Below are 72089 nucleotides of genomic sequence, written 5' to 3' on the forward strand. Positions count from 1 at the left end.
GATTTTGGTGACATTGAATTTAAATACAATATAAGACCCATAGATTGGGGATTTTGGACCACAATTTAATTTTGGGGGTATCATAATTGAAGCTATAGACTTTTAGCAAGGGATGGACCAGCAAGCACAAGATTTGAATGCGGCCACCTAAACAACCTAATGCATCACTTGAAAAGCTTGTGGCAACAACTTTGATTGATTTTACTATGAGGATTCAAATCAAGAAGAAAATATCCAAGCTTTTCAAAATTTGATTGCTACTTAAAAAAGATTTTTAGTTTGATTGGTTGGTTCGATTTAATTAAAAAAATTAGTTTAATTGATTCAATTGGTTGATTCAATTGGTTTATGAGTCTATTAATTTGACACTTTATTTAGATCAGTATCCTAATTGATTTTTAATCCAACCGGTTCGACTGATCAATCTGGTCCAATTTTGGAAACAATAGAAATACCCTTTCAAAAAAATAAAAATAAAGCATGAAAGGATTGATAATCGGAATATATCCAAACTTGAATTAAAATAAATCTAAATAAAAATATATTTAAAAAATTACACATTATTTATATATATATATATTGAATAATCTTATTATAGGTTTTGATTATATCTGTTCTTTTTGATACAATGTCTAAAACTACCCATAACCTCTTCCCAACCCATAAATAAGAGGATAATACATTTCAGCACACTGAAACTTACGTTTTTTTATATTGATAATAATATATATTAATCGAACTAAAACTCAATCCGCTCACATAGTTTATATAAAATAAATCGTAAAAATCTCAAAATTGGAGACGGTGGATGCCGAAATAGTTGATAAAAGGAGTTGTGAATTTGACAAAGTCTATTTTTATATTATTCTAGAATATATTTTAGGAGTTTGTGTGTTATTTTGTAAATATTTTAGGTCAAAGTTTAAAATTTTTGCTAAATGAGATCATATTTCATTTTATTATCAAATATAAAATAATTGAAACCCCGAATTTCATGTTTCTAGAACTTACAGTTCAATGTTCCTAACCCATTTCTTTAAGAAAAAGAACACTAAATTTGTCAAAATATCATCGGCCATATATTTGGACCTACATAAAAATAATTTCACAAAAATATGACCCCCTAATGGAAAGAAGCTAATCAAATTGATTGTACATAAAAATTATATTCAACTTTGAATTATTAACTCATGAATAATTTATTATTATTATTATTTTGATAAATTATAATAATAGGGTAAAGTTCGAATAATAAACGAGACTAGTACAACTCAAATTCAAGTCACACATGAAATAATGAACACCTTTAACCGTCAAACCATCACATGAGTGATTATTATTATTATTTCAAATCTAACTTATGAAAAATTCAAACAAGCAATTTCTAAGTGATGGGTGAATATTTATTTTGTGTACATTGGTGAAATTCAACCATTTCGAAAGTCACCAAAAGGTCAAGCCTAATTTGACTTTATGTTATGCAATTTTGAGGCATCTTCCTCAATTTTTTTAACTTACTAGTGATTTTTGTGCTTTGGGTTATTCAATCAATATTGTGTGGGTCCAAAAACAATTTATTTAATTTAATAAAATTAATTTAAAATTAATTTAATCAATTTAATTGTCGGTTTAATCGATTTTAAGCGATTAATTTAAAAATTAGTTCAAATTTTTTTGTTCAAATTAATATCTTGATAAATTTATATTTTTAGTGATCGATTCCAACAACATTACTAAATTATATATTTTTGCATTGGCAAATTCTATATAACTTAAAAAGTTGTTTTGTTTACTAATCAATGAGAATGATTGTGTAAAGATAAGGATTTAGAAATTAAAGCATAATTTCTTGTTTCCAATTAGTGGTTAACCTGCCTTTATCAATATCTTCAATTTAATTTAATTTCAATGAATTGACTTACTTTAAGCTTTACTTATGGTGAATTATTGGTGTGATTTTTTGCTAAACTCTAAATTTTATAATAAAATTATAAAAAATTTCGATATTTATTGATAAAATTTTAGTATTGTCGGTAAAGGTTTAAGTTTTATATTTTGAAACTATTCGAAAATATTTGTTTAATTTTTTTAAAAAGTCTGACTAATGAGCTTTAAGTGATGATTCGATGATCAGTACCGTGAATCAGTATCCATTGTAACACACCTAAGATCCATATTGATCTGTCAATCAATTCTGGAGATCGAAGAAGAAAGTTGTTTGAATTTTGATTCGTAAATTCGTGACATTTAAAACTGTTTCATGAAAAAAAATGAGTTGTAGGGGGGAGGAGAGCTTTCAATTGGTATAGGTGGTGTGAATAGAGAAAGTTATACAACAACGATTCTAACAACCTAATGATTTAAATGAAAATTTTTGAATAGTCCAATGACCACTTTATAACTTTTTGAAGTTGAGTGGCCAAAATGTAAACTTACTAATAGTTTAGTGATCTTTAGTAAAAATTACCCTATAATTTAATTATTATTTTTGTTTAATGAAAAAATTTCGGATCATTTTAATCCTTTAACCTTTTAAATTTAGTTAAATTATTATTTTTGATGAAAAAACTAATTGGATAAATAAAATTTTTAACAACACTGACTTAATAACAAGCATGACAATCCACGTGTACTCCATAAATTTTCTTTTAAAAAACATAAAAATTATTTAAAAATCATTTTTAATCTACATCAACAATGAAATATATGTGAACTATGGATATAGCTATCATATTAGTGTTATTAAAATCGTAACAATTAGTCAAAATTTTCAATTTAAAAAAATTAATTTGGCAAATTTGATTAAAAATAATTAAAAATAAATTAGAACCAAACTTAGGGCCCTTTTGAATAAATGGTGCGTTTACGATAAATGTAAAAACAGCGGTGATAATGAAGTTAAATATTGTAACGATATTATAACATGAGATAAAAAGAATACTAAATATATCGCATTCGAAATCGCTAAAAGGTGAAGATAAAGTTATATAAATAATTATAGATTAACCTTCTTTTGCAAGTGATTAGAAAGGCAATAAATTTAAATTTTATGTGTGTCAAAATTTTATTAGTTCATAAAAGGTAATGGTTCACAACTCTACTTGGGTCCTTTCAATAATGTAAATCATGAATAACTTGACATAGATAACTTATTTTCCTTGGGAGATTTTTTATTTTATTTTTAAATTATATTTTAGAAAAATGAATATTAATAAATTTTTTTGAGATTTTTTATTTTATTTTTAAATTATATTTTAGAAAAATGAATATTAATAAATTTTTTTAAGGTTAAATTCAAGTTGAATAATGATGAGAGAAAATTGTTCTATATTGACAATATTCTTCAATTTCCATATAGAGGCATGGACTTTTCTAAAATTAATTAAATTTCCCATTTTAAATTTTGTATTTCACCTTTAATTGCCCTTATACTAAAATTATTGAAATTAATTTTTGTTTATTTTACTTTTATATTTACAACCGACTTATAATGAGACTTTGTTTTAATTGTAAGATTAAGGTTCGGATTTATTTCGGATTAAGTCTTGTCATATATAGGTCTTGTTAAGATTTGTTTTGGTTTAAATTAAATATATTCTGTTATAATAATTGATTATGATTGTAGTTATTTAGATGTATTAATTGTATTTAAATAATACTAATAACCTCTTCAAATATATATTTAACGTAATAGAACTCCAAATTAAAGCTAAATAAATCACCCAAACCAAGGTTTTTAAAATCAGATCAACAGTAGAACCAATTAGGTCAATGGTTCGTAGGTTCGATTGGTGTAATCTTTTCGATTGGTTTGATTAAATAAATTATTAAAAAATTCAGTTCAACTCGCACAATTCCCTTTTCTAGACCAGTAGCCTAATTGATTCTCGATCCAATAGATTTGACTAGTCAATCTGGTCTGATTTAATCCAAACTAAAACTTTAAAACTCAACATAGAAAAAACCCATATAAGTGCTATTGGTTGTTTTCTAAAAAATATTTATAAAAAGATTTTAATTTTTCCTAAATAATATCCAAAAACAATAAACTTTAATTAATTTTATAAAAAAATCTAAAACCCAAAACTCAAAATTAACACGAAAATCAAAGAATCAAATCGAATTATCACATACAATTTAAAAAATTAAAAAAAATTGATTCAACTGAATCGAGCTTACATCTATATAATTACCCTGATTTTAATTTCATTGATGAAGTGTGATTAGTTTTTCTTAATAATAATAATAATATTATTATTTTAAGATCAAGTTGGTTAATTATGTAACATAAATATGATAATAAAGTAAAAAAGGCAGCTGGATTTCCAAATTCCAAAGTTGGCTTAGTTGGGAAACCTTGGAGACTTGTCTGAATTTAAAGACTAAATACAGTTAATCAAACATAATAAAAACCACACACTTTGTTCAACTTGTTCCTTTAAACCATCAAACTCTAATTCATATGCCCATCTTTTTCTTCTTATTAACCCATTGTTTTCCTATTTTAAATTATTAAAAAAATCATATTACACATACTGTTCTATACAAATATATTTTGGTTTTCAATTTTGATATATTGTAATGATTTAATTTTAGATCTAGTTATTTAGACGTGTATTAATTATAATTTTTAAGATATATTAAAAAATAAAAAAATTGTATATATATATATTATTTTTATCTATTTTTATCGGTAAAATTTTGGTAAAATTATTATAGAGGTTTATGTATTAGGAGTTAAATTACTCTTTGCACGTTAGATTAAAGAGTAAACTGATCATTTCTATTAAAATTTCATCTATTTTTATTATTAAAAACTGACGTGATCAACAAAATAGCCATATAGTTACATGTGGCGTGTCATGTATACCTCATTTTAACATACAAAAACCGATTTTTAACTGTAAAAATGAATGAAAATTTTAACAGAAGAACCAATTTTTTTTGGATCTAATATAAAAGGACTAATTTACTCATTTTTTGAGTAGAAGAGACAAAATATAATATAACTCCTAATAAAAGGCACTCCATGATATTTTCATCATCAAATTTTCAAACCCATGCATTTTATTAACTAAATACGTACATTAAAATTCAAACTACTTATTAAAAAGAAATGTATAAAATAATCGAAATAAAAATACCAATTCAAATTTCATTTTTTTTTAAAATACAAGAATAAGGTAAAACTCAGGCCACACATAAAATGGTGAACACTTTAACTATCAAGCATCACATGAGTTCAAAAATCATTTTATTTTACCTAGCACAATTCTTTGCTTAAATAAGAATTTCCATTAATCAAACTCATAATTAAAGAGTAATGATGTAATTAAAAAAATGATATTCTCCACTTGAGAAAAAAAATAATTAATCATAATTGCAAGATACTTCAAGAATCTTGCATGCAAAGTCCCTAAAATAATTACTTATGCACCGCCCATAATTAAATTCAATGCTACTTGAATGCAATATTAGCCATTTCTTTATTCTAAAGGCAAGTAAAGTTAAATATTTGTAAAAAGATAAAGTAATTATCAAAAAGTAGTGGTTTATGTTATCAATTTTTTAAACAAATATTCTTTACTTAATTTTATATTCTGAATTAAATTATTTATCGAAAATTAATGTCAAGAATAAATCGAAGGTTAACTCAGTTGATTTTAAATAAAAATTTTAGAATAATTATTAATATAAAAGTTTTTTTATTTTTTATATATTTTTATAAATATTAATAAAAGATTTTTTTTTTAAAACGCATAAATGAAGTTTTAAGATTTTTGAATCGATTTGATTCGAGTCATTTTATATTTAAGTCACTTGATATATGAAATAAGTATAGATTTAAATTATTTTAATTTCTTCATTACAAGTTAAGATTATTTTAAGTTCGGATGGTTTATATATATATTTAATTAGAATAAATTAAATTAAATTAAATTATATATATATATATATATATATATATATATAAAAGAAAAAAAACCAAACAATTTCAAATCCACCACCACATACAAAGTTCTATCTTAAAAATTGGGCAAACATAGGCCAAAAGGGGTTAACCGGTTGTTTGGTTAGAAAAGAAAGTGAGAGAAAATAATAAAAAAAGAGAATAATAAGACAGGTTCTAAGGAAAGATACATTGCATGTAGCAGAACTTGTCAGTTAATGTATCTGCGACGAAAATATAAAAAAAATAAAAATTCTTAGACATGACATCTTCCTAGTTTTTTCCAACCAAATATATACATCCTTTTATGTTCTGTTTCAGTTCAACACAAAAAACAAGTTTCTTCTTCCTCTTTTTTTTCACTTCTTTCAATCTCTTTTTTTTTTGCCCTACTTGGTGGGGTTTATGAATTTTTTCTTCTAAACAAAGTTCTTAGATGCATTCAAGCTTTCAAAGGGTATACTTGGTTTGCGTTTTGCTAGCGTTTTGTTGCGTTTTGGTGTTGGTGGATTCATTGAAAGATTCTTTGTTTGGGATTATTCAACCATGCCTGCTCTTGTTAATTACGTTGGTAAGCTTTTTTTAATTTTGTAGATCTGTTTTTCTTTTTTAACTAGATTGAAAGGTTTTGTTGTTGTAGTTTATGTGTTTGATGTTATTTCTAACTGAAGAGACATGGTTTTTTTTATTTTTAAACTATGGGTTCTTATTGTTTTAGCTTAGGCATAGATTTGAATATATGATCTGAGAATTGGATTAGATCCTTGAAGATTTGTATCAAAGTGGGAAATTTTATGGAGCTTTGTATGATCTTTGGGTAGTTTCAGGTTATTGATTGTTCTTTGTTGTTGTAGTTGATGTGTTTGATGTTATGTCTCACTGAGGAGACATGGTTTTGATTTTGAGCTACGGGTTCTTTTTGTTTTAGCTTAGGGTTAGCTTTGAATATATGATTTGAGAATTGGATTAAATCCTTGAAGGAGCTTTATATGTTCTTTGGGTAGTTTTAGGTGATTGATTTTTCTTTGTTGTTGTAGTTGATGTGTTTGATGTTATGTCTCACTGAGGAGACATGGTTTTGATTTTGAGCTACGGGTTCTTTTTGTTTTAGCTTAGGGTTAGCTTTGAATATATGATTTGAGAATTGGATTAAATCCTTGAAGGAGCTTTATATGTTCTTTGGGTAGTTTTAGGTGATTGATTTTTCTTTGTTGTTGTAGTTGATGTGTTTGATGTTATGTCTCACTGAGGAGACATGGTTTTGATTTTGAGCTACGGGTTCTTTTTGTTTTAGCTTAGGGTTAGCTTTGAATATATGATTTGAGAATTGGATTAAATCCTTGAAGGAGCTTTATATGTTCTTTGGGTAGTTTTAGGTTATTGATTTTTCTTTGTTGGGAATTTCAGTTGATGATGATTTCTATTCTGGGGGTTCTTTTTATACAAATTCCACAGATTTGGGTAGATTGTGTTCAATCAGTTCCCAAGTGGATGTCTACTACCCCCCTCGTAAAAGAGCTCGAATTACTGCCCCGTTTGTTGTTGGAGAAACTTTGTTTGAGCAGAGCAAGCAAGCTTCAATCGATGTCCTTCCTGACGAGTGCCTTTTCGAGATCTTCAAACGACTTCCAGGCGGCAGGGAAAGGAGTTCTTGTGCTTGTGTATCAAAGCACTGGCTTATGCTTTTGATCAGTATTCGCAAGGGTGAGTACGAATCCTCGAAGGCAGTCAAGGAGAATACTGATTCAGTTTCTGACGAAGATGATGGGTATCTTACGAGGTGCTTGGAAGGGAAGAAAGCAACTGACATGAGGCTAGCTGCAGTTGCTGTTGGAACGACTGGTCATGGTGGGTTGGGAAAGCTTTCAATTAGGGGAAGCAGCTCTTCAAGTGGAGTAACCAACTTCGGGCTATCAGCCATTGCTCGTGGTTGCCCTTCTCTCAAGGCACTTTCTTTGTGGAATGTGCCTCGTGTTGGGGATGAAGGTCTCTCTGAGATAGCTAAAGAGTGCCATTTGTTGGAGAAGCTTGACCTTTGCCAGTGCCCTTCAGTTTCAAACAAGGGCTTGATTGCAATTGCAGAGAACTGCCCTAATTTGACCTCTTTGAGCATCGAGTCTTGCCCCAAAATTGGTAACGAAGGCCTTCAAGCTATCGGAAAGCTTTGCCCTAAGTTGCAGGCTGTCTCCGTCAAGGACTGCCTTCTTGTTGGGGATCATGGAGTTTCAAGCCTGTTGTCGTCAACATCTTCTCTCCTTTCAAAGGTTAAATTTCAGGGTTTGAATATCACAGACTTTTCTCTTGCTGTGATTGGTCACTATGGCAAGTCGGTGACAAATCTAATGCTTAGTGGCCTAGAAAACGTGAGCGAGAAGGGATTTTGGGTCATGGGGAATGCTCAAGGCTTACAAAAGTTGGTCTCTTTGACGATCACATCCTGCCGGGGGGTAACAGATGTGAGTCTTGAAGCCATGGGAAAGGGATGTGCAAACCTGAAGCAGATGTGCCTTCGACGATGTTGCTTTATTTCGGATGACGGATTGGTGGCTTTTGCCAAATCTGCAGGTTCTCTTGAGTCCTTACAGTTGGAGGAGTGCAACAGGATCACCCAATCCGGGACTATTGGTGTCCTCTCAAACTGTTCGTTAAAATCCCTTACCGTAGTAAAGTGCATGGGAATTAAGGATATATCCTCGGAAGTTCCTTTGTCGTGTTGCAATTCCCTTAAATCATTGTCAGTAAGGAACTGTCCAGGGTTCGGGACTGCTGGCCTCGCTGTGGCGGGCAGATTGTGCCCTCAGCTTCAGCATGTAGATCTGAGTGGGTTGTGTGGGATCACGGACGCAGGTCTTCTGCCTCTTCTGGAGAGTTGTGAGGCCGGACTCGTGAAGGTGAATTTGAGCGGATGCTTAAATTTAACCGACGAAGTAGTTTTGGCCTTAACCAGGCTGCACGGTGGAACCCTTGAGTTGCTCAATCTTGATGGTTGCAGGAGGATTACGGATGCAAGTTTGATGGCAATAGCAGAAAGTTGTGTTTTCCTCAGTGATCTGGATGTCTCAAGGTCAGCAGTTACCGATTCTGGTGTTGCTGCCTTGTCTCGTGCCGAGCAACTCAACTTACAAGTCCTTTCTTTTTCGGGTTGTTCCCGAGTATCAAACAAAAGCTTGCCTTCCTTGAAAAAACTAGGCAAGACACTGTTGGGGTTAAATCTCCAGCACTGCAATTCAATCAGCAGTCGAACCTTTGAGCTGCTCGTCGAGACCCTATGGAAATGTGACATCCTTTTCTAATCATGGATACAACTCCGTTGAGATCTGAACATTAAACTCATATAGTCAGCTCACAAGACAAGGTAGTAGCAAACATTCGCTGCAGTTTTTTTTTTTTTGGTCCGACAAGGTGGTCATGCCGGTTGCTCTACACTTGATGTTTCCCAGGAACTTTGGCACAGTTTTAAGAGATGGCCTATAAAACCATCCCTTTATTTTTTTTACAGGCTCTCCCTACACCCGACACAAGAGCTAGCCTGTTTCTCGATAGCCATGGTTTCCGGTTTTAGGTTTCCACTCATGATCATCATCACACCACCACCATAGCTTTTTCCGTCCTGCTGCTACCCGGTGTTTTAGCTTTTGTTTTCAGTCATAAAAGTCTGTTGGTTTTAGATCAAATCTCATCTTTGTTTTTTTTTTTTTTTTTTCAAAGGGTAGGTCTTGTCTGTATTTCCTTTTGTCTTTGTGTTATGTAATGGTTGCTTTGAACAGTTCTATGTTTGGTGTGGTCACACTCACAGATTGATGATCTTTGGTTATGGCGGATGAGTGACTCATCCACCATTACTACAACCTTTGTTTTGGTTGGTTTTTTTTTTTTTTTTAATTTTTTTTCCAAGTCATCATATCTTGCAGGCCTCTCCTTGTATATGAATTGTACAATTGCAACTACTCTGTTTTTATAAATGAAGCTTGAAATTTTACCTTTTTTTTTTTCAAATTGTAATTATTTTCTTTTTATTATATTTAGAGACTGAATCCCTAGATTTTATTATGCTAAAATCTGAACCCAAAAGGCATCAACTTGAGGAGAAAAACCTTATTTTGATCTTCTATACACAAGTGCCATTATTTACTTTGTTTGAGTTGGCTTTGTTATTATGAAAAAGATATATTATTAACAAATTAATTATTAAAATACTCAGGGTATAAAATAATTATTGAATTATTTAAAAATATTGATTTAAGTCCTTAAATTATTTAAATTTTTTATTTAAATCATTATATTATTAATTTTTTAAAATTTGAGTAAGTAAATTTTAAGCTACGATTTAACAATTAGTCTTGTGGATTAGTACTCATTGATAACTAAAAGTACTTATTATAGATCTAAATTAATTTGACGGTTAATATCAGAGATAAAAAAAAAATTATTTGGATTTTCGTTCTCAAATTTGTGATATTAAAATTATTTCATGAAAAAAAAAGTTGAAGAGAAGGAAAATGGGAGCTTTTAATTGATGTAGTTGATGTAAATAGAAAATGTCATACAATAACGACTTTAACAGTTCAATGAGTTAAATGAAAACTTTCGAATAGTTCGGTCATCATTTGATAATTTTTTTAAAAATTGAGTGAACAAAATATGAACTTACTAATAGTTTAATGACTTTAAGTTTTATTTATTCATTTATTAAAGAGTAAATAAAAGAAATAAATAACGAGATTCGTCAACCACCATTTCAAAATATATAGGAATGATTAATTAAATATAAAGGGTGTTATTGCTAAATATTAAATCTCAACTTTTATACATCACAAGACTATATTCTTATAACTAAATCGAAATATTATAATCATTTAAAATATATTTGTATGAATATAAAACTTACTAAAATATTGCCTATTTTGGGATAAGCATGTTAGCGATTGACAATCAGTTTACTAAACCACGATATGGTTGGAAATACCATCTCATCCATGGTTAGTAACTGACTGTAAACTAGGATTTTTGTTAGATAGGTTTGATGGGTACTCATATATAAAAGGTGGTTCCTCTATGAATCCTTCCACAGTTGGCCTCGAATGCTTTAATTTCTTTTTATTGTTAACCTTGTACAGAAACTGCAAGGTTAGAAGGGATGTTGTCGTTTTCAGCAACTCAGTGTTTGGAAAGGATCTTTGTCTTTGTTTTGCTTGCTTGCTTGTCTTCCAATTGTCAACCAACTCAAGAATCCCAAAAAGAATATGCGAGTGTTAAGAGGTCAGATTTTCCGGATAATTTTCTTTTTGGAGCATCGACTGCTGCTCCGCAGATTGAAGGATCAACTAAATTTGGAGGAAAAGGACCGAGTGTTTGGGACCAGTTTATTCGAGAATTTCCAGAAAAAATAGCAGACAATAGCAACTTGGAGGTAGCTGCTGATTCATATAATCGCTACAAGGAAGATGTGTCGATTTTGAAAGACTTTGGCTTTAATGCTTATAGATTTTCCATTCCTTGGACAAGGATTTTACCCGATGGAACTTTGGGTGGTGGAATAAATCATGAGGGTATCAATCATTACAACAGTTTCATCGATGAGTTGGATTAAAAATGGCATCGAGCCCTTTGTGACAATGCTGCACTTTGATTCCCCGGAAGCCCTTGAAAGCAGGTATGGAGGCTTCTTAAATCATAGCATTGTGAATGATTTCAAGGATTATGCTGATATTTGGTTTAAAACATTCGGAGATCGAGTTAAAAATTGGATTACAATTAATGAGCCACTAATTATGGCTAAAATGGGATATGCCATGGGAGTGGGTCCACTGGGCAGATGTTCAGATAGGAAAATGTGACCCAATGGTAATGCAGCCACTGAATCTTACACTGTTGCCCATAACGTTCTTCTTGCTCATGCAACAGCTGCTAAGCTTTACAAAAAGGAGTACCAGGCAACACGAGGTGGACAAATTGGAATAGCCCTTAATTCCCATTATTATGAGCCATATTCAAACTCATCACTTGATAAAGAGGCAGCAAAAAGAGGTATGGATTTTGAGTTGGGATGGTTTATGGAACCATTGATGCACGGAGAATACCCAGAAAGCATGAGAAGATTGGTTAAAGATAGGCTACCTGTTTTCACAGTGCAACAAAATGAGCTTGTCAAAGGATCTTTTGATTTCATCGGCATCAATTATTATACCTCAAGATATGCTAAAAACATTCCATCTACTCCAAATGCTGCACCAGCTAGCTACTTGGTAGATTCTAATGTAAATGCTACAGTTGACAAAGATGGAGTCCTTATTGGTCCAAACGCGGGAGGGAGTATATTTCTTTACGTTTATCCCAGAGGACTTTATAAACTTCTGAAGTTTATGAAGGAAAACTACAGCAAAAAACTTACAATTTACGTTACTGAGAATGGTTATACGGAGAAAAGCAACGATAGCATGTCGATCTCCGAGGCACTTAAGGATCAAAGCAGAATTGACTTTCTTCAAAAACATTTGCATGGACTCCAAACTGCAATAAGAAATGACGTGAATGTCAAAACGATATTTCTACTATAGTTTACTTACTTGATAGTTTCGAATGGGGAGAAGCGTGTACAGTTAGGTATGGATTTTATCATGTTAATTTCAAGAATTTCACTCGTTCACGTAAGAAATTTGCTAAATGGTACCATAATTTTATTAAAGGTATAAAATAATAAATATTTTGAAGATTGAGCTAATTTTGTCGTCGAAAATTTTATTTTAGTTGATAATACTTTTGTAAACTTGTTGTATAAACCTTCCAATTTTAATTATATTTTTTGTTCTAATACAATTTCAAGATTAACTCGGCATTCTCAAAATTTTATTCTATAGATTTGATTTTTAAAATTTTAAAATAGGGAAAAAAATAAAGCAAATAAATACTATTTTTGGGGAAAAAAAGAGAGTAAAATTAAAGCAATTTCCTTGCGAGTATTTTCAGGCTAGAGTCTCGTCTCAGGCAAGCTTAACGGTTCTCTTAACGAAAAATTATAAGAAAACTAATAAGGGTTAATTACACAATGTATCTTCAAATTATAACCTAATTTTTAAATTGGTACAAAAAAACTTAAAAATGTTTTAATCGAATCCTCAAACTATAGTATTATCTACGAGAGATCCAGGCTGGTATTTGATGCTAAAGCACTGATAGAAGGACCTCATTGGAAAAATGATTTAGTTTGAGGGTTCGATTGGAATGTTTTGAAGTTTATGGATTGATTTAAAATTGGATCCATATTTTGGGGACTTGTGATGAAATTAACCCTGATGATAAGCAAATAAAACTAACTAACTAACGAGGGAAAGTCATATCATTACAAAAATATAAAATTTTAACGAATTTTCAAATTTTCAGTTCACAGAAAAAGAAATGTCGAGTCCAATACTTCGACCGTTGCCCAACGAATCGTGGAATTGTATGCTTCCCGGCCCGCCCAGCCGCAACAATTTCGGCTCCGCCGATCTCAGCCCTTCCGGGCTCCTCGCCTTCGCCTCCGGCTCCTCCGTCTCTGTCGTTGACTCTAATTCCCTCCAGCTCGTCACCACTGTCCCCCTCCCTTCATATTCTCCTTCCTCCAGTTCCACCGCTTCCCTCGCCCCTTTCGTCACTTCCGTCCGGTGGACCCCTCTCCCTCCCCGCCGTGACCTTCTTGCCACCGAACCTTCCTCTTCTCACCTCATCCTCGCCGCTGCCGACCGCCACGGCCGTATCTCTCTCCTCGACTTCCGCCTCCGTTCAATCATCCTTTCCATCGATCCGCCAGATCCTTCTTCTAAAACGGGTGTCCAGGACCTTTGTTGGGTCCAGGCCCGACCCGATTCTTTCCTCCTCGCAGCCCTCTCCGGTCCTTCTCACATCTCCCTCTACAACACTTCCATTTGCCGTTTCATCTTCAAGTACGACGCTTCGCCGGAATATCTCTCTTGCGTCCGCCGGGATCCGTTCGATTCCCGCCACTTGTGTATCATCGGACTCAAAGGATTCCTTCTTTCCATCAAAGTGTTGGGAGAATCAGAAGAAGATATTGCCCTCAAGAAGTTTTTGATCCGAACCAACTGTAAGGAAATACTTAAGCTAGAAAAAGATGCTGCCGCCGCCGCTACCGGTGGGAGCTCTACTTCGACTCCCGCTTCCGCCGTTTTCCCCCTGTACGCGGTGCGTTTGGCGTTTTCGCCGCACTGGGAACATGTGATTTACGTGACGTTCCCCCGGGAACTGGTGGTTTTCGATATGAAGTACGAAACGACGCTGTTCTCCGCCGCATTGCCTCGCGGGTGCTCCAAGTTCCTTGATGTGTTACCCGACCCAAACCAGGAGCTGGTTTATTGTGCTCACATCGATGGGAAGCTCAGTATCTGGCAAAGGAAAGAGTAAGCATTTTATGTTTACGTATTTTTTACTGAAATTTAAATTTGACGCCATTAAATAGCTTACTTCAAATTTAGGTCTAATTCTGTTTTTAGTCCCTTTACTAGGTAACTTTTTCCACCTTGGTCCTTGAATTTTTTTACTAGGATACTTTAAGCATTGTAAACTTGACGCCATTTTATGTTTACGTATTTTCCCTGAACTAGTTAACTTTTTCCACATTGGTCCTTGAATTTTTTTTTGTTCACATTAGGACCACTAAATGTCAAATTTTGCTATAGTAGAGAGACTAAAACTAAAACTGGACCACTAATTTACAATGCGCTGTATTTTGGGTCATTTAAGGAATGAGAAAATTTGTGACTAAATTAGGAAATGTTTCAAAGAAGGTTCTTACGAGATAGGGACCATGCGACCTAAAGTAAGAAATATTTTGGTCCCTGTACTTTTAAAATTAGCAAAAAAATCCATGTACATTATATACAGTAGAAAATTGAGCAAAATGATACTTTTATAACAATTTAAAATACAACATGCTATGTTCAATCAATATATTATAACTTTTAAAACTCAAACTACTACATTTAAATGTAATGTATCAAGTCAGGTTGAATTAAATTCTTTTAAATTACAATGGTTCGTCACCTCATTTAATCATATTCTAAATTAATACCATATCATATAATTAAATCATTCTCGTAGAATTAATAATCTTTCTAATTGATTAAAAAAATTATATCTTGCTTGTTTACCTTTTTTTCTCATTTTAAAAGTACAGGGAGCAAAAGGCACTCTGCACTATAGTATAGGGACCTATTCAGTACTTTCACCGTTCTTTCTCCATGGTGATATATTTTGTTGTCACTGCAAGTTGAAGCTTCAGATTTTTATTTTATTTTTACTGAGTTTAGATGTTAATGACATTTTAAATCACAAAAAGCAATGTACTTATTTGGATATTATATCACAGAGGAGAACAGATACATATAATGTGCACAATGGAAGACTTGATGCCATCATTTGGTTCATATGTCCCGTCACCATCATTCCTTTCAGTCCTTATAAGCCAATCAGAGCCCATACTACAAAACATAAGCAAGATTTGTTCGAAATTATCAACTGCTGCATCTGATATGGATTTCGATAACCCTTTTGATTTTTGTGATGATACTCTCCTTGTTTCTAAAACACATTTGATATCCATTTCTGATGATGGCAAACTATGGAGCTGGATATTGACTGCAGAAGGGACTGGAGATATGCAGAATGGTGCTATAAGTTCAGGGAGAAATGCCAATGTCTTTGAAGAATCAACCAATGCAAACACCACAGTTTCTTCTAATGATGAATCTACTGCAGATGGTGGCAGGCAGCTTCACAAAGTGAATGGTGCAAGAATTCAGCAGTCAAAATCGACCGATGCCCCACCCGATGTGACATTTAAGGTTTCCAAATAAACGGTCCATTTAATTTCTGGGTTTATATTTAACGCATTGACCGTGTATGAAACAACTTCCTAGTGAAACTTCATTGACATAGCTGCACTATGTCATGGATGAACAAGATGAAAGTTAGCTAATATATGCGAACAAATTCTTTATCATGCATACTTAAATGCCAAATAACTTCTGCAGATTAGCTTAGTAGGACAGCTTCAGCTTCTTTCTTCAACAGTGACCATGCTGGCAGTGCCATCCCCTTCTTTAACCGCTACATTGGCTCGTTAGTTCCACCTCCTGAATTTCAATTTTTTGTTAAACTTCTTCTCAAACAATTGCCAGTAAATAAGCTTTTTACAAGTTGATTAATCACATTATATTATGCGAAAGGTGGTGGAAATAGCCCTGCAGTAGCTGTTCCACTAGTTGCTTTGGGTACTCAAAATGGGACAATTGATGTCATCGATGTCTCCGCCAATGCCGTTGCAGCCGGATTTTCGGTTCATAATAGTAAAGTGAGGGGTCTAAGATGGCTTGGGAATTCAAGGCTGGTTTCATTTTCTTACACAGAGGTAAACATATTAAGTTTCCAAATTCCAACAGTGCTGCTTGTTTTGTGCACTGAGAGTTAGTAATTAGTTCCTACTTTCCCTAGGCCGACCTTTCTTTTTCTTCAACATCATTTGCTTTATTACTTAATATTAGTACTATTGTGAAGTCAGGTGAGTGAGAAAATTGGAGGCTACAATAACAGACTTGTTGTGACTTGTCTTAGAAGTGGACTTAATAGAACTTTCCGGGCCTTACAAAAGCCAGAACGTGCACCTGTAAGAGCTTTGAGGGCATCATCTTCTGGAAGGTTTTCTCTACTCCTAAATTCTCTTGCTTTTTTTGTACATTTTACAATTTACAATTTCGGGAGGGCATAGCAGTAGCCATGTTTGAACCCTGATCCTTGGGGTGCCAACAGAGAGCCTCAACCACTTGCTCTATTGAGGTACTAGCATGTATTGAGCTTTGATGATAGAGAATGGAGTCCTTGGTTTAAGGCAGTGGTTTAGCATTGGTGGTAGACAAGAGACCTCAGAAAGTATGTGATATACTGTCATGTTTTTGTTGAAATATGTATATATTTTAAATTTATTTAGGTAGATAAATTTTATTTGGGTAGATAAGTTTTATTCATATTCTAGAAATATTTTTATTTTATCTTTTAGTAGTTTACTAGAATAAGGGAACTATTTTCTTTTTATGTTTTAGTAGTTTATTAGAATAAGGGAACTATTTTCCCAATTAGGATTAGGACTTTTTTTTCTCTATTTAAGTTCAATTCTTTAGTTAATAAGAGTAGTACAATTTTATTCAAAGCTCTCTTGAAATCTTTCATGACATCTGAGCTAGGTTAAAATCTCTAGTAACATCATGGTTAAAACAGCCTTCACTGGAGATAAGAGATCTAGCAATCAAACAGAGGAAGAAAGTTCTACAGTTGAAACAACTACCGAGAGTACAATGACTCAAGGGACAGAGGCGTCTCACCTTTCTTTTCAACTGACGTCTCACAAGTTGAATGGCAAGAATTATCTGGAATAGTCGCAGTCCGTAAAATTAGCAATTGATGGGCGCGGCAAACTAGGTCATTTAAATGGAGAAGTTGAGTAACCACAGGTGGGTGATCCAAAGATGAGCAAGTGGAGGTCAGAAAATTCTATGGTAATTGCGTGGCTTATTAATTCCATGGAAGCTTCCATAGGTAAAACTTTTCTTTTTCTCCCAACTGCTAAAGATGTTTGGGACGCTGTGAAAGACACCTATTCAGATTTAGAAAACGCTTCACATATTTTTGAGTTAAAAATAAAACTGTGGAAAGCTAGGCAAGGGGAAAAAGAAGTTACTCTTTATTATAATGAGATGATGTCTCTTTGGCAAGAATTGGATCAGTGTTATAATGATGAATGGGAGTGTCCCGGAGATGGTGTAAAAGCTATGAAAAAAGAAGAGAATGAAAGAGCTTATTTGTTTCTGGCTGGTTTAAATAAAGAATTTGATGAAGTGAGATCTCGGATCCTAGGGAAAAAACCGCTTCCAAAACTTCGTGAGATTTTTTCTGAGGTTAGAAGAGAGGAGACAAGGAGAAAAGTAATGTTAAAGCCAGGGTTTGAAGCTAATGATGATAATTCTGCTCTTGTAACTATTAAAAATAATGATGATAGTGAAAAAAGAAAAAACCTTGGTGCGATCACCTGCAAAAAATATTGGCACACTCGTGAAACGTGTTGGAAGCTCCATGGGAAACCGACAAATGGAAGGAAAAAGAATGGCAATGGTCGTGGTTCACAATCAGGGGATAGCAGAGCTTTTCAAACAACTAATGGAAATTATGAGGGCCAAAGTTCTCTGGAAGGGTCTCCATTCACTAAGGAACAATTAGAGCATCTACACAAGTTTTTCAATCACCACAATTTCGGATGAATTCTTCTATTCCTAACTCATCCAATAATCCTTTTTCCTCTTTTGCCCAATCAGTCTTGATTTTTACTTTTTCGGTGTCAAGCCTTGTAAAACAAACACATGGATCGTTGATTCTGGAGCTAGTGATCACATGACTAGTAGTCATTTTCTTTTTTCAACTTACACACCTTGCGCGGGAAACAAAAAGATCAAAGTAGCAGATGGGTCCTTCTCAGCAATAGCCGGGAAAGGCACTGTTAAAATTTCATCTTCCTTGGTTTTACATGATGTATTACATGTGCCAAATCTAACTTGTAATCTTATATCGGTCAGTAAATTATCCCAGTCCTCAAATTGTCATGTTATATTTGACTCCTCTATGTGTAAGTTTCAGGACATGGTCTCGGGGAGGATGATTGGCAATGCTAAAGAATTTGGCGGAATTTACTTTCTTGAAGATAACCATCTAAGTCAACTAACAACTACTTTATGTTTAAATTCTGTTTCTGATTTTGATAAGGTTATGATTTAGCATTATAGGCTTGGACATCCTAATTTTTATTGTTTAAGATATTTGTTACCTAATCTATTTAAAAATAAAAGTCCTTCTTCATATCATTGTGAATTTTGTGAATTGGCTAAACATCATCGGTCATTCTTTCCACCTCAAAAATATAAAGCCTCCAAACCTTTTTCGTTAATTCATAGTGATGTTTGGGGACCTTCAAGAGTCTCGACTTTTTCAGGAAAACATTGGTTTGTCACATTTATTGATGATCATACTCAACTTTGTTGGGCGTTTTTATTAAAAGATAAGTCCGAAGTTAAAAATGTGTTTCAGTCTTTTTATGCTATGGTGAAAACACAATTTGGTGTGAAAATAGAAGTATTTCGAACTGACAATGGTGGGGAATTTTTTAGTGACCAATTAGGTATTTTCTTAACCAAACATGGAATAGTCCACCAAAGTTCTTGTACAAATACACCACAACAAAATGGGATTGCAGAAAGAAAAAACCGACATCTTTTGGAAGTAACTAGAGCCTTGATGTTCACTAGTCAAGTACCACGTTATCTTTGGGGCGAAGCCTTGTTAACAGCTACATATCTTATTAATAGAATGCCCAGTAAAATTCTAAATTATAGAACTTCTTTTAGTCTCTTTAAAGATAACTTTCCTAACTCTAAATTGATTACAGATTTATCCCTCCGAGTTTTTGGGTGTAGTGTTTTTGTTCATCTTCACAACCAAGGTAAACTAGATCCTAGAGCAAAAAAATGTGTCTTTGTTGGTTATGCTTCTAATAAAAAGGGTTACAAATGTTATGATCCAATTGATAGGAAGATTATAGTTACCATGGATGTCACATTTGTTGAAACACAATCTTATTTTGATTCTAATCTTCAGGGAGGGAATTATACTAAAGAAGATTCTATAATTGATCAAGAAGAGACTAGGAATATACAACATAGGGATTCTAATAATGGGGAAGGCGAATTTATAATTAACACAAAAATTAATGATGTTAATGTTAATGAAAAGGAGGATGAAGGTGTAGAGTCTGATCATGAAAATAAAACAAAGGAGTTCATTGTTTACTCAAGAAGAAATCGAAATCAAGAAAGTGGAATCCACCAGATTCATCACCAAGAATCCGACCCGCAAGATCCTGTCAAAAGTCCAGGTAAAGCTCATAATCCAGCCAATTAATTTTCTGATTTAGATATTTCAATTGCCAAAAGAAAAGGTGTTAGAAATATTGTCAAATATCCCATGTCTAACTTTGTATCCTATAAAGCCTTATCTTCGACATTCTCAACCTTTGTTTCGTGTCTCGATACTGTCCAAATACCAAAAAATGTGAAAGATGCTTTACAGGTTCCTGAGTGGAAGGAGGCTATTTTAGAGGAGATGCGTGCTCTTGAAAAAACAGGTACATGGGAAACAATGGAATTACCTGTAGGGAAAAAACAGTGGGCTGTAAATGGGTGTTCACAACCAAATTCAAACCATATGGATCTTTAGATAGATACAAAGCCCGGCTGGTAGCAAAAGGGTACACTCAAACATACGGGATAGATTATCTTGAAACATTTGCTCCAGTGGCCAAATTAAATTCCGTCAGAGTTCTTTTATCAATTGCTGTTAATATTGATTGGTCTTTACAGCAGCTATAACACCCCGTACCCGAGACCGTTGCCGGAGTCGGACACGAGGGGTTTGCAGACTTAAATCACTCGCTTTCACAGTCCATTTTAAAAATTTCCAGGCAGTTGGCTAACTGCGTCACTGTCACTTTAAAAATCATATCTTGAGTTCCAAAACTCGAAAATTAGTTTCATAATTTTTCCCTGAAACTAGACTCATATGTCCATCTACATATTTTTTTCTAGAATTTTTGGTCAGGCCAATTACTACAGTTTATTAGTTAAAGTCTCCCCTGTTACAGGGTGTGACTACACTGACCTTCATGCATTACGATTTGGATATCTCCCTGAACAGGGCTTCAATACTGATTTCATTTGTTTCCATAGAAACTAGACTCAAAAAGGAATCTATACATATATGGCATGACTTCTAAATGTCTCTGGTTAATTTATAATGAATTTCCAAAGTCAGATCAGGGGATCCAGAAACTGTTCTGGCCCTGTCTCACGAAAACTTTAACATCTCATAATATACTGTTCATATGAGCGTTTCGTTACTTTCCTATGAAAATAGATTCGTCCAGGTTCGATTATATAATTTATTCGCTATTTAATTCCATTCCTACTATTTTTAGAGATTTTTCACATCCACATCACTGCTGCTGCCAGCATCTATTTTTAAGGTAAACTTTACCTATTTCATTATCCTCCATGGATCAACTAGAGTTTGTCATACATATACCAAAAGTGATCATGAATAACCATTCCCATGACTAACCGTTACCAACATTTCCATACCTCTCGACGGACAACATACAAAACGATTATAATGCTATGATCAAAGTATACTTAAGCCATTTTCGCATGGCTATCCAAATTTACACAAAACCGAAAGGTACATGACCTAAAACAAAAGGGTAGTCCTATACATGCTATTTCAAAGTTCAACCAAAAATATACCAAAAGGAGCTTTGATAGTGTGGGCGACTTCGACTTCAAAAATCCCGAGTCCGATAGCTGACGAACCAAAATCTATAAAATAGAGAATCAAAGAAACGGAGTAAACATTTAATGCTTAGTAAGTTTGAGCCATGAAATTAGACACAACCAAAATATAGCATTCATATGGCTAAACGGATAATCTCATATGCACAAATTCTCAATATCATACTTACTTCACATTACCGACCCTTATATTCATACACAAAAGATCAACTTAGCCAAGGCCGGAAGCTCATTAATTTACTGAGCGAATATTATTTAAACGGAATCACTACCCCAATGCATATACGAAACGTACCTCATCGTTGGGTTTTACGAGCGTGTCAATCTAACTTATTACAGCAAGATCACTCGTTCTCAAACCAAGTACCTTCGGGGTTTAGCCGGATATAACCACTAGCTCAAATGCCTTCGGGACTTAGCCCGGTTATGGTAACTTGCACAAATGCCTTCGAGACTTAGCCCGGTATAATAACTCGCACAAACGCCTTTAGGACTTAGCCCGGATATAGTAGCTCGCACGAATGCCTTCGGAACTTAGCCCGGATATAGTAGCTCGCACGAATGCCTTCGGGACTTAGCCCGGAATTAGCCACTAGCTCAAATGCTCTCGGGACTTAGCCCGGTTATCATCCGAACATTCATGCACATATCAATAAATCATGACACATCTAATTTCATTTTCATAATTAGAATTCAAACACAAGTCACGTATTAAGCATTCCCATTTCGGCTCACTAGCCACATACAAACAGCATGGTTTAGTTTGCTTTATAACACGATCTCTATGCACATACGGCTACCCGTCATACGTATAGACTAATTAACTCAACATATAATTCAAGTAAAAATCATCGTATCACTGTATATTTGTTATGTTCATACATTATGACTTAATCAAATCATAAACTAAGTCTCATTGCTCGAAAACTTACCTCGGATGTTGTCGAACGATTTCGATGGCTATTCGACCACTTTTTCCTTCCCTTTATCGGATTTAGTTCCCCTTTGCTCTTGAGCTTAATTTAACAAATAAATTAATTTAATCATTTGAGCATCAAAAGAGGAACTCAAGGTACTTAGCCCATATATATACATTAGACACTAAAGTCACATACATATGAAACCATGAATCAACTCAACACATTAGCCAATATTCACCTTAGCGAATTTTCTAAGTCAAGATAAAGCCATCAATATGTTTACCTATGGCCGAACATACACATCAACCTACGTACTCATTCATGTGGTCAATTATATTCGGTCATGCATACACACATAAAATCAATTTGGATACTCTATCAATCCAACATACATTCGGCAATAGTCCATAATTCTCTCTCTACCACTCATTTCACACTTAACAAAGCTTCCATTCGAACTCATTAGTGAGTATCAATTAACCTAAGCTATCTTTTAAACCTTTATTATCACTTCATGCCAAACCAAAGACCACATTCGCACTTTCATCCACCATTCTACCAAGCATGCAATATTCAACCACAACCAACTCACATTCGCCCTAGTTCATAACAAGGTAGCGAATTCTTTTTATGGTTCAAACACTCATCCATCATCATCATTCACCTAACTTTAACATGAAACAACAAAACTCACCATTATGAACTACCATAGTCAAAAACCTTACTCAATCTAAAATCAAAATTTCGTCATGGTTTACAAAAATCACTTGATATCTCACTCAATATCAACTAAAATTTCAAGAGCTAGTACAAACTTCCTTACCTTAATAGTGACCTAAGATGACCGATTGCTTCACTCCCTTCTTCTTCCTTTCAATTCGGCCAAGAAGAACCAAAGAACACAACTTGTTTTTCTTTCTTCCTTAGAACATTCGGCCAAGAGAAATGAGAAAAAGATGGACACTTTTTTTTTTGTTTTCTTTCTTACATTCACGGCAATGGGGAGGGGGAGAAACAATCTCACCATTCTTTTCCTTTTTCCATTTCTTTATTACCCATACTCATTATTTTATTGTTCCTAACATACATCACTACATAACATGTTTGTGACATGTTTCCACTCATAGCATGGCCGGCCATTAGCTCAAATATTGGGCAATTTGACATGCAAACCCACCATTTCTATAACATGCATTATTAGGCCACTTTACATTTGCCTAGCACATTTCTAAATTTTCTCACATAAGTCCTATGTACTCCATTCACATGCAATTAACTAAATCGAAGCTTAAAAATTTTCGCACATTCATATTCACATATTTTAGACAATAAATACCATATTCAAATAATTTGGTGACTCGGTTTAGCGGTCCCGAAACCGCTTTCCGACTAGGGTCACTTTAGGGCTGTCACAGCAGCTAGATGTGAAGAATGCTTTCCTAAATGGAAAACTTGAAGAAGAAGTTTACATGGATCCTCCTCCAGGTTTTGAAGAAAAATTTGGAACTCGAGTATGTAAACTCAAGAAATCTTTATACGGTCTGATGCAAGTAGTCTCCTCGAGCTTGGTTTGAACGATTCACTCAAGTTGTTAAAAAACAAGGTTACTCACAAGGGCAAGCTGATCACACAATCTTCTATCGACATTCACAAAAAGGTAGAATAGCTGTTATTATAGTTTATGTCGATGATATCATTCTTACAGGAGATGATGTGGATGAAATAAGACGTCTCAATGAGCATCTAGCATTGGAGTTTGAGATCAAAGACTTGGGTCCTTTGAAATACTTTCTTGGAATGGAAGTTGCTCGATCAAAGAAGAGTCTTGTGGTCTCTTAGAAAAAATATGTGATTGATCTTTTAAAAGAGGCTGGGATGAGTGGTTGCCGCCCAACTGACACACCAATTGATCCAAATGTAAAATTTGAAAATAAAGAAGGTTGATTAGTTGATAAAGTGCAGTACCAAAGATTAGTTGGTAAGTTAATTTACTTATCACATACAAGGCCAGACATAGCTTTTGCAGTAAGCTTAGTGAGTCAATTTATGCACTCCCCAATGGAGGAACATGAAGAAGCAGTGTTTCGAATTCTAAGATACTTGAAGAGTTCACCGGGAAAGGGCTTATTCTTCAAGAAATCCGAACAAAGAGGAACTGAAGCTTATACAGATGCAGATTGGGTAGGCTCAATAACAGACAGAAGATCTACATCAGGATACTGCACATTTGTTTGGGGAAACCTTGTGACTTGGCGAAGCAAAAAACAAACTGTTGTAGCAAGAAGTAGTGCAGAGGTTGAGTTTAGATCAATGGCTCAAGGAATTTGTGAAATGGTGTGGTTAAAAAGAATTATGGAAGAGCTGAGGAAACCAATAACTTCACCAATGAAGTTGTTCTGTGATAGCAAAGCTGCCATTAGCATTGCTCACAACTCAGTCCAACATAACAGAACTAAACATGTTGAGATTGATAGACACTTTATCAAGGAGAAGATTGAAGAAGGCCAAGTGTGCATGCCATTTGTTCCTTCAAAACAACATATTGCTGACATACTCACCAAAGGACTCTCTAAGACAAGCTTTGATTTTCTTGTAAGCAAGTTGGGCATGATTGATATATATGCACCAACTTGAGGGAGGGTGTTGAAATATGTATATATTTTAAATTTATTTAGGTAGATAAATCTTATTTGGATAGATAAGTTTTATTCATATTCTAGAAATATTTTTATTTTATTTTTTAGTAGTTTACTAGAATAAAGAAACTATTTTCTTTTTATGTTTTAGTAGTTTATTAGAATAAGGGAACTATTTTCTCAATTAGGATTAGGACTTTTTTTTCTCTATTTAAATTCAATTCTTTAGTTAATAAGAGTAGTACAATTTTATTCAAAGCTCTCTTGAAATCTTTCAGTTTTAACCTTTTTAGGTATCTTCTGATTGTATTTCGTGATGCACCTGTTGAGGTTTGGGCAATGACAAAAAATCCAATTATGGTAAGTTTGATTGTTACTTAAGGTTTTCTCTATATGGGTTGTAACATTTCTGATATTTAACTTCTTATTTTGTAGTTTCTAACCACTGTCCAGTGAGCTTTATTTCACTATATACCCTTTCTGTATGAAGATATTTTGACTTGATTGCTGGCTTTATGACATTTCATTTGGCTTCCCAAATTGCCAGTAATAAAGTAGCAAGATGAAGGATTCTCTTATATTTAGACAGAATCGCCTTATGGTTTAAATTCAGTGCTTGATTTTTTTTCTCGTTGATTTTGTGTTTATGCTGATTTTTCTGATCAAACATGTATAAATTAACATGACCTATACTTCCATGTAGCTTAGATCATTAGCTCTTCCGTTCACGGTATTGGAATGGACTCTTCCAACAGTTCCCCGACCAGTTCAAAATGGTCCCTCTAAGCAATCTCCATTATCCCCTAACGGTAATGCAGCTGCAGCTTCAGAAGAGGCAGTCTCATCCACAACGGCATCTTCATCGGATACTAGTAGGATTCTTTACTTCCAGTCTTTCAGTATTTAGACCACTGTTCTCACCTGAAGGGTTACACGATTATAAGTGTAACTTCCATATGCAGAGACAGGGAGCTCAGATGGCTCGCACGACGACAGTTCCGAGAGTTTTGCTTTTGCCTTAGTTAATGGTGCACTTGGAGTCTTTGAGGTTCATGGCCGGAGGATCCGAGACTTCAGGTATAATTTGTATTCATGCTCATGGTTATGGAGCCAGCTTATGTCTACATGTTATTATAAGGATGTAACTCTTGCATTAACAAGGATCATTTGCTTGTCTGCAGACCAAAATGGCCTTCTTCTTCATTTGTTTCATCTGATGGATTGATTACAGCCATGGCATACCGCTTGCCTCATGTTGTACGTATTGTATCTTAAATGATCCCATCCAATTGGTAGTTTATATTTTCTTGTTTCTTTGAAGATATCTGTAGCCACTAACATCATTAATTTCTCAGGTTATGGGGGACAGGTCAGGTGTCGTCAGGTGGTGGGATGTAACTACTGGACATTCTTCCTCATTTAACACTCATAGAGAAGGAATCCGAAGAATCAAATTCTCACCCGCTGTTGCTGGGGACCATAGTCGAGGGCGCATTGCTGTACTATTTTATGACAATACATTTTCTGTATTTGATCTTGTAAGTGTCAAAATGCATTTACCACTGCTTCTTCCCTTCAACGGGGCTTCCTGGAGGACCTTTCGAAGAGTATTTCTACATTTGAACTTAATGTTCAATATTTTGGTATTTGCAGGATTCGCCAGAACCAATAGCCAATTCTCTTTTACAACCTCTATGTCCTGGAACCCTTGTATTGGAATTGGATTGGTTGCCTTTGTGGACTGAGAATGATCCACTGGTTTTGTGTATTGCAGGAGCTGATAGTAGCTTCCGCCTTTACGAGGTTAACATGTATGTGCCACAATTTGTTCACAATTCTCAATCTTCTCTTCATTGTAGTTAGATCTAGTTTACATGGTGCAAAGAAGACCTAACCTAACTTACTCGAACCCGGGTGAGTATAGGCATGAGTGTTGGACACGGTACTTAAAGAAAAGAACAATCAGGGCAACATAGTTTGTTACTGTAAATTTTACTCAGGGTGTGATAGGTTTGGAATTGCTAGCAAAGAGATGGAAAGATTAGGTCAATCAGTGCATTAGTTTCGAGATGAAACGAATAATGTTATGCTATATGATTCATGTGAAAGCTCACTTACTCTGTAGTTCAGTAACCTCACTCATATTCATTCAGAAATGATAAGAGAAGGATCCCTGGACGGCAGCCACGAAATCTAAAAGAGAGATTCCGACCGATGCCTTTATGTTGTCCCATATTACTTCCTACTCCTCATGCATTGGTAAGAATTATTCTTCCCTTTATGGTTTAGTAATTGATGTTACTAGGAACCATGTTGTGCATTTACATGGTGCTAAGTTAATACACTAATGGCTAACTAGCAACTGCATTAGTAATTTACCTTGAGTTGCAATAGGATACTGACCTTGTTTCTGCTTCTTGTGAAAGCTTCATTTTATTTGTCTATTGCCTCAAAGGTTAAATGAGTATTCAAAGAATGATCTATTTTCATGTCTTCTATTACAGGCACTGCGAATGATCTTACAATTAGGTGTAAAACCCTCTTGGTTTAATACTTTAGGTACAACAGCTATAGATAGAGGGCCCCAATCCATTACAAGAACTACTTCATCCACGGGGGATCTTCGCAGTTACATGATCGAATTACCACCTGTCGGTGATTCTGTAGTGCCAGAATTGCTCCTCAAAGTATTAGAACCTTACCGGAAGGAAGGTAGGTTTCCCACAACCTATTCAGTATGTACCTATTTCTTTTATTGAAAATTTGATTAGTTTCTTACCCCTTTTTTTTTTCATTGGTTCATTGCTCAAGGCTGCATATTTGATGAGGAAAGGGCTAGATTGTATGCCACCATTGTCAATAAGGGTTGTGCTGCAAGGTTTGCCTTTGCTGCTGCTACATTTGGTGAGGTCTCAGAAGCACTTTTCTGGTTGCAATTGCCTCGTGCTATGAACCACTTGATGAGTAAATTAGTAAAAAGGTCTCCGGAGAAGGTACCTTTTTTGGAAGATTCAGAGCTTGATGACACAGCTCTACTTAGTAGAATTACATCAAAGGGGAAATTGGCACCTGAGACTGGATGGAGGGATGCTTTGGTAAGTCTTTAATGGTTTATTAGCTGTTCTATGTTCTAACGGTTCAAAGGGTGAGGTTACCATTTAGGGGTCTTGCATAACTTTTGTTGGCAACACATGTTTTCTGGTAGCAGAGTAAAGGTCAGCTTAGGTTAATGGCTTTTGACCAAGAAGACTTATGGAAAAATGCTAATGAGCGTATCCCTTGGCATGAGAAATTGGAGGGAGAAGAGGCAATTCAGAACCGTATACACGAGTGAGTTCACAATCTTTATGTTACTTCATTGCTATGGTTAAATGTTGATCGGCGAAGTCGCTGCAATTACACTAGCAATTGTAATACGCATTTCTCTTGAAGTACTCAAGTGTCCAACACCAATGTCCCACACATACCTAGGGTATGGGGATACGAGGAGACCCTCCAAATACATAAAAACCTTAAGAAACTCGAATATGTTCGTGTTGGACACATAACAATGTCCAAATACATATTCTTGTGTTATTCTATGGCTGCCACACTAGTAACCATAACTTGTATGCGTCATGAACAGTCTTGTCTCAGTTGGGAATTTGGAAAGTGCTGTTAGTTTATTGCTGTCCACTTCACCGGAAAGCCCTTACTTCTATCCGAATGCTCTACGTGCTGTTGCTCTTTCATCTGCAGTGTCAAGGTCTCTTCTTGAGCTTGCAGTTAAGGTGAGTGTTGCCCCTGAATTCGTTTCTCTTTGATTAAAATATGTCATGTTCTTGGTTTTAGAATCTTGATCCATCTAGGTTGTTGCTGCTAACATGGTGAGAACCGACCGATCATTATCCGGCATTCATCTTCTCTGTGCCGTTGGAAGGTATCAAGAAGCTTGTTCACAGGTTAGGTTCTGTTTGTTGAAACAATAAGACAACTATCGAAATCAAGCTCAATGCTTCCCATTTACTTGTTTATCAACATAATACAACCGTAGGGATTCTTCGTATTCATCTTCCTGTTTCTGAGTATTTCAGCCTATTGTTTCTTTTAACTCTTACACAGCTACAAGATGCTGGATGCTGGACTGATGCTGCTACTTTGGCAGCAGCACATTTAAAGGGATCTGATTATGCAAGGTTTCTGACTTCTTGTCCTTTAAGTTACTTTGCCTTTGATCATACCGCAACTTCATTTCGGATTGTTGTTTTTGCAGGGTTTTACAAAGGTGGGCTGATCATGTCCTTTCTGCAGAACACAACATTTGGAGGTGTACAAGCAATTTCCGTATCGAACTTATTATCGAATGCACAATCTTTTTTTGTTCTTAAGCTTGAGACGGTTCAATGCAGGGCACTCATTTTGTTCGTTGCGGCCGGGGCAATGCAGGAGGCATTAGCAGCCCTCCGGAAGGCACAACAACCGGACACGGCTTCCATGTTCATAATAGCTTGCCGCGAAATTCATGCAGATATTATCACTAATGTATTAGGTTCAGATGATGAGTCAGCGTCATCATCAAATAAGGATACAATGGTTGAATTGCCTGGTTTAAACCCAGAGTATGATGATGTTATTGCAGTTGGTGAATTTTATGGTCAATATCAAAGGAAATTGGTGCACCTCTGCATGGACTCTCAACCATTTTCAGATTGATCGTGCTACTGGAAAAATCAGTCATCCGCATTCATCTCATCCTACATAAGCGACATTACACAATCCAGCACGCAAACCATTCTATTTTCGAGCCGATTTAGATGGCAAAGCAGGCTGTTCCTAGAAACATTAGTGAAAATATTGAATATGTGGTAGCTTGATGAACAAAATTTTGAATTAGGGTTGTTAATTTTCATCCAACAGAACTTTGTTGTTTAGGAGTAGTGCTTACAAGACAATCTTTGAGTCTGTTGAGACACGGTATCACGGAGGTCAAAGTTAGAGGTCAAGATGGAGGTTGATGCTGTTCTAATCTAGGGGATGAAGCCCCCTCCTTTAGAATGTCTGTTGCCTCTTATTTTACCGAGTTTAATTTCCGGTCGAAGTACAATTATATAACAAAAATTAATTCTTATTAAAAAACTTTATGAATCAAAAACTAGTGTATGTATTTACTAATAAAATCCCATTTTATAAGCAAAAAATTTCATACTGTACAATATATGCATATACATATCTAATTTATCATGTATTTAGATAGTAAATAACTTCATTATTTGATTATGAAAAAGAAAAAAATTAGAATTGAAATTGAAATTTTAACACGTTTATATATTCCTACATGATTCTTTTATGATAATTATATATTAATACATATAAATATAATACGAAAAAATAAAATATAAAACGATACAAAAGATAATATAGAAAATAATATTAAAACATAAATATCTAAATTCATTTAATAAATTTAAACACGAGTACCACACAATCCGAACAATACGAATACATGAATTTCTATTACAAAATAAAAATAAAACAAAACATTTAAATTTTTAAAATTGACTCCTACAAAAAGTAATTTTTTTCAAGAAAAGAATTATAATTTTAACTTAAGCATATAGGATTTTAAGTTAAAATTATAATCCCCACTTTTTTTTTTTTTTTCACTAGTTTTACGCGCTCAACACAAAACAACTCCCGGGCCAGCAAACCGGCGGCAGAGACGGCGGTGATAGTTCTAAGGCAAGAACGTTTGGGTTTTTCCCAAATCACAATCCGTCCCGAATGCTTCAAAAAGAACGAAAGAATCCAAACAAGGCGTAAAAGGCTCTTCGTCGAACACCATATGTGCATAATTAAGGTTCTTGTTCATCATCATCAATGGAGTTTCAATTTCATAATTATTATCATAATCATAATCAAAGCAACGAACCGCACGTTCCATCCATGTATTATCAGTTAACCCATCAACCTTCAACAAACCCATCGATCCTTCATCGTCCGTCGTCGTTTTCGGACTCGAAATCATTGGCAGCTCGGCCGGTGGTGGCGCTATTGGTTCTTCGCCGCCTTGATTCTCGATTGCAATGTTGGTATTGGTATTGTTTTGTTGATTGGGAATAGATTGATGGTTGGATTCATCAATGGCTTTGCCTTTTCTTTTGCCTAAAACACTGCTTTTCTTGTTCAAATGGGTATTCCAATAGTTCTTCACTTCATTATCAGTTCGACCAGGCAATCTCCCGGCTATTAATGACCATCTACATATTTTGTTACAATAAAAAGGTTAATTTTTTTAAATTATTGAATATAATTAAAAAATACGATTATAATTAATATATCCAAATAACTATAATTAAAATAAATTAAAATAACAATAAGGGTGAAGATTGGGAAAAAAATTAGGATTTGAACTGAATTATAAATTTTGGGAGTTAAAAAATAATTTTATAATTTTAAAGGACTTTAGAAGTAATTTTACCATATTGGTATGACAACAACTCATATAGAGGCGGGGAATTTGGGATAAAATTTAAAAATTCAAAGGGTAAAGCTAAATATTTTTCTATCAAAATGGCTTAGATTAAAATATCAATTTTTATAGGGGTTAAAAATACAAAATTTTCATTAAATAAAGAGGCTAAAAAAGATTGAATTGAATAATTAAAGTTTAAGAGGGGTTAAAAGTGAATTAGACCAATTAATCAAGGGACTAAAACCTTAATTATTCAACCTTCTCATTAAATGTATATATTAACAATAAATAAATAAATTTAAAAACATTGGTCACCATCAATATAAAGTAGTATATTAAATCATATGAGAAATGGATTGAGTAGTCACATTACTAAAAGTTGGAAAGAGCCCCCCACCCTCATTTTTCTTTCAAAAAAACCCCTAATTTTAGTTTTGAATTTAATCCCTAAACCTTTTTTTTTTTTTGTGAAAGAGCAGGAGAACTTTAATTTATCATAACTTAATCTTTTATTTTTTTTTAATGTCATTAATAAATCTAAATAAACTAAAATATTTGCCTCAATATTAATTAAAATAATTAATCGTGTCGACTATTTAAATCAATTAATGTAAAATTAAAGTATAATGATTAATTTTAAATTAGAAACAATGTTTAAAAAAAATACTAACCGGTTACCAAGAAGGTTATGCATACGAATAATAAGGTCTTCTTCTTCCTTAGACATTGCACCTCTTTTTATATTTGGTCTTAGGTAATTCTTCCATCTCAACCTGCAACTTTTCCCTCCTCTCTTCAACCCTATATATACATACACAGAAATTAATATAAACAATTGTATCGAAGAATTCGATAAATAAGATTTTACATTCGAGTTTTGTGGATGAACAAAATAATGAATTTTCATTTAGAGATTGAATTAACATAAATAAATATATCAAGCAACTCGATAAATAAAATTTCAGGTTCGAGTATTGTAGATGAAAAAACAACAATTTTTTTAATTATTTAAAGATCAAATTTAATCAAAACCCAATGCAGCTACCAAAATATAAAAGGGTATCAAGTAGCTCGATAAATAAAGTTTTAGGTTCGAATTTTTTGGATTTTCTTCATTTGAAAAATTGAATTTAATTACAAGTCAATGTGATTATCAAATATAGAAGGGTTTTAATAAAAAAAAAATGGTATAGAAAAGAGGTTGGAAGAATGGGATGATGTGCATACCCAATAATTTGGAAACTTTGGCCCAATTGCCTTCACCATGAGTTTCCACATAGTTCTTCAAAATCAAGTCTTCTTCAGCTTTCCATAACCCTCTTTTGCTCTCTGTTTTCTTTTCTCTCTTATTCTCTTCCATTTTTGCTGCTTTCTCTCACTCACTGAATTTGAACTTTGAATGAATTTTGAAATTTGAGATCATTTGTTTATATAGGTAGAAAAAGAGAAAGAGAGGGGTCAAATCTTTTTCTTTTTTTGTTTTTTTTGGGGGAGATTAAAAACAGGGGGTTCATCATGCACCTATGCACTAATCAGAAACAGTGATAAAACAGGGGGTTCATCATGACATTGTGAAGGAAAGGGCCCCCTCTTTTCACCATTTTTCATTTACCTTTTCCTTTCTATCTCACTGTATCAAAGGAAAATGTTTTGTACGATTGAGTTTGAATTTTGTTTTCCCAATTAAATTTTAGTTCGATTAGTATGAATAATGTTGTCAATGTAAGAGAACGTAGGTTAAAATACGTTGAAATGTATTTTCTTTTAAAAAAAACCCGTTGCACATCCTTTACTATTTGAAAAGAAAAAAATCTCTCTATTTAGAGCGAAATTACTTGATATATTAAGTAAAATTTTTAAACTGCATAATTGATGTTAGGTAATTGACAAATTACCTAGAGGTAAATAGTAAAATATTAAGAAATAAATATTTTTAAAAAGTGACACATGTTTATTTTTAAGACTATTTGTGAAATAAAAAGAAAAAAATACATTGTCAGTATACCAAATATTCAACCCATAATATAAAATTATTAAAAAGGGAAAATATTTTGTACATTGCCAGAGCTTTTAAACTTCACAAGTAAAGTTAAAGAGATTACAAGCGTTCTATAATGTATAGTAAATTATTAAAATATATATTTTAATAAGAAACAAGTGTTAATTTTTAAAATTAGTTGTGAAATAAATAATAAAAAAGTAATCAATTGAGTCTTAACTCGATTGCATAGACATTGTTATCAATGTAGAAAGACATGGGTTCAAGTACGCTGAAACGTACTGTTTTCCTATTTAAGAGTTAGGGAAGGGTTATTAGTAGTTTTAGGTAATGTCTTAAAAAGAGCAAAAATAATCAAAATCTATAATAAAATTGTTCAAAAAAAATACATTACTAATATACCAAATACTCACCCTTACAAAAGTTAACATAAATTAGTACTTATCAATGGTATGATATCATATAGATACATGAATTTTATAGTTTGCATATATATATATATATATATATATATATATATAAGCACTAATTAATTTTGCATATACTTGAGTTTCGCTTAAATATTAAATTTGGTTTAAGATTTTTTTTGTATAAATTGGTAATTTAATTTGGTTTTAATGTTTAATTGGGTACCCAAATCAAATGATATCATGTTTGACTAAAGAATATTTGATGCATGTGCTCTAATAAAAAATAATATAAATGCTTATGAAGTGTTTGATAAATTAAAATTTTAAGTGCTAAAAAATTAAGTACGGAATTTTTACTGTTAAATTTTATAAGTGCTGAATTTATATTAGAAAATTGTTTGATAAATTTGTGAATATAAGTACTGAACATAATTATGTTGTTTGATAAGAGTAAATGTTGATTTTAAAAGATTATTTTTTAAAATTTTAATCTTATTAATATAATATTTGATATTATTTTGGGTAGTTTTGGATTAGAGGTAAATATGTTAATTTGACTATCTCATTTTTACTAAAAAATCTTCTATTTCAATTTTTAATAAATAAAATAAACTTAATATTTCTACATTAAGTGATAAATAGCTACCTATCTATTTATCTTATTCAACACTTTTGTGTTGAAATTTTATATTAAGTTAAAATTAAAATGATTATTAAATTTGAATATTAAATTGGGACAAATAATAAATTTGATACCAAATTTAAGATTTAAATATTAAATATTTTCAATAGTTTATCAAATACATCCTTAATTGGCATAAAAATAACTTAGATACCAAATTTAACATTGAAGTCAAACATATGTACTTAATTGGGATAAACTAAAACTCAAGCATCAAATTGAAAAAATTTAGGTACTAAAATAAACATTGAAGTCAAACTTAGATATCAAATTGAATATTGAAAACCGAATTTAGGTACCAATTAGGATATTAATCCTTAAAAAATTCAAAATTGGCAAACAACAAAGCAATGGCATAAATTGATAGAGCCTTTAGTCAAGTCACCTCTGTCAACTTAAATTAGAAAAAGGAATCACTTTTTGGATATGATTTTACAACCTTTATTCTGAAGCCCTTTCAAATTCAACAATTTGTCTCAAAAATCATTACAAACATCATCATAATATAAAACAAAAACTAGTTGTACTATCAAACAATTATGCCTCTTATCATTGAATTTGCTTGCAATGGAGGGCTCAATTTTCCAATTATAAAAAAACATTTCAATCGAGAGTTCGATTCTCGTTCTGGGTATGGAGCAGCTTTAAAATTTGTAATTAACATTTATTTTTTTAATGGACTTACAAAATACAAAAAATTAATTACTAAATTCGTTCCAATAAATACATTTAGAAAAAAAAATTCAACCAAAAATATGACAAACTTTTTGTGAATTAATTTCCTTCTTTTTTCTATTCCTCTCTCATTTCTAGTTACTATTACTCTTTTATACTTTTTTTATAAAAATAAATAAGTTAAAACATATTGTTAGTCTATGTAATTTGATGAAATTTGAAATTTAGTCTCTGTAGTTAAAAGTTAAAAATTAAATCCTATTACTTAGGGGTGAAGTTAAAAAAAATTTCTAGAGGCGTAATTAAGTTGTATGATTTAAAGAGAGCTAAAATGCAATTTTACCATTTTAATAGCTTATATATTTATAATTTTAAAAGATTAGATCAAAATTTTATCATTATGGGAGGTCAAAGTGTAATTTTACCATATACTAATTTTAAAATTTTATAAAAATTAAAGGGGCAAAACATAAATTTACCATTTTAGTGGGCCAGGGCCTTATCACCCTGTCGCCCCTGCTATTACTTTTCGATTTAAAAACTCAGTCCAATCATTAACGTTGCTAATATTTTATGTCAAAATTTGCTAATTCAGTATGTTAATTAGGCTGCCTTGATATTAAAACATATGGTTGATAGAAAATAAACATGTTAAATTAACAAGCTTTGATGAAAACTACTAAGAATATTAATCGTCAGACCAAGATTTTTAAATAAAAAAATAAAAGATCCAATTTTTAAAATATAGGGACTAATTCTCAAATTCTATAAAAGAACTATGTAGTTTAACCAAATAAATAAAAATAATTTAATTTAATTCCTTACTATTGATAATATATACTTTTATATAATAACTCATTAAATATAAATTTAAAATTTTATTATTGTCCCATTCTAATGGTTACTTTTTTTGTTCGATAATAGTCAATGTTTTAAAAATCGAATCAATGGTTGAACTAAGTAGATCATTGATTCTCAATTTAATTAATTCGATGGTCGATCCAACAATAATAAAATAAATGATTCATTTTTTTTATAAATTTGGTCCAATAGCTTCTTCTTTTTTTTTTTAATCCCGCTTCCATTTTTTTTGATTTTAAGTTATTCGTTTAGAGATCAATTCAATCCCTTTATTGGATTGGTATACTAATCAGTTCTTAATCCAACACTTCTGGTCTAGTTTAAATAACATTGTCGATTATTAAAAGTTCGGTACTTAAGTTCTATCAAATACTTAAACGGGAGACAAAACTCTCTCCGAATTGTTTTTTTCATCTACAAAAATTGAACTTAAATCTTAGTCAAAAGACATCCAACTCCTTATTATTCGATCCCCAAGAAATTGTTATATAAAACAAGAACTGCAGATTTCCTTTGTTTTTGTTTGAAATGGAAAACAGATTCCGAGATACCAAAAATGGTAGCACGGAATTTGACCGGCAGATACATGGGAGTGTAACAATTAAAACCATGGAATTGCCCCTTTGCTTGTTAATTTAGTTGAGTTCAATGGATTTTTTTTTTCTTTTTTCCAATTCACCATTAACATCTATGTAAATTAAAAATAACCATTTGTGTTTCAGTATCTAAATTTCAAATGAGATCAAATTGACAGCCAATATCATATATAGTTGTTGAATGTTCTTGTAAGTTTCTCTTTTTGGAGGTTAATTTCTTTATTTATAAGGCACGGTCTCTCGATGTGACGTACTAGGATTAAATAGACCTTCATGCGCGTCAATACATATTATACTCTTAAAATTAAGATATGTTTCTTAAGTATGGTTCACTTATATGATAGCGTAAACTCATATAAACGAACTATATGGTCTGACTGACATATACTAACTGAAGTAAAAAGAATTCAGTCATTCTTAATCGGATAATGAATCGGTTATGACCAACACCATAACAATAATATATGCAAAATTTTACTTAGAGAGTTGGAATCATTTGAAAGTTTGAAGAATAAGAAAGTTGGTTGTCCAACCATAAACAAATTGGAAGTTGAAAACTCGGCCACCACCTTCACATTCAAATCTGTCAGAAACTATATATAAAATATGTGAAGGCAAAGGGATTAGATATTAGATGGAGTTGACAATGGAGAAAAATGACAAGTTCAACGTGATGCACTGCAAAGGGTGGGTTTATGCCTCAATATTATGTTTGTTTAGTGGGATATTTGACCTTTTTGCAGTTCAAAGCTGCAATCAAATCTCAGTCTATATCTCCCCTCCACACTAAAGGTAAAAGCAAATAAAACAAACCCTTTGGGCATTGGATCCTGTATGCAACCCTGTACCATTTTAATCTTAAATTCGTATTTAGTAATTTAAGTTTTATTTCAATTAAAATTTCAATACATTTCGATCAGTATCGGTGTTTATTAGAAGAGTCGAGAGACAAATTCTTAAAAAACTATACTTGACGTTTAAGGTTTATATATAATAAGTTAATAATTTTTCATCGTATAGGTAGATTTATATCGATCGTAGTATAAATTTATTAATATGAATATAATGTGTAAAAATAGAATGTCGATAATAGTAAGAAAAAAAAGAAAAAATAGAACACAAATTTTACATGAAAACTTTTTTGAGAAAAAATCACGGGCAGAGAAGAAAAAAAATTCACTGTGTCGAATTCGAATGATACAAGAGGAAAGACGACTACGTCTATTTATATGTTTGTAAAACCATATTCTTATCAAAGTCAATAGAAGTAATGTAATAAGGTTAAAACACCTTATTCTCCCGCCCTTGACTTTCAACCTCATAGATCCTTCTATCTTGACACTTGTATTTTTATTAATAAGAATTTAGGTCACATATCTTTAACATATTGCATTAATGAATTATATAAATTTTAAAAATAAATATAAATTTTCATTTTTACAACACACTAGAAGCAAATTAATGTTGACACATATACATCATAGCGAGCGACAATCTAATCAATTATATTTTGATTGTATATAAATTTATAGATATCGATACTTGCATTAAATATAAATTTAATCATTAATCGAATTGGAATTATTCATCAAACCTATATTATTCGTACCATATAATGTTAGATTTTCAGCATTTAGTACATATCAAGGATGTTCACCTTATACTTGTATTTTGACATCAAATCGCAGAAATTACATGATAAAATCAAATTCATGGGACATGGGATTATGGTGTGGGGATAAAAAACAAAAGCTTAGCGCACACAATACGAAGTGTGGGTGTGCAAATATGAGATTTACTTTTATGCTGTCATGTTGGCGGGGAGGAATCACGGATTCCTTAACGTCTTTTCCGCCTTGTTCTTTATTTTTTTTTTCAAATCGGTAACAGCTTCCACTACATAGCGGCCTGGTGTTTACATGGACAGTAGATTTTGTAGCTCCCTTGCCGGGAACCATTCAATCCTTCAAATAGCATTCCAGCCCCGTATTTCTAGCAACTCAGTCTATAGCTAGTGGCGAATTTTAGCGTTTAGATTTGTGTCTAATTAAAAATGAGAATGTTTGATAAAAGGTGTTGGAGGGATTTAATTAAAATTTTTCTGAAAATTTTTATAGGTTTAATGAGGAATTTCAAATTTTTTAATGTTTCATTTGAAAACATGGATTACAAAATTTGGATTTAGATTTCATTTATTATCTAAATAGTAAAAATAGGATCCATCTATTATGGGAAAATTAGTTAATATTCAAAACAATATATATTAGAAAAAGATAAAAACATGAAATTGTTAAATTCAAAATATTTTAATTTAAGAACCTAATTAATATGTGGATTTGAAAAATTATCATGGATATTATATTTCTAAAAATTTCCACACAGTTTATAATATTCTTTAAATTTAAATTTTAAAATCTTTAACTCCCAAACACTACATAAGAGACTTAATAAAATTTTTAATTTTAGAAGTCTGAAAAGAATTTTCAAATATTTTGGAATCTCTTGTTACCTTCAAGATTCAGATGTAAGAGATGACTTAACCATGGAATAACATTAAAACAATCGAATTCGAAAACATTTCACCAATCTTATTCTTTAGTCCTCAAACAAGGCGTGCAAATGGTTAAAACTTCCATAATATTAGTATTATCTATACTGGATTAAATTTACTAATCGAACCAATTAAATAAAAAACTAATTAAAATATCAATCCAAAAGACAAAAAAATAAAAAACAGTTAATCATCAAATCAATTGAACCGAAAAAAAAAGTCCAATTAAACCAACTAAAGTAAATTTTATAAATTTTAATATTTAATTAAATTTTTAATAATTTATTTGATTTAAACCAAAAACAATCAAATCAAAAATTGATGACCTAATTTGTTCCCGACCACCTATCCAGAACGTAACAACAATGAAATCAGCCCATCCACAAACTCGGTTTAGTATTTTTTTTCTTCACTGTATGAAATAATCCCTTTATCAGTTAGTACATATATATTTATAAGATTTATTTTAAGGAAAATGACCCAACTTACAAGAGCCGAAAATTTAAATTTAGCTATATGTATGTGTGTATGTATGTGTGTACATATATGTATTAATTTACAACACTTCATCTTGCTGAGAATAGAGTAAACCATTGTCAACAGGCAATGAAGGTGGAGTTCCGGGGGGTATGCAATCGGCTCCTCTCTCGCCGGCACATATACATAAAGCCTCAGCATCCCTGAGTGTTGCATCTAGGTCAATCCAACCACTCAGTTCATTTATGAACCTTATGAGGGTGTCGAAATCCATTTGCTCTCCGATTATCTTGCCACGATAACGCTTCAAGATAGCTACACTCAAGTACAGATGGAGGTGCTCCGATAAATAATGTGTCCACAACACTTCCCATAATCGCATCGTTTTCTCGTATTCAAGTTCCCTGATAAACAAATTGAGACCGCATCACATGTTAAAAAGTTAATTTATCCTTACATCTCATAGTAAACGACACTTCCCATTTTCACGTCGGAGGGCATTGTAAGAGTTGTACAACAAACTATTCTACTACTCAACATATGTGCATTATATGATTGACGGAAAATATATCCGAAATGAATATTGGGTATAGAGTCTGACCTTTTAAACTGTATCAGCATCCAGCGGAAACAAAAGAAATAATTCAAGCAATCATTCTGCTTGAAATAGTTATGCAAGGGGTTGTCTAACAACTCCACCAGCTGCAAAAAAAAAGTAGAAGTATAGCTCAAAACCGGAAACGAAGACTCTGTTCACGAGTTATTCAGTTACTTGGATTAGATGTTTATAAACCACTTGTTAGAACTCATCATACACTTAAACTTCTTTTTGTTGATATCATGAAGTGAAGTCCCCTAAGAAAATACAACACAAACTTCGAATCCAGAGTTTAAAGTTCAAGAAACTGGGATTCGATCCATATTGAGATAAAAACGCCACTCCAAATAAAAGAGAGGGACTGTATGAAATGAACCGAATAGAGGGAGAGTATCGTGACTTCCAACAAAAAGTGTACCGTGATGTAAGAGTTTAAAGTTTGAGACCTTAGATAAGGCAAAGAGCTGAGAGTGCATGCCGCTTTGGTCACGGTTGAAATTGGGACCAAGGCATTCCATCAGTGCCACAAAACACCAAAATGATTCCGACTCATCCTCCATTACAAGCAAAATCGGGGATAGAAGATCGCTCATACCCTGTAAGATGGATAGAAAAAGAGATGAAGCACAAAACCAAATTCATATAGATGATAAGTGCTACAATGGATATAACTTTGGAGAAACTGATTCATGCATTGAAAATGTAAACATGCTATAAGCCTAAATGTTCACGTGCCCAACCACTAATCTACAATAAAATTCAATGCCCTGCACGTAAGAAAAACATCGATTTTTTATGATAATCCCCACTTATATATTACTCATATGACCTGCTTTTCTTATGTCATATTTTAACACCACCATGTCTTCTGCATACTGGCAGCTCATAGAGGGATTGTATGAATTGGACCGAGAAGTATTGCCACACAATGTAATTTACTAAGCACATCAGCATTTCGATCACATTAATTCTTCATTTTTACATATTCCCATGCATATCAATTGTTTTTTGGCCAAGAACATGCATAGCCAATTTTTTTCTTTTTTGGTACTTCGCATTGCCAGTTTGAAACATCATTGTTGCTGTATTTAAAATACACCTCAAGTTTGTTCACTGAATCAAATAAAACAACCAACATAAAGCTTGTAACAAGTAATTACCTGACAGTAACCAAGATCGAAGTTGTAGAATGAATAGGTCAACAGAATATCACGTAGAAGATTCACGTTTGGATTGTCATCCCCATCATAGAAAGATAGTGACCTGTCTGTCCTTACCTTAAAGAAAACAAAAACACTCAGAACCACAATATTAAACTTTTCAAGAATAAAATAAACATATGAAACTACAAACTCAAACATTCAATGGTTTCATTCATACCACATCCTTCTCTATGAGGCCCTTTCTCTCTCTGAACTTCGTAAACCTTTTCGCCTGTGCAGGAGAGATACTCTGCCAAAATATTCACCACAAAGTACCTAAGTTTCTTATAGTAACATAGTAAGGCCAATACTGATTGAGAGAAAATAATTGCCAAAAAGAGTTGGCTGCAGATTTTTTTCTCCCCACTTCAGTATTTCATGTTCTAGCACCCATTATCTTATATAACTTACAACTAACACTTGCATATAACTAGACTGACTGGTTTGCTTAGAGCACCCTATAAGCCATATAACTTATGTCAACAAATCCCAAAATGTATCCTAGGTTGAAAACAAACATTTTGTTTTGAACCTCAAAAGATTCAGCTGCATGCACTAAAGAGTAGAGACCACTGAAACTAAATTCGATGTGAACTCAAATTTAATGCAGGGAAGGAAAGAATGCTGCATAACAAATAGATAAAGAATACTGCAAACCTGCCACTGGCTTTTTATAGTCTCATATTCTGTCTTTTTGATGGACCTTTGATGTTTTCTCTCAGCATATGTTGATTCATATGTATGGTGTCCCAATAATATTGCCCAGACCTAAAAATCACAACTAAGTTTTTAATATTAAGATGCATTTTTAATCAAAAGAATTTATCCACTCAGAATTATTGCATGCTACAAATACAAACCTCTTTCCGTAGTTTGTGTTCAATTCCTCCATAAAATATTCTTTTTCTTAAAGCTTTTGAATCCACCACTCGACCTTCTGAATCCAAGAATGTGGCCCACTGAAAAAATAATTAGACTTTAGAAGGGCAATATAATACAAATTACATAAAGAATTCGTACTCCTTGGAAGAAAGCATTTGAAACATGAAGCAACTTCAACGATAAGGCTTCAGGAAGGTTTATTAAGAAATTTCTTTACTAATCCATTTTGTTTCATATAGCAAGAGACAGGTGGAGGCATAAACCACAGAAACAAGGACGTAACCAGAAAAAAGGGGTGAAAATGAATAAGCAAATTACATAGAACACCACATAACCAAGTTCACATCCAGTTCCTTACCTCTTCCAACCCCAATGGTGGTTGTCGGGGTTTTCCCCATACTAGTGAGAGTTTGTCAAACTGCCAGAAAATGGAGACAAAAAATTATATTAGTTTAAGATGCAAAATCTATTCCAGAATATGGAATTTAATATTCAACCACATAAAATATTGGCCCTCTTTTGCTATCATCATTTATAAATACAGTACAATTGCATGTTTACCACAAGACAGAAATCAATTTTATCACACAAAGTAGCACTATAATGCACATTTTTGTACCATCAATTAGAACTGCTTACAGAAGGGTTGCATTAAAGCAGATAGAATAGCAAAATAAAATTTATTTTCAGGAGTCTAATTTGATAAAGGACAACCACTTCTTAATTAATTCATGGATGTAAATAAATTAATGTTTTGAATTTTCTTTGCAGCCTTGTAACACTTCTAAGAATGCCCAGCTTTATCCACAATAGGTTAAGAAAAAGACCCAATAAATATAAATACAATCAAAATAGCTACATTGCAGATTTGTTCAACATAGAACCAAAAAATCAGAAGTAAAGCCATCCCAGATTCTGTCTCCTAATTTACAACTACTTTGCCATAACTTCTCTATTGCTGAATCCAACATGAAAAGAGAAGAACTCAAAACAAGGAAGAAGTGCGATCACATTATCACAATTGCAGATCCATGTCAAATTATGATTACAGATTACTTCGCCACAACTTCTCAAAGTCTCATCACATCTATGCAAAATGAAGAAAGCTCATCACCAGCACCACTCATATTCTCAATGTTAACGACTAATAAGCATGGACTATATACTACATATGGTTTATCAATCTGCTGCTAGATCCAGACAGAAACCAATTTTCTCCAGGCTAAACAGAGAACCAAAAGTTATATTTGCAACTTATTCATCATTTTCTAATGCTTCACAAACCAATCTCCCCCTTATTTCTGGCCCCTCTTAACTATTTTCAACTTCATGCATCAAATACTGAGTAGTGATTTATGCACACTCTCATTCAGCAATCATATTCCCAAAGATCTATTGAAACCTGAAGCAGGTTTTAGCAGTAATTTCATTCACGCATATCTGCAGTTCTAAAAGGCTTATGAAGGAAAATGTCATTAAATATCTACATTCAAGTCATTATCACGGCTGAAAGGGTAGAATGTTGAAAGGAAAGGAAACAACTCCAGAACTATAATAGAACTAATGCTCCTTTATATACCTCCTTATAACTGATTAGCTCAAAAGTCCCCACGTTGGTGGCAGCTTCACCATCACGATTGTGTTCCCTATATGGTACTTTCTGTTCAACAAGAATAGAGGTTGGCATCAGGTTGCCGGGTATAGAAGTTGAAAACCGTGCAGATAAAATAATGCAAGCAGCATTCTTAAACTAACAACAATACTTAATATCTCCAAATAATGTGAAAGATAGAGACATTAAGACCACCAAGATAACTTTCCAAGAGCTTTCTGCCACTTCTAGAAATATATATACCAGACTCATCTCATTCTTTGTTTTCATTATCAAATGGACCACTCAAGGTACCTTATTAATATTGCAATAAAAGAGTTAATTTCTCCGCCATATCCAGAAAACTAATCAATAGCATAATACCATGCAGTTAGAACTTTGAAATAAGATCCATCCTACATTAATATAGGCTTTTTCCTGATTTGCCATGCTCAGCCAGGAAACCTTAAAAATGGTGATGACTATACCAGGTTCCAGTTGGTCCATGACCAAGAACAGATTCCATAGAAAGATGTGCACTTGCATTATTAGACCTTCAGAGAACAGGTATTTGCACTAAAAGTGAGCAGAAGAGTATCTAGAGTTCAATCCTAATGCAAAAACACAAACCTTTACAAATCTGTAACAGACAGAAACAATTCCAGCGGAAAAAAAATAACAGTCCAATTAATTGACAAAGGGAACAAACATATACCTCAACAGGATCTGGAGCAACAGGGCTTTGAACAGCAACTCCCTCAGCATCATCAGAAGGCTTGTGACTATAATCATCAGACTGGTTAGATTTTCTCCTCTCAAGAGGACGAAATCCATTGCCATGACTCTCCCGGAATAGCTGCGAAGTTGTTTCTCGGGCAAACTTTGTTACAAAAGAAAATTTCTCCAAAACTTGGATTGAAATGTCTCGAGCGGGGTCATGGAACTTTTGCCTCCGCTTTCCATTATACTGAGGAATACTAGCACTTACATCACTGATGCCCACATCAGTCCTCTCTTGATTTTCATGTGAAGTAGACTCCCTAGGTAAAACAGGTGCTGATGGCATGCTTGGAATGGGAACTGCCCTGGGAAGCTCCAATGAGGACAATGTTCGCTGTCACAATCAATTAGAAGACTCAGAATAAAATACCATCTATACATGTGATCAATAAAACCAAGTAAAATAAAATGGGACATTTTGTTCAACAAATCTAGTTTCCCCAACTGAAAATTAACAGCAGATCAGAACAAAGTTAGTTGCCAGAATTAGACTTAGACTTGCTTTTAAAAAATTTAACCTCTACAAAAGTAAGATAATTAGAAATTAAAGTATTGCTTATATCTCATGTTAAGCAAATGCTATGGGGGAAACATTGCTGCTGAAGAATTAATGAAAGAAACAAAACCAAACAGGTACATTAGCATTATGCACACCTGCAGAGGATTTTGAAAGTCATTCAGAAGAAATACATTTGTGTCTTCCACTGACCTGAAAATAAGATGAAAATTAGGGACCTCAAAGAAAGCTAACTATATTTTTTTTTTGCAATAAATCAAGGGTTAAAGCAGATATAACACAAAAAACTTTAGAAGATGAACTCAAAACCATTGATCACATAAAATACTATTAAATGGAACTTAAAATGAGCAAAACCAACCTCACAAGAAAAACATGCTGTTTTATCGTAGTAAGGAACTCACGAACTCCTCCATTATAGAAGTAAAGGGGAGGAAATGCAAGTCCTGAAAAACAATTTCCTTCAACAAGTGTAAAGACAAGAATAGCCACAAAGTAGAAATGAAACAAAATGTAGAGAAATAAATTTTAAATAAAGAACTTAATAAATCCATGAGATTGAACCTTATATAATCATCAAAAGGAACTGCCAAGACTTGCAAGTAGAACAAATAAAACATAAAGTAGTAATTTAATGCCTAGTCAGTTCGTAAGTGGTTATTCAGGACATTCAATGAACATGTACATGAACAAATGAGATGCAGGAAGTAACAAAAAGATGACACAGTCAAAACTCAAAATTTCCTAGCCCTGCTAATCTTTTCAACTACCATGTAACCAGTATGATAAAGAAGAACTCATTACTGTGCAACTAAAATTTTGGAATGTCTAGGGAAAGAAATCAGCAGTCGATATGCAATAAAGCAGCAATTTTCACACATAAAACCATTTTAAAGAAATCTAGATGATGCCAGTTTTCCCAACGCTTCATCTCTTTAAGTTACTGAATATCAATTATCAAATGCTTCAAAGTTTCAAGTTATAATGGGCTTTATCATATATGCATGATTCCAGGTTGATTTAGTTGAGTTATAAAGTTGTGCAATGATATAACCTTCCATTTTTTCCATTATTCACATCAGGCACCCAACTCTAGGAGGGAAATCAAACGAGGGGGAGGGGGGGGAACCATATCTCAAAATACGTTGCACACTGCCATTTAAAAATCTCAGCAAAATAAGTACACTTAAAAGATTATCAGCTTCTCTACTCAAGTGTAATTCACAAGTTTTGAGAACCAAAGGCACCACAATGGTGGAGTAGAATCTATTATCTCCCTTTAAGATTGCACTGCTCACAGCACAAATCACGCAAATTTTATTATAGTTCATGAAATTCTGTATAGTGCTTAGGTGGGAACTGAATGATATATGGCTTTCAAATAATCGATCATCTCGAAAGGTTAACAAATTTTCATTGCATAACCCTAAGAGATTTTGGTAGAACATTTCTCCACAACAAATGAATTAGTTCATGTTTATAATATATTTGCTCCATAGGGCCATGAAACTTCGTATGAAAAATCAACTGAACATCATATGTAGAAGTAGAACATACAACATCAAAAGTAATCTGCTCAACCTGGTATACCACAAGCCGAAAAAAAAAACAGTATAGAGTTTACGATTCCTACCAGATGAAAGGACAACAATGATGTACTGCCACCCAAGAGCCGGAGTGTGTCTTCGAATAGACCTCACATCAGCAAAGGGCACTGCCCTAATGGTATAAAGGTTTCTATCTGCATAACAAAATCAAGCAAACAACAGCTACAACAAACATATAATCAATACAAAATCGATATTCAAATCACAAGGCCATAGCTGAAAAAGACCTTTCTCGGACAGCTTCGCATTCGTACTCTGCCTTTTGTATGGAATCCATGTCTACAGTCAAATACAACAACAAACATATATCTTCACCAATAATAAAATATACAAACACAATAGTTTCCATCCTATCTTGCTACATGAAATGGTGCAAATAATTAGCTTAATGAGATTACTAAATAACAAAACCGTCCACATACATAAACTTAAAACACAAAAAAGAGCTTAAATAACGAACAAATCACCATGAAAAGAGCAGATCCTTGCTTAATTAACTTCAATCTTCCACTAATCCGTTCAAAAGCATACTGAGTAGGATGAATCGCAACATTATCCTTCAAATAAACAATTTCAGCTCCTTCCGTTTCACTCGAGGTGCTTAATTTACTACTGTCGCACCGCATCATACTTGCCGATCCCTACTCAAACAAGGCCAAAAAAGCCGCAATTAATTTTTTTTTTAAATCGATAAATTAAACAATTATGAGATAAAATCGCGCCAAAAATGGAAAAAGAATTTACGTTGACTGTGATTAAAAAAAATATTTTTCTTTTTTGCTTACTTCTTGTTGTGAGGCGGCGTAATCTGCGTCGTCTGATAAGTCATGAAGCTCTGCTTCTTGCATTTTTTTATTTTATTTTTTATTTTTTTGCTTTTTGTATTGATTTTTATAAAGAGATGGAGATGATTTTATATATTTATATTTAGCTTCGAGGCAAAGAAAAATATCTGAAAGAGGGAACCGAAGAAACCCGCGTAAACGATATAGTATTATAGTTACAGTTTCCAAAACGGAAATTAGTTAGAGGATAAATCAACATTTAGTCCCTCAACTTGTCATTTTTTTCACTTTGGTCTCTTAAACTTTTTTTTGTATAGATTAGACTAGAAATTTGGCAGTATTTTTCAATTTGGTCCCTTAGTTTGGATTATGTTGAGGTATATAACATGATACTATGAGATTGTGTCACGTCATCACATGTAAATTACTAAAATTTTAAAATAAAATAAATAATTTTTATATCTTTTACATTCCTTATAAATAATAAACTTTTTTAAAATTTTAAGTTATTACATGGTACAATTTCGAATATCATGTTAAGAAACTAAATTACGAAATATTTCCAAATTTAGAGACCATATGTTGCTTTATCACTTAATTAGACATTGTTATTTATATTATAATTTATCTATATTAATTTAATTATCTGATTGGATTTACATCTGGACATAAACTTAGTTAATAAACGACCAAAAATCATTTTTTTACAAAAATAATAAATATTAACCTAAAGTATTTATAAGAAAATGTAATATTAAAATAAAATTAATTTTTTTAAATATTCTTATCATTTCCACATTTTTATTGTATAATTCTATCAATTTTTTTTATTTTAAATTTGATTGTCAACGAGAAACCGCATAATTTAGGCAATAATTTAATTAGGTGCCAAACTTTTAATTGTAGCTTTTCTTTGTACTTTTTTTTTTAATCTAATAATTTGGTTGCATCTTAAAGTTATATTTGAATTTTAGTTCAAATTAAACTTTGATTTTGGGTAAACTACTTTAGCAGTCACTTAATTGTTGATAAGTTTTTTTTAGTCACTCAATTATAAAAAGTTACAAAATGGTCACTTAACTATTTAATTTTATCATTTTTGATCATCTGCCATTAAATGTCTGATGGAAAGATGATGTTGCAGTTTTTTAAATTTGTTTAATAACAATTTTAACCCTCAATATTTATACATTGTATCAATTTAGTATTAATTTTAAAAAATTAACCTTCAATATTTACGCATAAAATTAAATTTTAATATATATAATTGAATAAAATTTAAAATTTTATTAATATTGAAAAGTGTCAAATCTAAATTCTGAATTACATATCATTTTAAAATTTATTTACAAATGAGTATATATATATAATTGTTATAACTACTAAAATGGAGGGTGACTTGTAGCGGTAGTCCACACCATTGAGGGTGCAGAGAATCACTCTAATGGACGTGGTTCATACTGAAGAAATGCAGAGAGTCACGAATCTAAATGGATGGTGGTTCTTCGAAAGGGATTTTATAGCGAGTTTTGTATTGTTTTTAAGAAATATTTTTGAGATAAAAAGTATTTTTAAAATAAAAATATTGTTAAACAATATATTTTCGAGCATTTCAAAAATATTTTTATAATAAAAAATACTTTGTAAAAACATTATTTTAGCGAAAAGTAAAAGCAGAAAATTGTAACTTTTGCTTAAAATGTGTTCTTCTCAGAGCAAAAAGATTTTTATTAATAACTCCAAGCTTGAGACGAGCTCACCAGGGATGCCGGAAGGGGGCAGTCAAGGCCCTAGCTTCCCACCTCCCTCCCCCAATTTGAAAATTTGTAATTTTCTTTAAAAAATATATAAAATTTTATAAAAATATTAATTAATACAATGATAAATTATATTTTAATTCTTATCAAAATTTATAATTTAATTCTGCCTCTCCCAAATAATATTTCTAGCTTCGTCCATAAAGTTTACCTTCATGATATGTGCTGGATTTGACCTTTTAGCATGAAAAGTGGATTAAATAAGACTAACATGACCAAAAAATTCACAATTTAGACCAAGAAAACACCAACTTCAAGCTTCACATATATATGTTTGGTGGCCTTTACAAATATAAAATTCCAATTTACATAGAGAGACACTCCAAAAAAACAGGCACACCTAAAAAAAAAGCCTTTCAATTGCTTTGTTACAAATATCAATACTGTATTAAAAAAATGAAAACCAATTCAACATATAGATTAAAAAAAGGTTTAATTTTAATTTACTCCCTCTACTATGCTACAATTCAAGGATATCATCTTCAACTTTAATTGAACACAAATTGATAACTCCATTTGTTAAAGCAATAACATGAAATTTTATTTAAAACAGTTTTATGCATTTGAATCCACAAACTGGTTATCAATTTGAATATGGTAAAAAGTCACTTCAGTCTCTTTTAATTTTGAAATCGAACAAATTGATCCATATAAAAATTCGGAGCATTTTAATTACTATCAATTTTGAAAATGAGCAATTAAGGATAATTTATCACAGTGTAATGTCTTTCATACGTAATTTTGATTTGTACAATAACAATTTTAATCCTCTAAATTTACATATTTTGTTAATTTGATATTTATTCTAAAAAACTTAATAAATTTAACCTCTACATTTACACAAGTACTGGAAGGTAAATTTGTTAAATCATGATCAATTAATAGAATGTGTAAATTGTGAGAGCTAAATTTATTATTATACCAATGCAAAATTAACAAAAAATATTATCATTGTAATTAATTATCTTTAATTGCTCACTTTCATGTTCTAATATTTTTAGAACAACAATTTAATTAATATCGAAATTAATAAAGAAAATTTTTACCTAAAAGGATCAAAAACAGAACCAAATCTTGAATTTTGGCATAGTAGAAGGACTAAAAATGAAATTATACCTTGGAAAAAACCTGTAGAATGTGGATCATATAATTGATTTTAAATCAAAAGGCTGATACTAATCGGCCACCATTTTTCATCATCGTCTTGAATTCATCGAAATTCACCATCCCATCGCCGTCGATATCAACTTTCCGTATCATCGCTTTACAATCTTCGATCTTATCACCTTCTTTTAATCCCAATGAACAAAGGACCGATCCCAATTCCTCGACGGTAATTAACCCATCTTTATCCCTATCAAACACATCGAAAGCTTCCTTCAATATTTCACCTTCTTCCCCCAATCTTTTAAATTCCTCGCCGCCGCCGTCGTCGTCATCGTCGATGGCTTTACACAAGATACAAAACTCATCGAAATCAATCAACCCATCACCGTTAGCATCGAGTTTCACCACCATTTCTTCCACCTCCGATTCCGTCATGAACATCCGTATGTTCTTTAATGATTCGCGCAATTCTTGCTTGGTTATGAATCCGTCCCCGTTTTTGTCGAAGGTGGAAAATACCCGTTTTAACTCCAAGTTATTTGGATCTCCCCGTTCCGTTACTGATATTTTCTGGGCCGTTTTGTAATTCACAGCTGAAGATGATGATGATGAAGAAGAAGAAGGACGGGTATTGCGGCTTAATGATTGGATCCAATAATAAAATTTATTGGGCAAAAAAGAAAAGTAAATATGAATGAAACCCAGTATGAAAAGAATAGCTAATAATAGCAAAGTTGTCACCATAGCTTCAAAATGATGAATGAAACAGAAACAAAAAGACAAGATGAACAACAAGAAGATTCAAAAAAAGTTATAATCTGGGTTTTTGAGGAACATGAAGAACAATGAATTTTTTCATTAATTGTGTGGATTTGTTTGTAAAGGAAAGGGAATTTTTTCAGAAGACGCGGTGTTTGGTGACCCTTTCAGATCCCAAAAACCGCGTGAAATGTTATAATTATAACTTTTTTTAAAAGTTGATTAAGAAAAAATTAAAATAAAATCCATTCACTTGGCCATTGATTAATTTAACTAATCAACACTTGTCGATGTTTGTTTTAGTTTCCATTTTTCTTTCTAATTTTACTAAATTGAACACATTAAATTGACTATTTTTTAATCTGGTCCCTAAACTTTTTTTTTTTCATATTACTTCCAAAATTTTACAGCTATTCTCCATTTTTATTTATGAACTTAAATTTTGTTAAGATGTAATGACACATATTTTAAGATTGTATGATATCATCGCCTGAAAATTTTAAATATATATATAATTTTAAAAAAATTAAGTTATAACATGGTAGTGGAATTCAAATTCAATGACCAAATTAATTTTTTTGTCAAATTCATAGACTAATTGAAACTTTATTCCAAAAATTAATACACGACGTAAACACAACATTAGATAAATAATAAAATAAACACATTATGAATGAAATGATTATATCAAAATATAAATTATTAATGTGTAAAAAGTTATATATTCGTGATAATAAATCTAAAATATTTTAACGGTTAATATACCATTTGCTAACTTATATTTAGTTTTAGTGTTCAATTTGTTATATAGTTTTTGTTCCAAATTGGTATTTAATTTTGATTTCAATGCTCAATTTGGTACCTGAATTAAACAACATCATGTGGTCCAATAAATATTTGACATATGTGCTCTAATAAAAAAAACATATGTGCTTAGTTGGGACAAAGAAATATCAAGTACCAAATTGAACATTGAAATCAAACTTAGGTACTTGTATAGGCTCTCTAGTCATACTATGAGCATAGACAAAGAGGGCATGAGCCTTAGCCTTCGCCTCTCCTTGGCTCAATGAGAAACTTGTTTTATAGTCCTTCCCTAAAATTAAAATATTCAATTTAATCATTTTTAATCCTTGATTAGATCAAAAAGTTATAATTTTAGCCCCTTAAAAAATTAATAATTTAATTTAAGCATTTATAATACAAATTTTTAGCTTCCCCAACAATAAATTATAATATTATCTTAACCCCTAAACAAAATTTCTAACGTTCCCCCTAAATCCTACCATATGTTGTTGCCATATACGAGATTTTATCCAGTTATTAGTTATTACTCTTTAATTAGTTTGTGTTTTGTATTGGTGTATTCTATTTTATAATTTCTTCACATGTATATATTTGTGATTTTGTAAATTCTCAAATATATATTTGAATTATAGATTTTTGGTTAAATTATAATGTTAATCCTTCTATTATACTTAAATTTTGAAATATAATCTCTTTACTTTAGTTTGACATAATTTGATCTCTCTATTTTTATAATAGAATTATTTAATCCATGTAGCTAACAGTTAATTATTCTCGATAAAATGTCAATGTGAATTTTTCTTAAAATCATCCATTCAACATTTAAAAAAAAAGTATTTATAGTAAGATAAAATGGATATTTTTAAGAAAAATAAAATTAACATTTTAACCAAAATAATTAATTATGTTAACTATTCATACTAATTAACGACATTATAAAAATAAACGAATAAAATTATACTCATTTAAAATATATCAATTTTGATTTTAGCATATCAATGAATCAAAATCAAAATTTAGTAATTTATTTTATATGTTATTTTAGTAATTTCCTTTGAGTTGTATGGTGGTACTACTATTTTGAAAGTTACTAAAGTAATTGGTCCCATCTTTGTTGTTGTTGAAGCATATAGTAAAACACTAACGGTTGTATTTGTACCATAATATGCCTAATGTTGGTTTGGTGGTCCAATAGCTCTATGACTAGTTGTGCTTTATCCCTTACTTCTTCCTTTTAATTCAAGGAAAGAAACTTCTAACAATTTTTTATATATAACCACAAATGTAGATCTGTTTTAAAGTAAATTCCTCTAACTATAGTAATGATTTCAAGATTCGAGCTTAATTTAAATATTGGAAAAGATTGCCGATTAAGTTTTAATTCAATTGGTATTAATATTGTTGTCAATGCAGGATGATATAGATTCGAGTGTGCTGAAGCATATTATTAATTCTCCTATTAAAAAGTTAATGAGGGATTATGGGTAGTTCTAGGCATTATGTCAAAAAGAGTAGTTCGGAGAATTCAAATACCTTGTTTTGTTTTTATATTTTATCGTATTGACGTTTTTTAAATTTATCTAATTTAATTATTCTTTTAATTTAGGTCGAAATAATTTAAATATGTTTGTTTATTTAATTTTAATTATTTAACTCGATTGGTATCGATATTGTTGCCAGTACAAGAGGTCGTGTGTTCGAGTGCACTGAAGCACATTATCCTCCTATTTAAGGGTTTGATAGGGACTTTGAGTAGTTCTAAGTATTATATCAAAAAGAACAAATACGATAAGAACCTATAATAAGATTAATGTTAAAAAATTATCTAATTTCATTATTCTTTTAATCTAGGTGGAAATAATTTAAAATAATTTTATTTGTTTTCTAAATTAATAAAATGTCATATCAATAATTTACACATAACTTAACAATATAATGGAGTTAGTAAAATGTTAAAATTAAATAAAAATTAAAATTTTATGCATATAAATGAATTAAATTAAAGTTAATGTACAACATTACGAATTGTATCAAAATTGTTTATAATTTTAAATATTTATCCTTAATAAAATTAATAATTTTATTATTTAAATTGAGAATTATTATTCATATTTAATGAGATTTTCATATAAAAATAGAAAAACAAATTTACTGAGAAGTTGCATTGGATTAGTTGATGTTGAGTGATTTGACTTTTGAGCTACATTTTGTTTTTGACTTTTGAGCCAAAATTTAGTCATTGACAAAATTCAACTCTTCAAAAGTCAAACCCCAAACTTAATATCTTAAATAATTAATAGTTATACTTAATTGAGTAATGTTTTATTTTGAGTTTATATTTGATGTAATGTAGTTGATATGTATCAATAATAAGTAGGCATGTATTAGTTTAAGCTAAAACTAGTAGCATATCAATTTCATTTTAATACTAAAATCTTTAATTCGGAAATTAAAAAAGGTTGAATTTTCCGATTGAGTCTTAACTATTGCTAATGTAGGAGGACTTGAGTTCGATTGCGTTGGAGCGCATTATCCTCTTATTTAAAGGTTAAGGAAAGGTTATGAGTAATCTTAGACATTGTGTCTAAAAGAACAGATATGATCAAAATCTATAATAAAATTATTCAAAAAAAAAAGCAAGGGTTCGATTTTTATAAAATTTTAGTATATATTTTTCTTTACTAATCCAATATATTCACAACAATGATCTTTAATTAGGAGGGATGGAAGAAGAGTATAGTTATCAAAACCATTGATGTCAAAAACCTTATTGATTCAACTAGCAGTATATAATCCAATATAAAGCACACCTTGTGAGTCGGTCAAAAATAAAAAATCAGGACAAAAAATTAACGATCCAATTGACAAAACTAGATATGGTTTTATATTTATTCAATATTATAACTATCGATCAGTGTTTAAAATTTGATCATCATATTTTAACTATGCACCACCTCGTATCTTAGTTAATATGTAATACATAAACTGATGCTTAAGCTGAGTGAAAGACTTAATCGATATAACAGTATAGTTTTAAAATTTGAGGACTAATTTAAAATTTAACCTATAATTTAAAGACCCAATAAGAAAAGTATGAAAGAATACAATGATAAGAGTTGGTGATTGATAGGTGAGGGTGAGGGAATGATGATAAAGGATCGGATAATGTTGGTATTGTACCTATTTATAATAGGCTTATAATCCTCCCCTACATAGCAAGCCACTTGCGCCCGTACTATCCTCTTCTGAATTACAAAACAAAAACAAACACTCATCCATGGTTACATTCTTCAACAGCTAGGTGACCACTGATTTCATATATTATTCTTGAACTTATCCACTTATCTGATCTACCCTATCACGAGATATACATTAGATAAAGAGTAAGGTGGTTATTTTGTTGAAAATTTCATCTATTTATATTGATAAAAATCGATATTATTGACAAAATAATCAGATAATTACATATGGTATGTCAGTTATGCCTCATACTAACATACAGAGACAATTTTATAACAATAGAAATAAATGAAATTTTTAGCAAAAGAACCAGTTTACTCTTTGATATTTGTAAGGGTATTTACCCTTTTTTTTTTTAGTAAAGAAAGCAAAATATATTCCGACTCTTAGTATAACGATATTCATGATACTTTTACCCACAAACACGATATAACATACTTGGTATGAATTATAAGAAAATATTAAATCATAAATACAAGCATTTCTCATTTAAAAAAATAATTTGCTTACTATTTAGTTATTCTATATGCACAAACCAATGAATCCTTTGTAGTGTTAGTAAAAGTTGAAACCCAGAGATCATAAATGTCCGATTCAATACACATATTTAGTTTCTTAATTTAAAATTAATTTTAGTTTAAGTCTCGTTATGTGTGTGGACTTTATTCATATTTATTTCATTCTAGCATTAGATATATTTATGGTCATAGCCACTTAGATGTATTACTTTGTAATTGTAATTTCGTTTCGTTGTGAATGGTAATAATTGAGTTTAGATCCAAATATATTATGGTTATTAATCCGTTCATTTTTGCATGGTGTTAGTGTCACTTACAACTACTAGATGCAAAGCCATTTTTAACCTAAGAAATGTCGTATTTAATTGACATGTTTAGATCAAAATTGTTTAAACTTTTTATTGATAATTTATGAAGTTTTTGACAGCTTATTAAATAATTCGGGCAACAATTAAGTCAAATAATTATGTAACCAGGATTTTCAAAGTGATCGAAGTTTCCATAAATAAAAAAATTAAATTTTCGATAAGTTTTATGATAAGATTTTCGAGATTATACTCTTTACTGAAAACTTATTTAAAATATATTTTTGTGGGATTAGATATTCACGTTAATTGTAATTTGAACAAAATCATTTCACCCGTCTAAGCTTTCAAGGAAAAAGAGAATAGTTTAATTTGTCATATAGTAGTAATCTGCAAATTAGTCACTGAATTAAACTTTAATCACACATTATCAAATACAAATATGATCGTGTTTAGACAAAATTTGACATCCGTATTTTAAACTGGTTTGAACTTAAAAAATTATTATATTTGAAAACTTGCACAATCTCACCTTTAAACACCTCTAGTAATATATTGCAAAAATTATAAACCATGCCGTATCTTCCATACCTTCCTCTTCTCTCTTTCTTAAATAAAGTTTGTATAAAACGATTATATAGTATTCCATGAAAACACTGTGAATGCCCATCTTCTTCTTCTTCTTCTTCTTCCTTGTATATTTTTAGGGTAGGATCCCATAAAAAAAAAGCTTAATTTTCTGATAAATTTAAAAGTTCTGGCCATGCTTTTCCACAGCTTTCTTGAACTTTCTTTGTGTACTTGTTTGTATGTATGTATGAAGCTAACAAAGGTTTAGATAGAGGACACCATGGGAGCTCAAGAAAGCTGTGGGAGAAGATGGCAACGTCTCAGGACTTGTTTTTCGTCTTTAACATGCCTCCATTGAAGACCAACACTAAAGAGTCTCCATTTCTCATTTATGGTAAGCTTTTATCATCATCATCATCATCATCATAATCATTTTATCATCCAGAATTCTACCAGCTTTCCTAGAAGAAATGGTTACGGGCAGAGACGAATTCAGAACCTTTGTTAAGGTTCTAAAATTGCAGGGGTTGAAGATAAAAACATAAATAATATAGGGGACGAATTAAGTAATTTTCCACACTTCCATAATATTTCTATTATTAATATTATTTTGCATTTGAATTTTCAATTGATTCTATCTCTATATCGTATCAATTCAAAAATCGTTTTCATTAATATATATTTAACGATTGAAAATTTTCATTTAAATACAAATTAAATATTTTTAATTAATTCAAAATTTTACATACATAATCTATATAAATGAAATATAAAATATAATAGTTGAATCATTAAAATATTAATTAAAGAAAAAATTATAAAAATATATAAAGTTACATTAATTTATATCGATATAAGTAGATTCTAATCCAACCCAATAATATATATTAAATTAATTATAACTAAAATAAATTTAATACAAAACACATCAAACATATCTCATGTAAGACTTAAATTCAGAATAATTTAAGAAGGATTGGGCATGGTTTGCATATTAACTCAAGTAACAGTATTCTCAACCATAACGATTAGGTTAAGTCCAACCGTGCGTAATTATGGATAATTCATCTGTTCAAACTCTCAATGAATTTTTTTTACTCTGTCAACCATCACCTCCTTTAAATACTTTAATTCTCAATAGAGTCGCTCTGTAAGGTATAGGGGTTTGATTCTGTTACAAATAATGCAGGCAATAAGACAAAATGTTGTAGCAGATTACAGTGGTCTTAAGCATACCATGATTCAAGTCGACAGTCACAAAACACAAAGCAATCACATCTTTCCATTCCTTAATGCCAAAAAGAACTATAATAATTTAATATTATATAAAGACAAAACACTTCCTCTCTTTTGACCCAATCAATATTATATGCTAAGTGAAAAGTAAATTAATTATATTATTAAAATTTTATTTATTTTTATAGTTAAAATTTGTTTCTAGGAGATGTATGCGGTATATTATGTGGTATTATTTAATTATTTTATTAATTATGTTAATTTTAATAATATAAATAATAGAGTTATTAACAAAAATACTAATTAGCTCTTTAATTTAGCAGACAAAAAGGATAAAAATAAAATACAATTTAATTTCTAGTACATGAGTTTCTATAATACTTTTACCTCCAATAGCATATACATATATATATCATCTCTATTATATATTTACTTAAATTTAAACGCAAGTGTTAAGATATAAATATGTATTTAATATAAATATATTAATTTTTTATATATTTAAAATATCCTTAAAAGATTTTATCTCTAAATAACATAAATATTGAGCACAAATATTTCACTAAAATGAAAATTTTAGTAATATAAATCTATTTATATAGCTGTAATAGATAGTTACAAATATCTATATGTTTGTCTTGTTGTAAGAACAACTTGTCCATTGTTTCTAGTTTCTACTACCTTAGGAAAAGAAAATACTAAAAATCAGATCTGATTTTGAAACATCCCCCACCATTGCCAGGACAAGGCAGCATGTTTTTGGGATATGTTCTCGGTAGGTCTGTACAAGGTTCGGGTTTTAAAGAATAAAAGATATTTTTAAATTACAATTTAATTATTAAAATTATATTTATAATGTTTAATTATTTTTTAAATAGTAAAATAAATATTTTAATCAATCAAAATAGAATTTGAAAAATATTTTGGAATCCGGTCTTGATTTGGTTCATAAACACTTCTGGTCCTCAATAGAGCTGAAAATTATTTGTATAATATAAAAATATGGTCAAATTATGCTATTAGTCCGTGTATTTTTTGAATTTGGTCAACTTCAATTTTTTTTATTTTCGAATTTTAAAATTTCAATCCTTACTCGAATGATATCAATTAATTTCGTTAGGTCAAATTATGCTACTGGTCATGTAAGTTTTGGTTTGAATTTCCTTATTTTTCAATTTGATCATTTTTAGTCAATATACTTTTCGAAATTTAAATATTTAATCCCGACTCAAATAATAGTAGTTAAGTTCATTAACTAAAATAACATGTCTTTTCTGTAAATATTATGTGCAATTAGCAAAATTAATATGATATTATATATGTAATAATATATTTGCGACATAAAATTTTAAATTAAAGAATCTCACTTGTCAATACTGAAATTTCAAAATCTTAAGTGGGTCACTCTCAACATGATTCATCCAGGTTTGATATGTAATGCAAACAAGGGCATATATAAGGGGGAGACAATGGCTTTGGCCCCTAAAAAAAAAGGTTAAATTGCCATTTAGATTTTACAGGTTAATATAATGATAAGATTGTATTTTAATTCTTTCAAGATTTATAATTTATTTTAACTCCCTAAAATAGAATAGTTGTATGATATACATTACTTAGATTTAATGTTATACATAAGTATGTGCTCGATACGAGCATGTTCATTATTTTTTAGATTTTATATGTATTCAGGGTGTTTGAAGGATCATTATCTCACTATTCATATGTTCAAAGGTGACGCAATGGATGGCAGACTCTTAGCCCTTAAAATGGTAAAATTATATTTTAATCCTTCAAAATTATCAATTAATATAATAATAAAATTATATTTTAATATCTAAAATTTATAATTCCTTCTGACTATCCAAAGAAGAATTTTGAGGGTTCGAAATAAAATGAAGGTAAATTTAAAGAAAATGTACTCAAATTTATAAGATTGGATCTACAAAAACGAATAAAAAAATAATATATATATACACAAAATATTATTGGTGGAACAATGGCTATGATTTGCTTGAACTTAAAAACAAGAACATGATGGAAATAGACAATACAATAACATTAAAAAATTAAAAGGAAATGGCAATTCAAGCATGGACACCTCTGGATCAGATCTACAGTACCATAAAACTCCAAAAACAAATGTTCATTAGGGTTATGAAAAAAATTATTATTTTTTCTTGTATAAACAATTACATTATTGCAATAATCAAACCTAGAAGGAAGAGTGAGTCACAAACATAGGAGAGCCAGAAATGAATATAAATTTTTTTAAGAGGGTCAATGTGTAACTTCACCATTATTTTAATTTGTGATTTCTAAAAAACTAAAGGGACTATATAAAGAAATTTTCATTTTTGGGGCCAAAGAATCAATAATAAAGCATTTGAATCCTTTCCATTGACCCTATTTGTATCTTCCCACAGCTTTATTGAACCGCAATTGATACTTAAAACCGCTCACATGCATCATCTAAGACGTAGTTGCAGTTCAAGAAAGCTGTGGAAGAATACAAAGAGGACCATACTCGATATTTTCCCCTTTTTTTCCCTTCTCATCATCGCCATTTTAATGAAAACCCTAAAAGCTTAGGAACCATCAATGGCGAAAAAAAAAGCAAAAGAAATGAGATCAAAGAAAATGAAAAAGAAAGAGATTGAATGAGGAGTTTATAGGGTGTAGGGAGGATATTTATAGTGAAAAAATGAGGGAGTTTTTCTCTTTTAAGCATCAATCCCTAGAAGAATATTGGGACATGGGTCTTTAAGATTTATTCAACCCTAGCTTTTATTTATTTTTAATTATTGTTATTTATAATAATTTAAATTGATTTCACGAGCCCATAAATGAAAATAAGGAATATTCATTTTTTGGCTAAATTTAGTTTTGGTCATTCTATAGTGTTTAAATTTGAGATATAGTCCTTATATATATATATATATTTGGTGAAAATAAATACAACTAAAAAAAATCAACAATAACATGAAGTCATCTAGATGGAATCTTCTAGTAGACGTAAACCAGTTCTTCTGTCTCATACTGCCTTAACTATTTCGTCTGCAAGCATATTTTCTTCTCGGGGAATATGTTGTATACTCCATTGCTTTAAAAGCTTCAACAATGCATGAATTATTCTTACCAAAGTAGAGCTGGAATCTCCGCTTATTCCCTTTTGAATGGTGTTGACTGCTTCAAGACTGTCTATCTGAATTAAGACTCTGTCGATACTCCTATCAAGGACAAGTTTCAACCTATCAAAAATATCCCAAAGTTTAGAATCTAGAACTGCACAATTACCCAAATATCAACCGAAGCCGATAATCCACCCCCATTACGATCTTGCAGGAATCCTCCATCAGTAGCGAACAAAGATTCCAGATTATGATTTTTTTTATTCATATAAATGTGTTTTTAAAAAAAATCCATACCAATATTTTAACTAAAATAAGTTAATATTATTTACAATTTAAATTAACTAATGATATTATACAAGTAAAAAAATAAAACTATGTCTAAATAAAGTATAATAATTAAATGCTAATTCTAATTTGAGTATTATAGAGGACCAAAACCATAATTATTTTAATGGTTTTTTCTAAACCTATTATTATTTAAAATGTAGATTTTGGTAACAAATGTAGGGATATTATTTTATTTATCATAATATTATCCAGCTAATTTTAAAAATAATATTTTATTCAAAAATAATAATATTTTAAAATACAATATATATGTTCATAAATTAACGTGCGGCTGGGATGATTATTGCCGGATCTGACGGTGACTGTTACCTTTAGTGGGGGCAAACACGTGGACCCCATCGGAAGATTTATTTTTATTTAACAAGTAAAAACTTTATAAACTCGAGATTAATACAATTTTCTTTTGAAGGTTCGAATTATAAATTATAGATTTTAGAGGTAAAATATAGTTTTATTATATAAATTACAATTTTTCGAGAGATTAAATTATAAAATTTTATTTTTGGAAAGATGAAAATTTAATTTCAAATTTTAAAAGAGTTCAAATACATTTTTCCTATTTAATTCACTTATAATAATTTTTTTATTTTGAGGACCGAGATTCTTGCCTACTCCTTTTAGATTAACTTCCAAATCAAGGTTTTACTTTTCTTTTTGCTAAATAATAATAATACAACTATTATAGTGGATTGAATTTTAGCCTAGTTGACGCTGTTGTTATTAATTAAAGTAATGAGGAAAACGTGAGTTCGAGCGTACTTAAATGTATTTTTCTTTAATTTAAGAGATGCAAAAGGGTCATGAGCAAGGCGAAATCAGAAAATTATTTTATAAGAGTCTATGGATGAATATAATTTTTTGGAGGAACCAAAATGTAATTTTACAATTATACTAACATGTAATTCAATAAAAAATTAAGAGACTAAATGACAAATCTACCATTTTTCGGGGCCAAGGCCACTACTTACACCTTTCCTTCACCCCTAGTCATGTATAAAAGTAGGCATTGTATTAAAATACTTATTCGTATTAATATAAAAAATAATTATCTTTTTTATTTTCTTTCTTATTAAATACACTCTAAATTTATTTTCTTTTCAATTTTTTGTATTTTATCCTCCATCTATTCACTTCTCAACTCGATTAAGTAACGTTTAACCTCATTTTGATGATTAAACTGATATAACAATCCAATCGATTCGATTAAGATATTTTAAAAAAACTAAACAAAAAAAATAATGTTCACATGGAAGCATGTGGGGACAGAACAGCCCGTATTTTCCGGGACGGAGGTCGGTTTGTCGAGAGGTGGTGTTTAGCGACGCTTCTAATTTTGTCACCATTTGTCAACTTTCATGGAACATTCCAACAACATAAAGGAACTCAAGGTTTCGCACATTAAGGCATATGTAATCGCCCATCTATATGTGTTTTCAAAAGGGATAATACCATATTTACCACCCGTGCTTTACCAAAATTTTCAACGTGGTACCTACAATTCTCAAATGTTCAATGTGTCCTCTGTGCTTTTATTCCGTTTTCTAATCTAGTACTTGAGTTTAACAATATTAATGTCTAACATGTCAAGACACGAGGATCACTCTTATTACACCACATGTCACTTTTCTAGAAAAAATGGCAAGTCAACTCAAGGGGCTTTAAAACAATTTTACCATTTTTTCCTAGGCAAAAAATAAAAGAAAAACGTTTTCAAATTAAAAAAAACTCATTTAGATATCTTCAACAGCCATCTTTTTTTTTTGTAAAAATTGTCACGTGGCATGATAAAAGCAAAATACAAAGGGCACATTGGACATTTAGAAACTTTAGGTACCACATTGAAAGTTTTGCTAAAGTATAGGGGAAAATATAACATTATCCCTTTTAAAATACTTAAAGCTAAGTGGGATTCCCATGCAACGGGATGTTTGTGTGTATTAATATTATAATATTTTTATAATTTTGGTTTTTATTTAAATTAATTAATGGTTTAGAAAAGAAATATATTCACAATCTTTATTCAATAAAAATATAACGTATAATAATATATTAAAAATAAAATAAATATAAATGCATCAATATCATGAATAGTAAATGTAAATAATTTTAAAATAATTAATGAATTAAATATAGCAACATATATTGTTAATATTGTGTCATCTCATATTATTTAATATTTTAATATAACAATTTGGAGCATATTTTAATATTTTAAAATTATATATATTTTCAAATGTATACCGAGTATACTTATTTTATTCTACAAACAACCTTAAAAATTGTGACATGTCTTTTTTAATATTTTACTAAACTCAGATAGGGCATTTGTCAACCCCATGATCTTATTTGAGGAATTTAAAAATTTCATTGATAGTGTACTAAATATTTTCCCTTAATTTTTTTGTTTTTTTTTTTGTTTTTGCAGGTATTAAGCTAATAAGATGTGAAAAAATAATTAGTATACTACGAGTGAAGTTTTAGATTTCACAAGTAAGATCAAAGATTTGACAAGTGTCTTATCGGACATAGTAAAATATTTAAAAATATTTTAAAAAAGACATATATTAATTTTAAAATTACTTGTAGAATAAATAAATGCACTATCAATATATCAAATACTAATTTATTTTCTTATTTAATATATTTTCTCTTTTACTAATTTTAGGGAGAGAAAGGAAGAGAAAAATATTATTTAATTTTGGTATCCTAATTCTCCAACAAGTTCAGACTGATAAGACCACGTGTAAGATTATGGCGACAATTGCATGGAAAAGCATGTACTATATTGTCAATTTATTGATGACACACTCTTTTTGTCCCAAAGACCGGACACCATTGGAGCATTCTATTTAAACTCACAAATTTGTCTAATTCTATTGTATAATAAAATTATTATGGGACATGTCTCGGATGATAAATTTATTGTAAACCACTTACAGAATAGGTTTTAAAATATAAAAAATACCTTATTATAATATTAAAAAAAGTTTTGAGAGGTCCGAGGATTGAATTTTAGCTCAATTGGTATGTGTATTGTTGTCAATGTAAAAGGACGTGAATTTGAGTGTGTTAAAACGCATTATTCTCCTATTCATGAGTTGGGAGATGTTATAGGTAATTTTAAATATTATGTCAAAAAAGAACATATATAATTAGAATCTATAATGAAATTTTTAAAAAAATAAAATAATATTGAGAGTTTCTAGCATTGGGCAAATAAAATCTTTTATTTTCAAAATTGATTTGCAAGTTCATGTTAATTATTTATAAATGCAAATAATTTTGGATAATATTTAAGATGAATATCTCGAATTAAGTCAATCGTGGACAACCTGATTAATGAACAATTCTAAAAACTTGATACAATTTCGAGAGCATGTAGAAGGACCAAATCCCTCCGAGATCGGGTTAATAAAAAGATATATAAATCTTAACATGAATTTTTAAAATTTTTTAAATGGTTGAGTATTTGATATAATGATAGAGTATTTTTTTTTTATTCCACAAGCAGCTTTAAAAAGTTTACATGTGTCTCTGTTTTTCTAAATATTTTTCTATACTTCTATAAGACACTCAGCTCCTCGATCCTACTTAGGGGGTCTAAAAACTCCACTAGCAATTTGCCAAATAATTTTCCTTTTGAAATATATAAATAGTAAAAATGAGCTATATATCGAATCAAGATAATTCAACTTTTTTTGAAGGGTTATGGTTTGACTCGACCTATGGGCAAGACCCTTATCAGCCTATTTATATTTTCCTTTGAATATATATATATATATATAATTAATTGAATTGAATGTATTCTTTATTACGTGATAAGTAATTTCTATCTATTTATTAAACTAAATATATTAATTATTAATAAATAATTCTTACCTATTTATTATTCTTATTGAAAATTTTTATCATATAGTTTTTATTAGAGTGAGTTACTCTCTGAATAAGACACCGCAAATATAGAATGTTTTCGAATTACATAATCAAACTTTATTGAATAAGGATTCCAATGTTGATAGCAAAATAGCAATAAAAAAGACTACAACGAAGCATAAAACAGTGATGGTCTGGTTACGCAGAGTTTAGCTAACAAAAATTTGGAAGGTAAAATCAACGAATTCACAATTTTCTTGCATTAAAATCTGATCATTTAAGTGACTAAATATTGGTTAAACTTTAGATAGCCCGTAACTTAATATCTACTTATACATTTTGTTTATATACAAAACATTAAAAACATTCATACAAAAGATATTAAATAATCGCGTGTAAATATTTATTTATTCAATCATTTTGAATATTACAAGTTAAAAACAACAAAATAACTTCACTTAAGAGCCCAAATCACAACATACTTGGACCGACTAATAACATTGGATATAAATATGTGTTAGAAATAGATATGTCTAATTTTTTTTCCTAAATTTTCGATGTATTTAATGTAATATATCTTGCTTTTATATATATATATACAATACTTAGAACTACTCATAACTCGTTTTCAACTCATAACTAAGAGGATAATGCACTTCAACACACTCAAACTCACGTTCTCCTGTATTGGCAACAATGCACATACTAACGGCATTAAAACTTAATCTGCATATACCTTTTAAATGATATATATGTATAGGGCCATTTCAACACACACCACATGTTATTGCAGAACATAGAGACAAACGAGGTTCATGTGCCATAGCTTAAAAACTTGGTCCCCTTCAACCTTACAGCTAGCCATTTTCTATTGATGCTGTATTCTTCCAAATGCCCCTTGTGGTTATCATTTCCTTGAGAGCAGATAAAACTCTTATCTGTTTTTGTTAGTTGCAAATGTAATCAATGTTATTACCATCCGTCAGGGTAAAGTAAATTGGTAAAGTAAATCGATGGTAAAAAGAGTTAAAAAACACAAAATAACAAACTATAATATTGTAAGAATAAGTTAAGGCTTTTTGTCGATAAATTGAATTTCATCTCTATTTTACAATAATTGGGAACTTGGTTATTTATTTTAATTTGTCGTAATTTTAATCCTTGAACTTTTTATTTCACAAAAATCGAACCCTGATCAAGTCTATAGCAGCAAAGGCAACTTCCGATTAGTATCTTACGTCGCACCAACTCCATCAAAACTGAGACTATTAAACAGCTGCACCCACTTAACTACATTTGAGCAGTCTGATTCCACCATCAATTCATGCGACTGAAACCATGACGAAGCTTTAAATATGCACAAAACCTCCTTGACAGCGAGTAACGCTGTCATCGCAAGCTCAGTTTCACCAATGTTCTTAGAAAAAGGTATAAGAATTTTGCTACTCGAGTTAGTAAACCTCCAATCCTACCGATCCCCGAAAGGCTGATCACAGCAGCATCAACATTAAATTTAACGAAGCCCGACGGAGGGGGCTTCCACCCGGACATTATATACTTACAGTTGAAGTTGAATATTTTATTATATAACAATAAAAAAGATGTTGATATCATAAAATAACAATGGTAACAGTGGCGGAGCGAATGCTATCAAAATGGTAAAATTTCAATTTAGACCCTTTATAATATATAAAATTTTAAATTAATAACAATAAAATTATATTTTAACCCTAAAAATAATATAAATTTGATTTAATCCTTTAAAATAATAAAATATAAGTTATTAAAATGATAAAATTATATTTTACTATCATAAAAAATACAATTTAATTTTCACTCCCCAAAATTTTTTTACCCTGCCACGAATAATATCGTACTGTATATATGTAACATGTATAGGATGTATCGATACAATTTTAAGCATTTGATTAAAAATCAATTAGCAACAATTCAAAACATCCATTTAAATATAAAATTACAAATAACTCAAGAGTTAACCGATACCAAATAACACTGTTTTTCTTTTTAAAAATAAACACACCTGCAATAATCTTTAAAAATAACTAAAAAAAAGAATTGGTATTAAAAATATATGAGAGCCTAGCCAGCATAGCTTTCCAATTCAATTGATAAAATGGTGATATCCTCTCATTTGTCCTATTTCGTCATAAGAACCTACCAACCTGCAAAATCCGTACGACATGGAATTCAATGAGTATATTGTATTTTTAAGGTCAAATGGCCCCTCTGCAAAGTTTAAATTTAGGATTTAGTCTTTCTTTTATATAAATCAAGTTATCTTCGATTTTTATTTTATGGTCCATGAAGACAGCTGCTTTTTCGGGGCTTGTGTTGACTTTCCTCATAATATCGCCTCTAAAATTTAACCATAATTTCTCTTTTTGAGAGTATAATATATTGTACCACTGCACCCAACACTTATTGGTGTGTCATTATACTTTAATTTGGCATATTTTAATCTACTTATTTTTATAATGTCATTACTTAATCCAAACAGTAACATTGTTACCCATTTCAATTTAAACAATGTTATGGAATATTCTTTCCAACTCATCATGGTGACATGAATTTTTTTTGTTGTTGGAAGAAGTGTTTTCAAGAAAAATCCACAAGCATTTTAGTCAAAATAGCTAATAATATTAATTATTTAGACTAACTAATAACAATTATAAAAGTAAAGTGATTAAATTATATATATATATCAAATTAAAATACGGTGACTAAATCTTAAATTTGAGCATTGTATAGGAACTAAAAACTGAATTTGACCTATTTGCATTCTAGTGGGAAAATCCAACCTAAAGAAAAGCATGCATGCATACGTATGCACACACACACAATAAATTGTGTGTGTGTGATGAAGTGATGAAGTGATGAAAGTGCTTAACTTAGGTCTAGAGAGAGCAAGTGTAACCGGGAGGGGGAGTTTTCCCACAACTGATGAGAAGCTGAAGAGCAATGGGTGCATAAATCTTGAGATTGAGGAGTTTGAGCTTGAGGGTGGTGCATAAGCACACAGCAGCTTCGAGTTCAACAAGTCCCTTAAGGACCGGGCAGCATGCATTTACGACAGGGTCACCGACACCAACGTGGACAGCCCCTCCTAGTAGGTCCACACAAGCACCCAACTTCAGTGTGTCGATGGGGCAAGTGGCCTTGGTTGATGGTGGAGGTGGGCAGGGTTTCCCACTTGGTGGGTTAGTAACTGGTGGCACTGTTACTGGGGGGAGGTTGATAGGTGGTTTCACAGGAGGAACAGTCACTGGTGGGACTGGGACGGTCACTGGTGGGACTGTGATGGGTGGTTTTGCAATTGGAGGGAGGTCAACTGGTGGTTTTACGGGAGGAACAGTCACTGGAGGGACAGTTACTGGAGGGACTGGGACGGTCACTGGAGGGACTGTGATTGGTGGTTTTGCAATTGGAGGGAGGTCAACTGGTGGCTTCACAGGAGGAACAGTCACTGGTGGGACTGTGATGGGTGGTTTTGCAATTGGAGGGAGGTCAACTGGTGGCTTTACAGGAGGAACAGTCACTGGAGGGACAGTAACTGGAGGGACTGGGAGGGTCACTGGAGGAACTGTGATGGGCGGTTTTGCAATTGGAGGGAGGTCAACTGGTGGCTTCACAGGAGGAACAGTCACTGGTGGGACTGTAATGGGTGGCTTTGCAATTGGAGGGAGCTCAACTGGTGGCTTCACAGGAGGAACAGTCACTGGTGGAACTGTAATGGGTGGCTTTGCAATTGGAGGGAGATCAACAGGTGGCTTAACAGGAGGAACAGTCACTGGAGGGATGGTCACTGGTGGAACCGTAATGGGTGGCTTAGCAATTGGAGGGAGATCAACAGGTGGCTTTACAGGAGGAACAGTCACTGGTGGGACTGTAATGGGTGGTTTTGCAATCGGAGGGAGTTCAACTGGTGGCTTCACAGGAGGAACAGTCACTGGTGGGACTGTAATGGGTGGTTTTGCAATCGGAGGGAGTTCAACAGGTGGCTTTACAGGAGGAACAGTCACTGGTGGGACTGTAATGGGTGGTTTTGCAATCGGAGGGAGTTCAACTGGTGGCTTCACAGGAGGAACAGTCACTGGTGGGACTGTAACTGGTGGTTTTACTATTGGAGGGACTGTCACTGGTGGGACAGTGACCGGAGGGACTGTAACCGGTGGTTTTACATGGATTGGGGGTTTCACAGGATGGGGCTTTTTAATAGGCTTAGCCTTGGGATGTGCTTTACGACATGAACGACAACCAAGAACTGGAGTAGCTGAGGAAATGAAAAGCATGCAAATAAAAAGAAGAGCTGAGATTTTAGTGGAATCCATTGCTAATGTGTACATCTATCTGCAATGAAGTAGGAAATATATATAGATATAGAGAAATTATATGTAGTGAGTGAAATAGAAAGAAAACAAAAATTAAAAACCCTTAAAGAAAGGAAATCACGTGAACTTGTATGAGCTATAAGTCTCCAAATCCAACAACAGCCAAACTTTGCTAGTTGGCAATGCCAAAAACTACATACGCCTTTGCTTTTATAACTTTGGCAAAAGATTGGCCACCATTCGTACATAGTTTTTTTTTCTTTTATCTTTTAGTTTCGTAAGATCTATTGTGGGGTAAACATGGATGTAGGTTGTTTCGTGATTTCACTCGAGTCGTCAATGGAGGAAATAGAGGTGGAGAAACAGTAAGGAGTAAGAGAGCTGAGCGAAACAGGTCGAGGGAAAGGCTTAGAGCTTCAGCTTTCCTTGATTGGTAGCTTTGTCATTTAATCGTCATTTGTTAGTTCAACAATGTAACTCGATTCATTGATTAACGTCGAGTAACAACAATCTTATCGAGGTAGTTTAATGATATAACCTCGGACACCTAGATGAGATAACAATCTTATTGACCAAATACTTAAATATTTACACGTAATATTGGTCCAATTTAATACTATTAAAATTTCCAATTATTTATCAACTTGTCAATTTGGCATATGCTTTTAACATGAAATATATTTTATTAGAATATATAAATTTTATCAAAATTTTTAGATGATATTACTGCACTAAAATTAGGCAAATGTTGTTGGCCAAAAAAGAAAGTAGGCAAATGTTACATCTTTTTGTCACTTTTGGTCCCCAATTGTATACCACAATAGCATAGTTGCTTTCTTTCTCTATCTCTAACCTTTTTCTCTTATTGGTCCTTCTTTTCTCATATATTTTGTATTTTAGCTAATATATTTAGAACTAATGGATCTAATTGGGCATTTTCCTTTTAGCTAAATATTGTGCAGGAATTTTTGTCCCATGATAGTATATATATGAAAAGAATTTAGATTTGTATCAAACGGATTGTAGTGATAAGGCATATTATATTTTCAAAAGAGAATTTAGATTTAAATTTTAGAGATGATATTATCAGAAAATTTTAAAAATTAATCTTCATAGACTGTAAAATAAATATGAAAGATATATTAACTTTCACCAAAAAGAGTGAGTTCTTTTGTAATTTCTAACCATATAACGTACCATATGCAAGAAACAAAAAATGGGTGTACCTTTGTCTTGAGAGAGAAGGACAAAGAGAAAAGGTATACATATCCTAAAGGAATTGCAAGAGAAAAGGCAAAAGCATGTGAAATGATGGTTGGAATGAAAGAGATGGTGGGGAATAGGTGAGAGCTCATTTTAGTAAATTTGAGATTAAATAATAAAAAAATATAAAAAATAAAATTAATATGAGATAAATAATAAAATAAGTGTGTTATTTGTGTGTATAAACACTATAATGTTTTATTTATTTACTGTCAAGCTTAGATATATTTACGGGTTAGATTATAATTCTAAAATTTTTATTTTTTTATCTAAGCCTTTTTGATTCATTCGATCAATTAGTCCGAACTCATTATTTATTTAATACTAATAATAAAAATATCTATTAATTTTATATTTTTAAATCAAATTTAAATAAAAGTTAACTCTTATTTAATAAATGATAAATTGAGCCTATAGGATTGGCTTCACATTAAAATTTCCTCGTCCAAATCTAAGTCGACCCAAGTTGAGTCAGACAAACTATCTAGCTCTTAAATAGCATAAATTTGAACGAGAACTCATGCATTTATATTGGATAGAACTCGAATCTAAGATTTTATAATTACTAGAATTTTAATATTGTCATTACATCGATGTATCATTGATGAATTACATCGCTTTTGTTACAATTATAACATAAAAAGAAAATAAAAAAAATATATAACACATATACCATTCTTTTATTCTTTAATCTATCGAAAGCAAATAAATGGAAAAAAAAATGGTGAAAATTTTTAATTGTTATTTGTGGGTTGAGAGTGAGTCCATGAATGGGATACATGGATAAAGAGATATTGTTTTAAGGGAGAAAAAGGAAGGATAGCCATTTGCCTAACCTTATTTGTATTCTTCTCCATCCGTGATTATGCTTTCCTTTCTCTCATGTGATGTGTCCATTGGCTATTTTTCTTTCCTTTAAATTTTGTTATTAGTTTATAGATTACATAAAAGTAGAGGTATGCATGGATCGGATCGGCCGGGTCATACTCAATTAAAATTTTAGGCTCGTTTGCTAAGTCCAAACTTAGCTTGACTTGTAAAATGGGCCTAAACCGGATAAAAATGTTAAAATCCGCCGCTTGACCACCATATTAATTTTATATTAATTTTATATAATTTTAAAATATATATAAAACATCAAAAATACTAAAAACATCAA

The 72089-nt window shown here is 31.5% G+C and overlaps 6 protein-coding genes and 1 pseudogene across 11 annotated transcripts; 3 read left to right on the top strand and 4 right to left on the bottom strand.

The window, feature by feature from the left end:
• The first annotated feature begins 6002 nt into the window (after positions 1-6002).
• On the top strand, positions 6003-9946 carry LOC108470060 (EIN3-binding F-box protein 1-like). Of its 2 annotated transcripts, none has more exons than XM_017771249.2 (2): positions 6003-6521; positions 7406-9946. In XM_017771249.2, the coding sequence occupies exons 1-2, from the start codon at positions 6497-6499 to the stop codon at positions 9241-9243; spliced, it is 1863 nt and encodes a 620-aa protein (XP_017626738.1). In that variant the 5' UTR covers positions 6003-6496; the 3' UTR covers positions 9244-9946. The 2 variants fall into 2 exon arrangements, with proteins under 2 accessions (XP_017626738.1, XP_017626737.1); XM_017771248.2 differs by having other exon boundaries at positions 6033-6521; positions 7358-9946.
• Positions 9947-10885: 939 nt separating this feature from the next.
• LOC108468371 (beta-glucosidase 12-like) lies at positions 10886-12507 on the top strand (annotated as a pseudogene).
• Positions 12508-13353: 846 nt separating this feature from the next.
• Positions 13354-30065, top strand: LOC108469182 (uncharacterized). The gene is given in 20 exon segments (XM_017770077.2): positions 13354-14346; positions 15315-15775; positions 15935-16066; positions 16174-16355; positions 16506-16642; positions 25237-25303; positions 25647-25815; positions 25912-26020; positions 26125-26200; positions 26299-26481; positions 26597-26754; positions 27097-27202; positions 27448-27655; positions 27755-28038; positions 28152-28273; positions 28569-28713; positions 28792-28884; positions 29045-29118; positions 29196-29249; positions 29332-30065. Coding segments are annotated over 20 exon segments (4017 nt in total). The 5' UTR covers positions 13354-13393; the 3' UTR covers positions 29636-30065.
• Positions 30066-30352: 287 nt separating this feature from the next.
• On the bottom strand, positions 30353-32876 carry LOC108469315 (transcription factor WER-like). Its single transcript, XM_017770208.2, has 3 exons — positions 32622-32876; positions 32066-32195; positions 30353-31179 (listed from the first exon to the last, which is right to left on the bottom strand). The coding sequence occupies exons 1-3, from the start codon at positions 32752-32754 to the stop codon at positions 30657-30659; spliced, it is 786 nt and encodes a 261-aa protein (XP_017625697.1). The 5' UTR covers positions 32755-32876; the 3' UTR covers positions 30353-30656.
• A 6671-nt stretch (positions 32877-39547) lies between these two features.
• Positions 39548-47804, bottom strand: LOC108470306 (uncharacterized). 5 transcript variants are annotated; one of them, XM_017771609.2, is made up of 17 exons: positions 47608-47804; positions 47290-47463; positions 47050-47101; positions 46849-46956; positions 45577-45661; positions 45353-45407; positions 44907-45032; positions 44634-44774; positions 43907-43987; positions 42686-42745; positions 42306-42404; positions 42103-42213; positions 41624-41695; positions 41404-41520; positions 40690-40839; positions 40247-40347; positions 39548-40049 (listed from the first exon to the last, which is right to left on the bottom strand). In XM_017771609.2, the coding sequence occupies exons 1-17, from the start codon at positions 47668-47670 to the stop codon at positions 39725-39727; spliced, it is 1920 nt and encodes a 639-aa protein (XP_017627098.1). In that variant the 5' UTR covers positions 47671-47804; the 3' UTR covers positions 39548-39724. The 5 variants fall into 5 exon arrangements, with proteins under 5 accessions (XP_017627098.1, XP_052873939.1, XP_017627096.1 ...); XM_053017979.1 differs by lacking the exon at positions 43907-43987; XM_017771607.2 differs by having other exon boundaries at positions 44634-45032.
• A 2699-nt stretch (positions 47805-50503) lies between these two features.
• LOC108468110 (calmodulin-like protein 7) lies at positions 50504-51541 on the bottom strand. Its single transcript, XM_017768967.2, has one exon. It carries the CDS (start codon positions 51273-51275, stop codon positions 50586-50588), a length of 690 nt encoding a protein of 229 aa, XP_017624456.1. The 5' UTR covers positions 51276-51541; the 3' UTR covers positions 50504-50585.
• Positions 51542-67257: 15716 nt separating this feature from the next.
• LOC108469827 (repetitive proline-rich cell wall protein 2-like) lies at positions 67258-69873 on the bottom strand. The gene is made up of 2 exons (XM_053031880.1): positions 68228-69873; positions 67258-67501 (listed from the first exon to the last, which is right to left on the bottom strand). Exon 1 carries the CDS (start codon positions 69680-69682, stop codon positions 68234-68236), a length of 1449 nt encoding a protein of 482 aa, XP_052887840.1. The 5' UTR covers positions 69683-69873; the 3' UTR covers positions 67258-67501; positions 68228-68233.
• Positions 69874-72089: the final 2216 nt, after the last annotated feature.

Source organism: Gossypium arboreum, chromosome 8 (assembly GCF_025698485.1).
Source record: "Gossypium arboreum isolate Shixiya-1 chromosome 8, ASM2569848v2, whole genome shotgun sequence".
Lineage (NCBI taxonomy): Eukaryota > Viridiplantae > Streptophyta > Magnoliopsida > Malvales > Malvaceae > Gossypium > Gossypium arboreum.

Coding starts and splice junctions, on each gene's coding strand:
- LOC108470060 (XM_017771248.2), top strand. CDS start 6,497: ATGCCTGCTCTTGTTAATTACGTTG. Junction 6,522..7,357: donor TGCTCTTGTTAATTACGTTG/GTAAGCTTTTTT, acceptor TGGGAATTTCAG/TTGATGATGATTTCTATTCT.
- LOC108469315 (XM_017770208.2), bottom strand. CDS start 32,754: ATGGAAGAGAATAAGAGAGAAAAGAAAACAGAGAGCAAAAGAGGGTTA. Junction 32,196..32,621: donor CAAAGTTTCCAAATTATTGG/GTATGCACATCA, acceptor ATGTATATATAG/GGTTGAAGAGAGGAGGGAAA. Junction 31,180..32,065: donor CATAACCTTCTTGGTAACCG/GTTAGTATTTTT, acceptor CAAAATATGTAG/ATGGTCATTAATAGCCGGGA.
- LOC108470306 (XM_017771607.2), bottom strand. CDS start 47,670: ATGCAAGAAGCAGAGCTTCATGACTTATCAGACGACGCAGATTACGCC. Junction 43,988..44,633: donor TTGCTCCAGATCCTGTTGAG/GTATATGTTTGT, acceptor CTTGTTGAACAG/AAAGTACCATATAGGGAACA. Junction 41,521..41,623: donor GCCTCATAGAGAAGGATGTG/GTATGAATGAAA, acceptor GTTTTCTTTAAG/GTAAGGACAGACAGGTCACT.
- LOC108468110 (XM_017768967.2), bottom strand. CDS start 51,275: ATGGTGACAACTTTGCTATTATTAGCTATTCTTTTCATACTGGGTTTC.
- LOC108469827 (XM_053031880.1), bottom strand. CDS start 69,682: ATGTACACATTAGCAATGGATTCCACTAAAATCTCAGCTCTTCTTTTT.